General features: G+C 35.9%; 4 protein-coding genes across 5 annotated transcripts; all 4 read right to left on the bottom strand.

The window, feature by feature from the left end:
* Nucleotides 1-6,019: 6,019 nt before the first annotated feature.
* On the bottom strand, nt 6,020-7,126 carry LOC113318892 (uncharacterized mitochondrial protein AtMg00810-like). Its single transcript, XM_026567203.1, has one exon. The coding sequence runs from the start codon at nt 7,124-7,126 to the stop codon at nt 6,020-6,022; it is 1,107 nt and encodes a 368-aa protein (XP_026422988.1).
* A 19,402-nt stretch (nt 7,127-26,528) lies between these two features.
* Nucleotides 26,529-28,825, bottom strand: LOC113288300 (mannan endo-1,4-beta-mannosidase 7-like). Its single transcript, XM_026537301.1, has 5 exons — nt 28,342-28,825; nt 28,072-28,266; nt 27,848-27,970; nt 27,418-27,623; nt 26,529-27,251 (listed from the first exon to the last, which is right to left on the bottom strand). The coding sequence occupies exons 1-5, from the start codon at nt 28,678-28,680 to the stop codon at nt 26,792-26,794; spliced, it is 1,323 nt and encodes a 440-aa protein (XP_026393086.1). The 5' UTR covers nt 28,681-28,825; the 3' UTR covers nt 26,529-26,791.
* A 322-nt stretch (nt 28,826-29,147) lies between these two features.
* On the bottom strand, nt 29,148-33,296 carry LOC113288308. Of its 2 annotated transcripts, XR_003330568.1 has the most exons (4): nt 32,409-33,296; nt 30,832-31,266; nt 30,230-30,521; nt 29,148-30,101 (listed from the first exon to the last, which is right to left on the bottom strand). XR_003330568.1 is itself a non-coding variant. In XM_026537313.1 (3 exons), the coding sequence occupies exons 1-3, from the start codon at nt 33,061-33,063 to the stop codon at nt 30,349-30,351; spliced, it is 1,263 nt and encodes a 420-aa protein (XP_026393098.1). In that variant the 5' UTR covers nt 33,064-33,296; the 3' UTR covers nt 30,038-30,348. The 2 variants fall into 2 exon arrangements, 1 of the variants encoding a protein (XP_026393098.1); XM_026537313.1 differs by having other exon boundaries at nt 30,038-30,521.
* A 557-nt stretch (nt 33,297-33,853) lies between these two features.
* On the bottom strand, nt 33,854-38,209 carry LOC113288293. The gene is made up of 4 exons (XM_026537288.1): nt 37,995-38,209; nt 35,911-37,220; nt 35,489-35,514; nt 33,854-35,043 (listed from the first exon to the last, which is right to left on the bottom strand). Exons 2-4 carry the CDS (start codon nt 37,172-37,174, stop codon nt 34,315-34,317), a joined length of 2,019 nt encoding a protein of 672 aa, XP_026393073.1. The 5' UTR covers nt 37,175-37,220; nt 37,995-38,209; the 3' UTR covers nt 33,854-34,314.
* Between the last annotated feature and the right edge of the window lie 33,880 nt (nt 38,210-72,089).

Raw genomic sequence — 72,089 nt, forward strand, 5'->3', positions numbered from 1 at the left:
ATTGTTTTGCAGGCGAATTTCGGCAATTGTTCCAACAATTTTAAGACGTTTTCTTCTGCCATTGAGATCAAACGAGAAACTATTGCTGGAAAAACGATAAGTATCATCGTTTATTTTGTTTTTTTGCATTACAGAAGTATAGTCTTTCATTCATGATTTAATATGATGTTTGGATTCTTAGATTTCTTGATAACCAAAAAAATTGAATTTTGATGTCAAATCTTAATAGATGATAGTTGTAGCATGTTATAGATTTTTCCGTGGATCTCATAAATGAAAATGAATTTGGTCTTGAAATTTATACAATATATATTAGATATCATGAGGATCTTTCCTGTAAAATTTCAGTATTTTTGGAGTCCAAAAGTATTTTTAAGGTATTTTACAAAACCATACAGGTAGAAATTTAGTCTCGAATAATTTCGTTTTTATGATCTTTGTAGTGTTATTTGAATTCATGTATAACATGAAAGTTGTAAATCAGGAACTTATCTTAAAAAAAAAACCATTTTGAAATTTTCTATTTGGATTTGTAGTTTGAGAGATGTGGTGATTTAAAAATTGTTGTGTCTGTCTAAACATATGAGTTGTGTCGCTTGAGTTTAGAGATTAGAGATGTAAGAACTTAGAATAAAAATCATATTTGATTTTATATTTTACTTTTGTTTTGGAAATGAAAATATAAGATCATTATTGGAAATCAAACTAGTGCGCGACAAATGTTTGATAAAATGCTTAGTAGAAAGTTATAATCTATGACGTTATTATAACTATAAAACTTTACTTTGTTTGATACTTGGAATTCTAATTTTTATTTGATTTTTAAGTACTTACATAAGTGCATACCTTACCTATTTTGGGTTATAAATGCTCACATTTAAATGATTGTGACAGGTGATAATTTCACTTACTTGAGCAAGTTTTTTTGTTTCCCGATGAAAACAAAAATTGCGAGTAAATACTAGAGATTAATCGACGTATGGAGCAATGGTTTTCTGATTTCTTTGATGGTGTGGAAATATTGGACGTTGGTTTATGACCAATTGAGATTTCAAAGAAAATGAGGTATGTTTGATGAATTATTTGTAGTTATCGTACAATGTTCGAATAATTGCATTCTAGATTGAAATAAATTGATTGTTCAATCTTAGAATGAGTTGAACGGAAACCAGATATTGAGAATTATTGTTTATGACAATAAATGTGTGACTCACACACGTTTGGAACTTGTGAGATAGAATTTTATACCAAACCAAAACCGAAAGAATAAGAAACCTAGTCAAAACAAATACGAATACCAACTCTCACCAAGAAATGAACATAATTTTAATTATGTAGTTATTTGATATGTTTGCATTTGGCATTGCAAGAATATCAAATATTGTTAACAATGCTTTTAAAGCTAAGTTAATGTGAATTGTGGATACGGTGAGAGGTGATATATATTGGTGTTTGACACCATATTTGTTTTGATAGGTTATGGTTCAGAAGTTGAACCGAGTCGTTTGAAAAAAGTGGTGTTGAGTTATACTCACATATCTAGGATTCTTGGTATTGGTATGTTCTCAAAAGTTTGCTTCGTGTAGAAATATCTTGTTAAAGATGTTCATACCACCAAAATGAGAAAGAATCTAGTTTCCGCCTATCTTGTTTTTAACAAGATTGAGATTAAAAAAAAAATTGTTGAACTTGATCGTTGCACTACTATAATAGAAATGTTATCAATGGAATGTTTGAACCAAATATTGTATTATTTATATGATATGACTAAAGCGTTGGAGTGCTTGAAATATGTGATTTTATCTTGCTTCTATGAAATTTTGGAGTTAGTGATGAGTATGAGCATGTTGTGTTTCCTCTAAAATTTCTAAGGATTTTTTAAGTAACATGTATCAAATTTTATCCATCACCCCAAAGCATGCGGACTCTCTATCTTGCTAGTTTTTTAAAAGCATCAAATGAAATAAAATGTTTGAGAATTTTATAAGGTATTTTTGGTAGTCTAATTTGGTGACCAAAATTGATATTTTCAGTAATGAATTAGGAGATGTTGTATGAAAGAAAAATGTTTGTTTATTCGTCCTCTATATTGTGCCAAAAGGATTTTGAAATTGAATCATTACTTTATTAGTTATGAGCAAAAACGCATTGCGCGTCAAATATAAATTTAGAGAAATTATTTGCGCTTTGAAAATTAATTTCTAATTTTTATATGAATGAGGAAACTTTCTAGTTTTTGAATTGGTATTAAACACTAAAATCCGACGTTTAACGAAGTGTGTAGAAATTTAATAATGAACGTGGAAAGAAATGCAATTTGCATATGTAACTTCTTAATTTTAGATATTTTTGGTTTTGATTTGAAATTTCATTTTGAGTCGAAAATAGTGGGGATTCTTTACCCAATGTATTTTTGAATGCTAAACTTTGATTAAAGAGCTAGCTAAAAGCCTAGAAATGGAGATCACAAAATCATTAAGAGTGAATGTGTAAATAGTAAGACTAAAACGAATTTTAGTCATCATTATTACTTTGTTTGAGATATTTAGCTCCTCATAATTTTAATGTTTGAAAAAAAAGGTTTTAAGAACGAAATGTTTTACTTTGACAAATAGAGAAAGGCTAATTAATTTTGATACTTGCTTTCATGTCGCTGTAAATCTAGATTTACATTTTTGATTGGTGATATTGTTTCTACGATGCGTGATTTGTTGTGTATCATATGTAGAAATATATATTGAATGAGTTAAATGATGATTCTATGTAAACCAAGCACGAAAATAAAAACTTTGTAATTCCCATAAAAATGAAATACATATAAATTTGATAAGTCATTATTTATTTTGAAACAAGCTATGAAGCAATTGAATGAAATGGTTTCAAAATTGACTGATGCGATAAACACATAAGATTGTTTGTTATATATGCATAAGTGATTCGCTGAATTTGTATTCTAACTCATGCGATGTTAATGATACTGAGAACATGCTTAGTTTATTATTTGACATGAAAGACTTGGATAAAGATAGTGTAAATTTTGAATTGAAACATTTCTTTCGAATCTATTCCACTACATTGAAAAATATTTGTAAAGAAATAAAAAAAAATATATAGTCTTTATGAACTAGTTTTCACTCATTTCATTCTAGTATTATAGTTCTTGTGATTGTGTGTGATTGAACTAGAAAATGAAAATGAGTATGGTGGCATGGCATTGCTTCCTGCTACTGATGGACTATATGTATATTACTTCTGTAGTGGGGGTTACATAAATGCAGATTTACTAATAATCCATGTATGGATAATTAGTAAAACATTGAGAAGGTTATGAGGTGTCTGAAAAGAACCTTAAACCTATACAATACATTATCTAAAAATGTATACCGCAATCCTTTTAAGGATATTATTGCGATGATGATTGAGATATCCTCTCAAATGAATCCTCCGAGGGATGGAGTGAGTTAGTCATCTACTTGATAGAGGAAGAACAAAAATATTAATCCAATGCGATAGTACCGCGGCTATCGTAAGAGTTGAGAACCGTTAATTATAACGGTAGAGTCGACATATAAGGTGATAGAAAGCATTTTTTACGCTATGAGAATGAATTATATATGGTCTGAAAAGAGTTATCGTTGATCCTTTGACGAAAGGATTATTAAGAAGGTGTGAATACATCTTATGAGATGATGTTGATGCCCATTGAGAATTGAGTCATTTGTGATGGATACCCACCTAGAAATAGGTTCAAAGAGAATAACGATTCATAAGTGATATTGACATAGTTGTTCGTGATTGAAACCCAACCTATAACTCAAGATTCCAAAAGTAGGTTCAAAAGGTACTCCCTACCTATGAATGGAAATCCAAAAATGTAGGTTCAAATGAGGCTAAGTCACGGGTAATATGTAGAGACACAGAATCATGCTTTTGAGAATTCATCCCACGCATGATATCCTGAAGCGAGTTAAGGTTGAGTTTTTGTTTCTAAAAAACTCTTAATGAAGTTTATATCTCTATTTAGAGTGGGGTACTTAGCTACAGGAGTACTCTTGATAGACTCACCTATATGGATGTGAAAGTGTGGCCGCTTTCTATGAGAATATGGGCAGTTCTCTAGATCATTCATTAAAACAGGATTCAAGCACATGGCCGTAATGTGCTGGCTTTAGACTTTACACTAGTATAGTTTTGTGTGTGTTAGACGATCTTCTTATCTCCTAGAGTTCACTGACTTACGTTCACTCTATGGTTAGATTTTGAGAGAGTCTAGAACTACGTAAAGGTTCAAAATCGAAAGATACCTTTACTTATGCACATCACTATATACATCTTGCTCAATGTTTTAAAAATATAAGTGGGGGATTGTTGGAAATATATTATTTAAAACAATATTTTATTTCCAATTATCATTCTTATTAAAATTATTTTTAATAGTCATAATTAAAGAAATTTATTATGTTATTAATCCTTTGACCGTTTTTGTTTAGGAAAGTTAATGGTATTTATTTTGTGATAATTAAGTGTCTTAATTATTGAAATTTTGAGTACTAAAATCAGTTTTTGGAATGAAAACAAAGAGAAAGTTTTTCTTTATGTTTTTGAGTTTAAAAGAAAAAGAATTTTGAGAGAAAGAAAACAAGTGTATCATTATCACTTGGTTTCTACAATTTTATAATGAGCCAGAATAAAAGTGTACAAGTATCACATACTCTCAAAGTGCAAGAGTGATTGTGAAAGAGATTTACTCGGCTGTTTTATCCTGGGGACGACGCGACATGGAAGAACTGCTTGCACAATCTTGGGCAGAGCCGCGAAACGTCTTAAAGAGAGCGACCTGGTCGTGACTCAGCCATAACATTTTATTTTATTTTGTTTGGTTTGTGATTGTTTTGCAGGCGAATTTCGACAATTGTTCCAACAATTTCAGCCTTCATCTTTTTTAAGTTTAAGCCAGGATGAATCCAATTTCATTCTTCCTTTTTTTTTGTGTGTCCATTTCACCCATACTAATTTTTACTCACCATATTTTAAAAATATTTGGACGAAGGACTCATTTTCCGGAGAAAGATACAAGTGTGTTAAAGAAAATGGCGCTTTAACACACTTAAGCAATTAAGTCTTCCTAGAACATTGACAATTAATTAAGTTTAACGAGTCTTTAATGCCAACTTGCTTCTTCAAGTTAAAACTTCAATAATTAATTAGTACATCAACAGTTTAATTAGTGTCTAATTCGTACTTGCTTCTTCATAACGAAACTTGAATTAATTTCTCCCAGAATGGGCGAGATTCGTTACAAGAATGCAGCTGACACTGAAAGAAGATACAAGTACAATTTGTGCATGTGTTACATATATGAGACTGCGCGTATTGCTCCTAAGTCCCATCCGCAAATGAATTAAACTCTTTTGTACGGACACCTGAGAGGCTGAGACAATTGACTCGGTTACATTTCTTTCAAAAAGTTAACTTGGAGATGAATACGCGTACCCCTTCAAATTCCAATGGAACACTGTGAAGCACTTCTTTGGTGTACCCATACGTTTTTCTTTATACCTAAGCATATTGCCCTTCGATGAGTTGCATGAGCACTATAACCCATTTCATCATTTTCATTTACCTTCTCTGGAAAGTAGCAGGAGTATAGCTTGTATGCATTACGTTATACTAACTATTCCAAACTACTCAAACCAGAGCATATATGGATCAACAGCCACATTTCCTTTTTCTGTTTTCACCGTATATAGAGTTAGACGAATAGTTATGCCGTGTTGTGGCATGTGGTTTTCTAGTTATTCCTACCCACACTATATGACTAATAACGAAGTTGGTCCCAAATGTTGAGTAATTCCAGGCAGTGCTTATGTTACCCCCACATGGTTTACTGTAGCTATCACAAATTCACAACTAGCAAGTGAGAAATATCAGAATAGAGAAAAGTTTTCTACTGTTGAAAGAGAATCCAAAGTTAACGTTACAAAAATAAACACTGTTAGGACAATATATATAAGTTTTATTACAAGGACAAAAGCCAATCATTGACTTTGATAATCCGGTCTGATTTTACTATTTGACTTACCAATAGCCCCCTCAAGTTGATACCTACACCCTGAGAATCAACTTGAAAGAAAATACAAGAAGAACTTAAAGCTTCTGAAATATCTTCAAGAGAAGGAAACACTGTTGCAGTAGATGAAGAACCAATCCCAGTAACTAATGAAGAATGTGAAGATCCTAGTAGTTGATGAAGTAAGTGTACAAAAGTTGGAGAACATAAACCTTTGGTAAAGATATCTGCTAGCTGATTCTCAGATGCAACATGACTAATCTTCAGAAATCCAGCAGACACCAAGTCCCTCACCACATGATACTGTACTTCTATATGTTTTGCCCTGACATGAAACACAAGGTTAGAAGCTAAAAATATAGCTGAAGTATTATCATAGAACAACTGAATTGGATAAGAAACATTTATATGTAATTCTTTTAACAAGTTTGATAACCATTCTAACTCAGAAGTTGTCACAGATAAACACTCATACTCTGCTTCTGCAGAGGACCTTGAAATTGTTGGTTGCTTCTTACTACTCAATGATATTAAAGAATCTCCCAGAAAAATAGCATATCCAGATGTGGATCTTCTTGTATCAGGGCATCCAGCCCAATCAGAATCTGTATAAGCTCTTAAACAAGATATATCACCTTTGCATAATGTAAGACCAACACCAATTCTCCCTTTAAGATACCTTAAAATTCTCTTAACCAAAAGCATATGTAAGTCTGTGGGAGCATGCATGAATTGTGACACATAATTCACTCCAAAAGCAATATCTGGTCTTGTGAATGTTAGATACTTTAAAGTTCCTACTAGTTTCCTGTATGCTGCAGCATCTGTCAGTAAATTACCATCATATATAGAAGCCATAGATTCTTTAACTATTGGAGTATTACAAGGCTTGCAATCAAGCATGTTTGACTTAGCAAATAACTCCGAAGTATATTTCTTTTGAGTCAGTAAAATATAATTATCAGTTCTAACAGCCTCAATACCCAAGAAAAAACTTAAATCTCCTAGTTGATTCATAGCAAATTCAGTACTCAATGCTTGAATCAATGAAGTCATAAGAGAATCAGAACTGCTATTAAGATATTATCATCAACATAAAGCAATAGTATCATCATATCAGAATCTGAGGTATACACAAACATGGAATAATCACAAACAGTTCCAACAAAACCATATTCCACAAGAAAAGTACTGAATCTTTCGAATCATGCCCTGGGTGCTTGCTTTAACCCATATAAACTTTTCTTCAAATGACATACATGATCAGGATAATTGGGATCCACAAAGCCTGGTGGATGAACCATATAAACATCTTCCTTAAGAAATCCATGTAAAAACGCATTCGAAACATCTAATTGCTTAATACTCCAAGAATTAGTGATTGCAAGAACTAAAACCACTCTTACTGTCGTAGATTTGACTACAGGGATAAATGTCTCACTTTAATCTATTCCATCTTGCTGATTATACCCAAGAGCAACTAATCGAGACTTAAACCTATCAATTGTCCCATCTGACTTCAGTTTGATCTTGTAAACCCACTTACAACCTAAGACATTCATATGAGGTTCTAGTTTAACAAGTTCCCATGTTTCATTATTCTTCAGTGCAATGTGTTCTTCCTTCATGGAAACTTTCCATTTTAGGATTTTTCATAGCACTTTTAAATGTCTTTGGCTCAGGGGGGAATAGCTAACAAAGAACAAAAAGCAACTGGAATAGGATGTGAAACAGAATGATTCACAAAAAAATCAGTGAAAAGCTTTGGTTTAGAGACACCTTTTTGAGATCTACTAACAATAGTAGATTTTGGAACAAGAAGATCAACAAAATGATCAACAGAAGATGGATCAGATGAATGATCATATAAAAGAAAAGAAGAATTATCATCAGAACTATTAGAAAAAGAAGAGTAGTAAAATTCATTTTCATTAAACACAACATGTCTTGAAATATGAAGTTTCTTAAGAATATGATGATATCATTTATAGCCTTTATGTAAAGTGTTATAACCCAAAAACACACACTTAACTGATTTTGGAGAAAGTTTGTCGGGTCTAGAATGACCCAAGAAAGGATAACAAACAGAACCAAAAACTTTTAAAAAAGAATAATCTGGTAAAGTATTGTAAAAAAACTTGAAAAGGAGACTTATTATTAAGAACTGGAGTAGGAGTTCTATTGATAAGATAAGTAGCAGTAAGAAAAGCATCAAACCAATAGAACTCTGGACAAGATGCATCAAAAAGAAGTGTATGCTCAATCTCAATGATATGTCTATGATTTCTCTCAGCAATGTCATTTTGCTCTGGGGTTTTGGACAAGATATTCTAATAGAAATACCATTTTGAGTAAGAAAAGCACCTAGTGGACCTTTTACCAGTTCACTAGTACCATCTGTTTGAAAAGATTGAATTTTGTAGAAATCAAATTCTTAGTTAAAGTTTTGAAATGAATAATTAAAAAGCAGGGGTCTAACAACACCACCCAATATTTCGCTTAGCAATTTGTATGGACTAACTCCGAAATACTTTGCTAGAGAATCAACTAGACAGTCAGACTCAATCTAGATAAAAGTATCTCAAGGAGTTAATATCTCTCTCTTGATTTGATTTTTACTCAAGCTAAAAACAATAGCGAGTCTTTATCAAATACAAGGAATAACTTGGACGGTACCAAAGACCAATGTCCAAGGATCAATCAATATCAATCAACAACCAAAGGTTGGATTTTCAATTGATGATCACGAACGCACAACCTGTATTATTTCAATTATATAAAATATAATGCGGAAAAGAAATAATACAGACACCAGAAGTTTTGTTAATGAGGAAACCGAAAATGAAGAAAAACTCCGGGACCTAGTCCAGATTAAATAAACACTGTATTAAGCCGCTACAGACACTAGCCTACTCCAAGCTAACTTCGGACTGGACTATAGTTGAACCCCAATCAGTCTCCCACTGATCCAAGATACAGTTGTACTCCTACGCCTCTGATCCCAGCAGGATACTGCGCACTTGATTCCCTTAGATGATCTCACCCACAACCAAGAGTTGATGCAACCCAAAATCGCAGACTTGATAATAAACAAATCTGTCTCACACAGAAAGTCAATCAAAGGATAAATCTGTCTCCCACAGATAAACCCTAGGTTTTGTTCCGTCTTAAGATATGAAATCAAGGTGAACAGGAACCAATTGATAATCCGGTCTTATATTCCCGAAGAACATCCTAGATTAATCAATCACCTCTCTACAATCCTTCCTGACTACACAAGAGGTTTGTCGAGGAATCACAAACAGTGAGACAAAGATGTTTGTGACTTCTTTATCTTGCCTATCAGAGAACTCTCACGATCTCAAGCCAATCAAAGATTGTACTCGTACGATAGAAGATGCAAGATCAGATCACACAACTACGATAAAAGTAGTATCGTTCTGGCTTCACAATCCCAATGAAGTCTTTAAGTCGTTAACCTAGTTTTAGAGAAGAAAACCAAAGGTTAAAGGAGAATCGACTCTAGCGAGCGCACTAGTATCACACAGACGTGTGGGGATTAGTTTTGCACAATGCTAGATGTCTCCTTTATATAGCCTTCAAATCAGGGTTTTTCCTTAGTTACAAAGCAATCCATATTCACCGTTAGATGAAAACTTGATTTAGATTCAAGCTAATATTTCTCGACCGTTAGATCGAAAACTTAGCATGTCACACACACTTGGGTAGACGTTTACTGGGTTTGTCAAAACCATGCCCAAACGTGTACGTGTATGTTGGTTCAATATAGTAACCCAAAAGGTTAACCATATGAAAATTTCATATTAACCTTGTTCTTCTTCACCATAACTAGTTCAATTGACTCAATATAACTAGTTGAAGAGTTGTTTAATTGCTATGAGATCTTATGTAACTACACAAGACACAATTGAAACAAAGATGATTCGATTCGATTGAATCGGCTCATGAACTTTATAGACACGGTTTGCATAAAGCATTCCTTAGTAATTTAAGTTTCATGTTTAGATCACATCTTTAGATCATAACCACTTAAGCTCACAAATAAGTTCGCGGACTTAAGACAACCGGTGGAGTTTTCCAAACTCAGCAGAAAATCTCAGCAAGGAGACTTTCGCCAGTTCGCGGACTAGGTTCGCGGATTGAGTTCGCGGACTTACACGCAAACGAGTTGTTAATCCCAGCAGAAATTCTCGATCGAGAACTTCCGTCAGTTCGCGGACTGGGTTCGTGGACTTGGCAAATCCAATTCCTCCGGTTTCTCTGAATCAACAAAGTTCGAAAACTTCGGATTAAGGAATACATGGTTATGTAATCTAAACTCTCATTCCAATCATTGAGACATTCTCAGAGGACGTTATATAGCCGTTATTCACAGACCGTTTCACGTCATATCAATTCTCAAAGTAATTGAAACTTTTCATGACTTTCGTCACTAGGTGAAGATAAACTTGATCAAAGCGTGCTTTACCAACACATGATTTCGAGACATAGATAGGCGAGATATACTCGGCTCGAAATATCAAATGTGTATGATCCAGTCTATATAGCATACGACTTTTGTCTCATAAGAAGTAGGAGATAGAAGAGATAGACTTTTGAGTGATAGATAAGTTCAAGTCTCCACATACCTTTTTGTTGATGAAGTTCCACGGTTCCTTGAGTAAATCTTCGTCGTTGTATGATGAATCTCCATGAAGTCCTTGAGCTCAACTACACTTTTCTATCCTAGTCCGAGACTTAGCTATGCAGGCTAGAAATCATGACTCATAGTTTTGATCACTAACATTGACAAACATGCTTGAGATAGCAACGCATGCGAGGTCGACCGAGCTGTGCTCTAACAAATAAAACATTTAAGAGCATCAGATTTCAGTTCCATTGGATGAATCCAATGAAACCTATTAAAGTCATCAATAAAAAAAGATATAATATATATATATATATATATCCTTGCAAAGAATAAACTGGAGCTGGCCCCCACTCATTACAATGAACCAAAGATAAAGGTAGAAAAGCATGAGAAGAAGACAGAGTAAATGGTAATCTCTTGCTTTTGGCTATTTGACATGGGTGACATAAAGAAGAAGTTTTTGAAGTATTAAAAAGAATAAGCTTTGAAGAATGAAGTTGATCAATTATCTTATTAGATGCGTGACCCGTTCTACCATGCGAAATATCAGGAGAAGCATGTAAGGATGAAAAAACGTATTGTAAATTGAGTGAAGAAATAGGATATAAATATTTAACAATATTCCCCTTAGCCATAAGTACATCAGTAGCTAAATCCCTAATTTCATACCCAGTTGGATCTAGTTTAAAATAACACTTATTATCCTTTGTAAACTGTCATACTGATAACAAGTTATGTTTCATGTATGGTACATGTAATATGTTATCTAACTTGAAACTAGATGTTGAAGTATTCAAAGATGAACAACCAGTTAAAGTAATAGGTAAGGACTTACCATTGCCAATAGTAACCTTGTCCTTTCCCTTATAATGTGAAGTATTCTGTAAGAGACATAAATCCCCAGACATGTGAGCTGAATCTCCAGAATCAGATAACCAGTGAGTGGAACAGGAAAAATCATCATTAACAGCACCAGAACTCATATGTAGACTTGTGAAAGCAGCTTGAGGAATAGAATTACTGACTTCTCCCTGAACTTGTGGCTGTGAATCAGAAATACCATTAAACTCAGAAGTTGGTGGTGGATAATACCTGAAATGGCATCTGCTTGCATAGTGGCCCTTCTTCCTACATATCTGACATTCTACTTGTGAAAAATCCCATTGACCCTTTATATTAGATGAATAACCATTTGCAGTAGAAGTATTTTTATAATTCACAGATTGAGTATCATTACTTTTAGCACCAGTATTTCTATTGTTAGTGTAACCATTATTACCAGAACCATTCTTCTTCTTATTAGCAGTATGAGAATATCTATACCTAGCACTAGAACTTGAATTATTTCCATAGAAAGCAGAGATATTCTGACTATCTAGCATATTATGTGTAGACTGATCTTGATCAACTAACCATTGCTCATGTGTAAGGAGTCTTGAATTTAACTTACCAAAAGTAAAAGGAGTTTCTCTATTTTGAGCAGAAATAAGAAAATTATCATACTCTCTGCCTAAGCCATTCTATACATGCATAAGTAAGTCAGAGTCACTTACTTTCTCACCAATTGCTGCAACAGAGTCAGCAATGCCTTTGATTTTATGAAGATATACCAGAACGAAGAGATTTCCTTTTCTAATTCCATACAATTGTGCTCTCAACAAATTTTTCCTTGCCATATATTGAGACCTAAAACTGGTTTCAAGATTTTGCCAAATTTCTCTAGCAGTTGCAAAACCTAAAAAATCTCCAGAAATTGTTGCCGTAAACGTAGCCTTGAGACAACTAACAATAAATCTATCCATATTTAAACCTAAAACATCTCCAAAAATTGTTTCCTTAAACGTAGCCTTGAGACAACTAACAACAAGTCTATCCATAATTATCCATTGAACCCATCTAGGATTTAATCTAAGAACTCCACCAATCATAATTCTTTCCTCTGGTTCTTGAATTTCACCATTGACATGACCCTAAAGATCAACAGTGATCAAAAAAGACTCCAATTGATCTCGCCACAACAGAAAATTTGTCGAAACTAACTTTAAAGATACAAAATTAGTGATATTTGTGAAAGGAAATGAAAAAATACCAGAATCTAAGATATTTGCAGCGGAAGACATATCTGAACTACTCGAGATAATACTGTCGGTGTTGTTGATGCGTTTGTGACGACGAACATAAACTTGCATATCAAAATTGATGAAACAGATCAAATAAATCAAGAACTGAGATGTTCTTGATAAAGAAAATTTTATTGAAAAAGATGAATTTATGATGTAGATCGCCCAAAAGATTATTGAGAAAAAATTATTGAGGTTGTTCTTGATTATTATGAAGGATGAAAAATTGTTTTAGGGTTTTGAATCAGAACCTAACTGATACCATGAGAAATATCAAAGTAGAGAAAAGTTTTCTATTATTGAATGAGAATCCAAAGCTAACGTTACAAAAATAAACAATGTTAGGACAATATTTAGAAGTTTTATTACAAGGACAAAAGCCAATCGTTGACTTTGACAATCCAGTCTCACTTTACTATTTGACTTACCAATAGCAAGATTTATATCAAAACTTATCAAATGAAAGCATCGGCAACTCTAAGATCATTTATTTAAGCTTCAACCTTGGTATTAATGTTATAAAGATGTTAGTTTCTTTCATGATCTTCTCAACTCAATTGTTGGACGCTACTGATATTTATATGGAGAATTAATCAAATAGACCAATAAGTTTTAAAATAGCGTATATATGTTTTTAATTTAGAAGAAATGAGGATCAAAAAGATAGGGAAGAATGGTCTCTTTTTAATTTCAGGTTTCAGGTTTGTTTTTACGTTCTTCTCATTCCCCCCCCCCCCACCCCCACCCTCAATAAGAACAACAATACTGGGAATTTGGGATGTATCACTAGCTACGTAGCCTCAGTAGCAAGCTAACTACCATTACGTACTCATATATTCGAATGGGTTTTCAGAGATCAGTCATACATTAATCTCAAAAAAAAATGCAATATATAAAGGCTGCATAGGTCTGGAATTTTTTCAAAAGAGAAACTCGGTTTTGGGAGTGTTTATATCTATCTATTTAGGAATTTCGGAGTTTTTATTGCTCGATTCGAAATTTGGATTACAATTATATTGTGGATGTGGTGATCTTATAATTTAGGTGCATGCATAGGTTTAAGTACCTCTACAACTAGATGGATGTGCTCAATGTTAGTAAAAAGTTACACTGGTTTAGCTTTTGGATCCAATCGATTCAGAGAGTTAGAATACGGGCATCTAATTCAAAACCAATTGGAAATGAGTGGAGTGGCCCTCAGGGATTATAAACCAGGATCTTAGATAACCCAGACAATGTGGCCCTAATAATCTCAACACACCCCCTCACGTGTAGCCTCGTTGGGTCTAACACGTGGACAAAATAAATCAGGTGACGCGAAGTAAAGATGCGGTTAAATGATGACTCAACATAAATATCCTTCTATGATACCAAGTTAGAATACGTTGTTAGATTTTGATAAGTAGATCAAAGCTAACATGGATATCATTGATCTGAGAAACAATATAAAGATTAATCAATGATAAATAAATAAATAAATCTACATACCAAAGACAAAGGATATTACGTGGTTCGGCACCAACTCTTACGTCCACGGAGAAACCTATAAGGGTGAATGATATTGATCATCAGAATATTCTAAGATAGTTTTACATTTACATTACACTTTGTTTATAGAGTTGACAAAATATTAAAGATATCCTAGAATTGAATGAGAATAATTATCTATGAACGTAAAATATTAGAAATTAATAACATAATATTTCTAGAATTATTCTCTGAATGATTTTATCTTCATTTCACATGCACTACATGGTCACTTAACTTTCTACGCATCTTCACGGTTATCTTGGCTCATTGCACGAGTATACATAGACACAATATTCCAACATCCCCCCTCAAGTTGGACGCAGAAAATTTTGGAGTGTGCAACTTGAACTTTTTCTTGAAACTAAGCTTGTAACTTGAACTTTGATTATTGATCACGGTCACTTGATTTTCGGTTGCATACGTACTTCGAACATGACAAAAGAACAAAAATTGGTCTTCACTGCTACACATCATATATAACTTTTTTTTTTTCTTTCATGTGTTTTTTTAATTTTTTTTTCTAATTGTTTTTTCGTTGAGTGAAATGACTTTGGTAGCTAGGCTTGGTTTATTGATGATTAACCAAGATGAGATAGTGACATAATGCTCACAAGTTATAGCAGACGATGGATGATGAGATATCATTATTTTCATATTGAAGTACAAAAAGATATTAAGATCTCATCGTAAAATGACAAGAAAGGAAATCCACCACTTTTAGCGTCCTTAAATGTAAGGAGATATTGGGTTTTCCATTGAGATGCCAACATTGATTATAGTGATCTTTGATTTTGAAGACATTAATGCTTCAAAAACACATTTTAAACCAATAAACTTTTGATTATCAAATGACAGTATCGGATGATGAACAAGGCACAAACAATGACCAAAGCAGTTGATTGTGGCCATTACGAACAGTTCTTTGAACGTACATATAACAGTACTCAAATAAGAAACTAGTTAGATCAACTAGTTGTTATGAATGTAAAATAGATCAACTAGTTATTATGAATGTAAAACAATGAATAGTTTTGAACAACTACAACCATTTGTTAAATAAAAAATTGTGGTAATAATACAGTAATCACACCGAAATTTGTAGAGGAAATATGAAATTGCACTAAAAATAATGAGAAAGTGATGTGACTAATAGAAGTGACGACATTAGTGACAAACGAAGCCATCATCAGAACTTCCATTTGGGAGACGGTAAACCCTCTGAATGAGTAGGAATTGAGGTTACCTACTATGAAAAAATTATTGGTAAAGGATAAAAATTATTTTGAATTTAATTTGAGAATAAAATATTTTCGGAGATAATATAGGTTAAAATATTTTTCGAAAATATTGTGATGAGTGTTAACATTCTCAACATAATTTAGACTCAGCAACAACATAATAGCTGCAAATGATTCATCTTATCAACCAAACCAATGTTAACTTAGGAATGAAAGTGATGCAAAATAATATATAAAAATCTCAAGACGAGAAGAGATAGATTTACAAGAGTTTAGTAAATTGAAATCTTAACACATGCCAAACCAAAGGCATGATCCATTATTCTAATGTTGATAGTAAAATAGCTGATAAACTAAATTCTTGAGTTTATTAGCTCACAAAAGTCAGAGCTAAGATGTAAAAAAAAATGATCTTGGATAAAGATCTTAGAAAAGATACTTGAACGAAATATTTGCAAAGAGAAGATATTGATTTTAATTTTGTTGGAGGAACATGATAAACTATACCAACAAAGTTGAGTTTAAATTGATGACGACTCTCAAGGCTAAAATCAATAGAATCGTAAAAATTGAAATTAGCTTCTATAAAAAAAGATAAACTAGAGTCGATGAAAATAAGGAGCGGAAGCGATTGGATCGTGAGCATTTCTTCTCTGATACTATGTTATATTTTGATATGTAGATCAAGGCTAACATGGATATTATTGATTTGAGAAACAATATAAACATTAATCAATGATAAATAAATAAATCTACATACCAAAGACAAAGGATATTACGTGGTTCGGCACTAACGCCTACGTCCACGGAGAAACCCATAAGGGTGAATGGTATTGATCATCAGAACATTCTAAGATAGTTTTACATTTACATTACACTCTATTTATAGAGTTGACAAAATATAAAAGATATCCTAGAATTGAATGAGAATAATTATCTATGAATGTAAAATATTATAAATTAACAACATAATATTCTATAATTATTCTCTGAATGATTTTATCTTCATTTCACATGCACTACACGGTGACTTAACTTTATACTCATCTTCACGGTCATCTTGGCTCATTGCACGACACAGATACAATATTCCAACACTGAGAAGGTAAGCATGCGTGAGTGCACCGCCAAATACAGATTTATAAAACCATAACAAAGACGTGTATATATTTTAAGTACGAATGATGCTTGAATCACCAATTATATTTAAGCTTATTAATTAGCTCAAGTGAGAATCAGATGAATAAACAATACATGATCTGATACCATTACCGAATGAGGAACGGACATAGCTAAACCAGACAACAACATGACCCTAAACTAGCAGCTGAATGTGAGTTGCTACACAAGTATAGCCAAACACACTTACGAGATTAACTCGACCTAAATAATTAAACCGCATTATGCTTTTATTTTTTTAAACCATCTCTCTATCTTTCGTTTTCACTCTGGATGTAGTTGTTTTTGTATTCCTAGCTAGCTAGCTAATTAAAAACTAGACTCTGTAGAGGCCATAAACTAGCTACTCATAGAGCAGCGCATACTCTAGAAAGAGGCACAACAACAAGAACAACTCTTAGCTATGAGTTGAAGGAGACCAGCAACACAAGCTGACACGAATGCGTTGACGTTTAACTTCGCAAGGCACTCTGTGTTACAAAAATCGATGCATTGTGCGTCTGAAACGCATCCGTTAAGTATGTTTAGATTCAAGGACAAGTAAGTATCTCATCGAACCCCAACTGCTGATGTCGTCTCTGCATATTCATGCACATAAAAAGAAAATATCAGTTCCTGTAATTCTACAGTCGCGAATCGACCGTAACACCACCAGAAAAACAGATAAGAAAATATAGCATTCTATGTTTACTTACGCAAGTTTGCAGAAATAACGATCAAGGCAAAGATAAAGAAAACCAATGAAGTTTTAGCAGTGGCCATTGCGATGAAATAATTAATAGAAGTCAACTGAGGTTTTTCTAATGCTAAATGTATGTTGATTAATAGATAGCTTGAGGTGAAGATTAATAGCCAATCCTACCTCTATTTATAGCACCTTTGTTTCATTAGGTTAAAAGAAAAAAGTAGTTTTTTATGTTTCGAGATGTGGGTTCTGCACATTAACACACTTAAGCAATTAAATCTTAGTAGATTAACAATTAATTAAGTTTAATTAGTCTTTTAATCCCAACTTGCTTTTTCAAGTTGAAACTTGAAACATGGATTTCTCCCAAGTAGGGCGAGATTTTTTGCAAGAATGCTGCTCAGATTGCACGAAGATGCAAATACAATATGCGTAGCGCATGTACTACATCTACATGCGACACTGCAGACTTTGAATCACTTTTTGTAAGTCACATCCGAAAATGAAGTCATATAAATTAAATTAGGGGGAGAAATATATGGAGTAAACAAGTGATACTGGTATTGATTTATATTGATTGGTATCACTAAGGGAAATGACATTGGTGCTTAAACGTTTTATCTAACGAAAGAGTAAAGAATAGACTAACGGGGGGTATCATATCATATGATACTTGTAGTTATATGGACTACAAAGGGAATAACAAAGACGTGCGAATTGAAAATATCTACCTATCTTACCTTTAGGGGGAGTATTATCTTTGTTATTATAATGTCAACAGCGGCATTTATGGATTGAATGTATAAGGTTATAGTGATGTTGAATTTGGGAATGAAGCGTATGTGTAATGAATTCTTGTAATTTGTTTATCCATATGATGTAAGAGTTTTATCACTAAAATTGACAAACGGGGAGAATGTTAGAGAATAGCTCGGTTGAACCCACTAAGCGTTGGTATGTCAAGTTTGGTTGTCATATTTTAGTGAACCAAAACTCATTTAAAGAGTCGCTTGATTATGTACTAGAGTCAACTTCATATAGGTTAGCTTGAAAGTATTAGGATATGAGACATTGCAAGTATTACGTGAAGACTTGAAGAAGTGAAGAACTAAGGAGCTACAACGAAAACATCATCCTTCCACTTGAGGTTAGTAATATTTGACTTGAACTGTTTCATTCCCTAACATATCTTTCAAGTCGTGCATATTGAAAACAAAACTGTGAGCATGAATGATTATACTCTAGTTAGACGTAGTATTAAGGAATACAATACGAAGTATAACGCTTATCTTTTGAACTTCGTATATAAGACATCGACATAATAGTTTGAATGCTATTGTGATTATGTATGGGTATGAGGTGAAGATTTCATCCTAGGAAACAATGTTTTACATTCGTTTAAAGGAAGTAAATTCATGAACTTGTTTTGTGAATCGAAAGGGAAATCGCTAGGCTTATTGGTATAGTTATTCATTGCATATCTTTTGAACTACCAATATGTGTGATTAGTATAACCGCTCATGACTTGGTTATGTTCTTGGTAAAACTATTCACAAGGCCTGACTTTTGTATTGGTATGACTTTTATTAGTGAAACCGATCTTAAATAATCACCTGAGATGGTATGATCGATTTACTGTTATTGGCATGACCAACTCTAGGCAAAGGGGAACCGATCCTAGTAAGAGGTGCAACCGATCAAAAGAGGGGAATAGATCCTTGTAAGAGGTGCAACACGTTTCTAGATATTGGGAACCGATCCTATGAACATGTGCAACATGTTTTTAGATATTGGGAACCGATCCTATGGACATGTGCAACAAATACAAGTTAGATACCATATATATATATATATATATATATATATATATATATATATATGTGTGTGTGTGTGTGGGAACCGATCCTAGTACCTAGTCAACCGAATTTTGGAAAGCTAGTGTGACTAATTCCAGTACCCACATGGAGGTAGAACCAAAAATTGTTTTGGTAGAACCGTGAAACCCATGTTTGGTGATTGAGTATTCTTAATCAATCACATAGTTCTTGGAAGTCAGATGAACCAATTCTAAACTTGTTTGGAAGTGTGGAAAATCGATTCCAAGATTGTAAGTATGAAAGAGGACTTACAATGTAAAGATGTCGACATACTTTGAACATGTGCAGTAACGCTTATCTTTTATTGTTCAAAGATATTCCTTAATAGCTAAAGGAAAATCCTGGATCGAAAAATAAATTGAGAATCTTTTAATTAAGGTTTTTAATTTTATTTTTGGAAAATGAAAATTAGTAATGTGCATATACTAGTTGGAGATTTTCTAAGAGATTTTCGGTCAATATTTGGACAAAGCATTTCCAGGAATTATGGAAACCGAATTTGGAAATATATTGCATATCTTGAGAATATTTTCGGTTTTGGAAATTCCTTGGTGTAAAAACTTCCTTGGTCTATAAATATCAAAGTTTGCATTTCGAGCAAACTAATCCTCAGAGCCAGCAAAACTACCTAGTTATGTTGGTACTGGTGAAGCCGCCTATTCGGAGAGGAAAGTAACCTAATTAGGTGAAATATCTTACGGCCGCTCGGTTTAAAGACTTCTTTGGGATTGAGAAGCTCTATTAGTACCATTGGTTTTAATTTATTATTGGTTTTCGATTGCAGTTTATTATTAGTTTTCGATTGCGGTTTATCATTAGTTTTCGATTGATTTGATTGACTAATGGTTGTTGAACTTTGATTGCACCTAGTTTATTTATTCTTGAGAATCTTCTCTTCTGATATAAGATTCACTCAAAATAGATCGAAGTTTCGACGGGGATCTTTAGACTGTTTGTAGATCTAAAGACGTCTTGTGATAATCCATTGTTAACAGACTCCGTTCTGTGTGTGATTGATCACAAGAGATTCAAGTTGATTGTGTGCAGGTGTTTATTGAAGATCTAAGAAGATTTTAAGATGAAGAAGATTTCTGATTTGGGTTCATAATCTTTGGTGTGCACAATACTTGTTTCGATTAAAGAGGATCCAACTATAATCGGTTTATCCTTGTGGTAGATTGGATTGATTAGTTGATTAGATCGGAATCAATACAATTCTTTGTGATTCAAAGTATTGATTGAAAAATCTTGACAATTACTTTGGTAATTGTTATTATATAGATCTAAGCACCTGACAAAGGAGTTTATTGGGATAAACGGAAGAGCCTTTTGTCGAACTCATATCACTTGGTGGAAAAGAGTTGTTACCAAACAGATTTGTTGTTCCTTTACTGTTTGGAATACGAACCAAAGGAATTGTTCCAAGTACGTGACTTATTACAAGTTGGAGGCGTGAATTACAGACAGAACTAGGTGAAGTATAGGTTTAGTTGCTTGGTCTCAACTATACGAAGTTGGTTTGATTTTGTATAACGGCTTAATCCTGAGAGTACTCAATTCTGGATAAGGTCCCGGGGTTTTTATGCATTTACGGTTTCCTCGTTAACAAAATCTTGTTGTGTCTTTTACTTTTCTATTTCCGCAATCATAATTGTTTTTATTATAATTAGAAGTAAAATACACAAACATTAATTCCTATTTACTTGATAATAATCCTATTGTGTTTGGTTAAGTCCGAACCATTTATCAAGTAAACATACTTCGTTGTTGCATTGTCTCGATCTTGTATCCATAGTCAATCACACAAGTTATCTTGTATCCATAGTCAATCACACAAGTTATCTTGTTGTCATATTGTCTCAATCTCATATCCATAGACGATCACACGAAGTGTGAACCAATTAGTTGTATTGTCTCGACTCAGTCTATAGACAATCACTTTCAGAGAAAGGACTTATAGGTGGAAAAGTTTTAGATTGAGGTATATTTGGGTACCCTCGTCTTTTCAAAGTCGTTAGCCTATAATGGTTTTAGGAAAAACCTAGGTTAAAGGAGAATCGACTCTAGTCGCAACTAGTATCACACAGGAGGTGTGGGGATTAGGTTTCCCAGTTGCTAGAGTTCTCCCTTATATAGTCTTCAAATCAGGGTTTGCAATCAATGTTACCTTGGTAACAAATCATTCAATATTCACCGTAAATGAAAACCTGATTAGACTCAAGCTAATATCTTTCAACCGTTAGATCAAACTTAGCTTGTTACACACAAATGAAAAGTGACTTCATTTAGATATGGGTAACCGTACCTAAACGTGTACACCTTGTTGTCTTAACAATAGTTAACCGAAGTTAGCCATATGAACACTTTCATATCAACCTTGTTCATCTCAATCACAACTAGTTCAAATGACTCAAATGATACTAGTTTTAGAGTTGTTCAATTGTTTATATTCTCATAGAAGTATACAAGACACAATTGAAGCAAAATAGATTTTGATTCACTCGAATCAATTCATGAACATTATAGCAATGGTTTTCAAAAGATTGCATTCCTTATTATATAAATGTATTAGTTCATGAACAAACCGATTATAGAACATAACCTACTCAAGTATGCGAACGGGTACGCATACCTAAGTAGACGGACTTAGTTTGGGTTCGCCATTATGCGAACGCGTATGCGTACCTTCCAAACTCAGTTAAATTCCGGAACTTGAATTTACGCCAGTACGCATACTAAGTTCTCGGACTTTTAACTAACCAACCAGTACGCATACATGTATACATACTATGATTCCCGGACTTGGAATAACTTGCAACAGTTAGCATACAAGTTCGTATGCATACTGTGATATATCCAATCATGGTTACTTGTTATAAACTCCCAATTCAATCATTGAAATATTCTTAGAAGACGGGAATATCTGTCTCACACAAACTATTACCTTCAAAGAAATTTTCAAGTGATCGAATGATCAATACGAAACATTCCGAGTCTACATCAAAAGACTGTCTCACACAAATCATGTAAAATGTTACCAGGCGATTTTCACATGATCATCTTTTGATTCTCGTCAAGAATATAAGATGAACTTGGTTAAAGCAAAATCTTACCAACACATATTTCTAAGCGAGTTAAACTCAGCTCGAAATATCAAATGTGTATAATCGAAGTCTATATAGCTATACGACTTTTGTCTCAATTAGGAGGTAGAGTAGATAGACTTTTGTATCCACATACCTTTTGTTGATGAAGTTCCACAATCTCCCCTTAGTAGTTCTTCATCTTAAATCTATGAATGTCGTGAAGCCTAAAACTCAACTACACTTTCTATCCTAATCCGAGACTTAGCTATAAGTAGACTAGAAATCAAGACTTATAATTTTGGAAACTAAACTTGACAAACAATCTTGAGATACCAACGCTTGTGAGTTCGACCGAGCAGTGCTCTAATAGGTTCTGTGCCAAACCCTTGATGTCTACCTCATTTTACAGTTGTTAATCCAAGATTCATCAAATTTGAAAGACTAGATCGTTTTGTAATAGGTTGTACCGCTTCAACTCTGTCAGAATTCTTATGGAATAATATTGATGGAATGGAATCAGATGAGGATATGAGGAATCACCTCAAATATAACTTCATGGAGTAGTCATTTTCTCGTAATTGAAAATAAAATCCATAATTTTTAAGAAGAATTCACTTTCAATAGTAGATAGAGCTATCAATTTATGACCTGGCCCATCAGTTGGCCCTAACCCGACTTGTTTCAACCTAGCCTGGTTTGGTCGTTGGTTAAAAGGAAAGGGTTAGGGTTGTCATTTATTAACCAATCATAAAGCGGTCCAAATAAGGGTCAACCCGCAGGTAATTACCCGTCGATCCTCTAGAGTTTTACTGTTTCTAAGTGGTTTAGGGTTTAGTTCAAAGTAAGAGTATCTCTCTTGGACCAAAATCTTCCAAAATTCATCAGTATAATTAGGAATTTTTGTTTAATTAAATCATCCAGAGATTTCATCTGGATTGTACCCCTTATTATTAGGAATCTTCATTACATACAACTCAACACGTAGTTAATTTCATATCTAATCACATATAAAATAATAATATATCAGGTTTAAAATAAACAATCAATCAACCAAACAAATCTCAGACATACTCATTTTTATATTTAAGCGTTGTTTACCTTCATAGGATCAAAGCCAGTGAAAGATTAATTAACAAATAAGAAATCAATTGAGATGATACATTAGATGTGGTCCATATGGTCGAATTCTCAGTAGGAGATATGGTAGAGTGTGAATTGTTTTATATACAAGATAGTTAATTATAAGGATATCGGTTGAATTGTTAACTATGAAGAGGTAAAAGAACATGAAGACGGTGATATGAAGCGCAAGATAGTTAATTGTAAGGATATGAGTTGAATTGTTAACTATGAAGAGGTAAAAGAACATGAAGACGGTGATATGAAACACATAAAATATATGGTGTAGTGTAGGTATTTAAGTACTGATTTATAAATAAATTGATCACTGTATGCTTTATTTACAATCAAAACTAATTGCTTTTAACCAAAATTATTTAAGTAATATGGTGGCTGTGATGTTAAGTTTTATTTAGGTGTCAAGCTTGAGCCTCCTTTACGGCTGAATTTTTTGTGATATAATATAATAAATTTTTAGTTCAAATTAATTTATACTAAAATTAGGGTTGAACCATCTAGGGCTAGGGGTAGCCAAATAGACCTGTAAGGAAAAACCGACCGGGTTAGGGTTGGTCATAATAAACTTGTAACCCGGTAAACCCGATGTGAGTTGACCCTAACCCAACCCGTTTTCGATTCAGTTTCAGATCTTGTGATGCATACTTTAAATGGTCAAAGTTCTAATTTTGATCAATTTATAATTGTGGTTCAAAACCGTGACGCTCCATTTATATTCTCTGGTGTTAGATCTTGATTATTGAATCTTGAGCAATGGATTGTCGGTAGACAAGAATTTTCTATTTTTTCCTTTATTGAACCTTCAAGCATTGCTGCCTTTTATTCAAGAAAAACTGGTAATTTTATTTCTAAAACCGTGGATTCTTAAACTTTGTCTAATATTTCTAATGCCTCTTTTTTCGGTTCCAAAGTATCACCTTCTTCTTTTTTCTTCTAAATCATTATTTGACAAAGTTGTTTCTTCTATAGTACTTATGTTGATTATGCATCAATGCAATGTCAGATCTGTAAATGTATTGATCATTCGGCTGTTAAGGGTTCATATAGGTATACTTATTTGAAATGTTCTTCTACTCTATCTGCTTAAAGAGTATTTACTGGCTTACAGATTGAGGATGGTTCTTCCCATGCTATTAAGACCATTTTTTATTGGTAAAGTATTCGGTGCTTGCGAGTTTCGAACTCAGGTTGCTAGTATCATCACCCAATGACTTTACCATTGTAGCTATGTATTTTTCGCTGGTGTGCAAGTTACTTATGCTTGTGATTCTTCTATAGAGCCAGAATGTATGTGGTGGTACCTGGTGCAACCACTCACACGGGTAACAACTTTGGTTGTTATATTCTTCTAATCCTTATCAAGGTCATGATAGAGTAATGGTAGAAAATGGATTTTCTACCAATTTCTTTGGCCGGTGAGTCTTATCTTCCAACATTTAATTCTGACTTTAAGCTAAGTGATGTTCTTTATGTTCCACGAATTACTCAGAATTTTCTATGCCTTGGGAAGTTTGTTAAGGAGAATGCTTTCTCTATCACTTTCTCAACTATTAAAGATCTTGATACTGATAAAGTGTTAGATGAGAGAGAGGAAAGAATAATATATACCCTATCAAGTCTATTATAATATACACAATAAGATCATGTTTCGTATGTTTCTCTTCAAGGACTTTATCAATTTGGCATAAAATATTTGGTCATTTATCAAGCATCTTCAACAGGAGGCACACATCAAAGTTGTTGTTCCTGAAGATACTTTTATGTGCCATTATTATCAATTTGGTAACAATAATAAACTTCCATGCATGATGTCTACTCGAGTTACTCATGAACCTTTGGAATTAGTACATTGTGATGTGTGGGGAATTTCTCTGGATATAAATACTACATCATTTCCATTTACGGTTATAGCAGATTCAATTGGATTTATCCAATGAAACTAAGGATAGATAGTCTTGCATGCTTTAAACACTTTAAAACCATATAACTGAAGAAAAAAAATCACTATGATCAAATCCATTCCATGTGATGAAGCCTTTGAATTGGTTAAAGGCAAGTTTAAGTGTTTTCTAAATGATTATGCAATTTTAGTATCTTCCTTAATCTCTTTTACCGAATTTTACTATCAAACACTTTTTTTCTTTAGATTTTACAACTAGTTTATCATTCCCTTAAAATAAAGAACTTTTAAATCTATTATTAAGGATCCTAAATAGAAAGTGTCTATGGATAAAGAATACGAGGATTTTCAGAATAACAAGACTAGATAGTTCGTGTTCCTTATGATGCATCCATGAACGTTCTTGGATCGGTGTAAGTGGGTGTATAAGCTTAAATTTAAAGCAAGTTTCACGATTAAAAGGTTCAAGTCTAGGTTGGTAGCTAAAGGATGTCATCGAGAAGAAGGAGTGAACTTTAGAGGAACTTTTATTCTTATTGTTAAAGCCACATCACTAAGGTTACTGTTAGGTCATGCTTTAACCGCAAATTGGGTTATTAAGCAGTTTGATATGTCAAATGCCATTCTTTATGACATGTTGACCGAAGATGTTTTCATGGAGCAGCCTTAAAGTTGCATTGATCCTGCCAAGCCAAATCATGTCCGTCGTCTAATGAAATCTTTTTATGGGCTCAAACAGGCACCTAAAGCCCAATGCAAATGAACATGAACAAACTCCAATATGTCCATTTCTAGGGAGTGATATGAGTGGATGTAACTTGTAAGTGACCATGCGATAGTAAGATACTTCCACCTGAAAGAAAAGTTGTATCGTAAATTGTTGGAAGACTTGGAGGAAAATGAGTGATTTGAGTATAGTGTCTATTGTTACTTACTTCCGATATCTACTTTGGTTATTTATGAATTGATCTACATAGTGAAAGAAATCTTTCTTTCTGTAGGGTGCTGCTAAATCATACTCAGTACGTGATAGAAGTGCGTGCAAACGAGGCGTTTCCTAGTAAGTAAAAAAAGTAGAAACATCCATCCACAAGTTGAAAACATCATAAATAGGTAGAATTCTTTCTTCCCTCCTATACTAGTATATAAGAACTGAAAAGAATCCCATTTGCTCTTAATATAGCTCGACTCTCCTGGATGAACACATTTTCATCACTAAGAGAGTCTCTCTCAAACCTCTCTAAAGCATTAAACAGAAGACTAAATTAAAACGATCTTCATAGTTAGTTATAGAGTTGTTTATTTCTATAAACGATCTTCAATTTCCTGTATTTCCTGACTTCTTATTTTTGCCAAACCATTGGTTCCTTCTAACCGATCTCGCCCTCTTCCATTTCTCAATATTTCTCAACTTGGCATACATTCTTCGAATGTGAACCAGTTTTCGAGATTGTTGGTCTATGATTCTAGCAATGGATGGATTCTCGCTAAAGATTATTTCATACCCATCATGAAAAGAGTCCATTCCTTCTGGAAGAAGTTGCCAAAACAGGCCACCAGCTGTTGCACCTCCACTTCTGGCTGATGAGTAGATCTTATAAAACACTGTATTGAACATAAAATCCCTCTGGTAAGGGTTGTAACCAGGGCTTTTCCATGATTTTCCAAACTCTGTCAGAAGTAATGGCTTCCACAGAACATTTTGGGCGTCGTGAATATGAGTGTTGAGCCAGTTGTTTAAGAAAGAGAGTTGGCCTTGATATTTAGAGCTCGATAACCTGTTACAGAGAAACTATAACGTGAGAATCTCAAGCGAATTCGGGTAATTAACAAATGAGCTTGTGCATGTCCATACATGTTCCTGCTCATGCTGTGTTATGTAGAATTGTGTGTATGCTACTTGTTATAACATTTGATATATTATCTATTGCCAGCAGAACGTACCATTGATCGGGATATGAATGAACCGTGGCAAAATCAATGCCCGGAATTTGATTATTAGCAATGAAATCAGTTCCTACTTGATAACCACCAGGATTATACTGCTTCTTATCGGGTGATGTATCTCCATAAAATCCTTCTAAACCAGCTTCCAGCAAGTGTTTTCTGTCAATGGACTTCACATGAGAAGCCATTTCTGTGATCCACGCCTGCCATTCAAAAAAAAACCAAAATCAAATTAGCATGAACAACAATCAAGCATTATCAACTACAACAGTTGTTACACAATTGCACATTCAAAATAACAGACAATGCCACACTCAACAGCCAAATTTCTAGATCTAAAACGCCAACAACAATGTGTAATAAATAAAAAAGTCTAAGTTACAAAAAAAGAATTGAAATTGGGGAGATGGGTTTTCAAAATTATAACCTGTATAGTTTTTCCGGATAGATCTGATAAGCATCTTGGTTCATTGATCAACTCCCATGACATGATTGTTGGGTCATCCATATAAGCAACTCCAGTAATACTATTGTGTCTTCTGAGAACAGTCTGTGTAGAAAATCAACATCAAAATTTATCAAGATAATTTAATAAGTAAAATGCAAGAAAATTCATGACTCAATTAGATCCTTCAAATGAAGTTAGTGTACCTTGACATGATTCTTATAAAATCCCTTAACAACAGGGTTTGTATAGAAATCATCTTCAGATGATATGTATTGCCCTTGATTTCTAGCCCATTCTACATATTGCTTCCTCCCTCCAAAGTTTTCATAGTTATTAACCAGACTCAATATAAGCTTAATTTGATACTTTTTAGCCTCAGCTACAACAAAATCCAATCCCTTCAAAAACAAAAATCAATTTCAGCATCATGTATACCAAAAATAAGAATGAAGACTCAAATTTCAGAATTGTACCTTGAACATGTCTTCATTGTAAGAACCAGGAGAAGATTGTAAAGGTCTATAACCAGCATCACTAAATGCCCAAGTCCTGGCAACAGATAGACCATGTTTAGAAGCTTGTTGAAAAACAGATGATACTTTGCTTCTTTGAGATGGGTCTGAAGCTATTAACATTAACCAATAAGCATTAAACCCATTTGCATAATATGGACTTCCATTTAACATAAATTGTGTTCCTTTAATTCTTATGAAATCCCCTGTTGTTGTTGCTTCAACTCTGTTGTTAATATCTTGATTCTGCTGCTGAATTAATACTAAGATCAACAGCAAACCCAAACCCCAGTGCCTCATTTCTCTCAGTCTCTGATCAGAAAATGAAGGAGAAAGAAAAAGTTATGTCTTCAGTGTTAAGCAGAGTAAGCTAAGTGGTATTGAGAAATGGGTTTTTGTAGTTCCAAAAATAGATTCTGAAATCTGATAAAGGCATTTATGTGTAAAAACAGTAAACCGTCCAGAAGAGAAGCAGTTGGTTGGATGATTCCAACGGTCCTAATATTTTTGCCACATTATTTTAACTCTTTCCACTGCCCCTTTGTTTTAGTTTTTAGCTACGATTTGACATAAAGATCCTTGTGTGCGATGGGTTATTGCATCAAACGACATGTTCCGGTAGGGGTGAATTAGTCAAACTAAATAAAACAAAATAATAAGCCAGAGACAAGACAGAGCAAGAGTGTCATACCGACAATGTTGATTGCGGAATTTGGCAACATTTTAAATATAAAAACTAACAGTAAAGTGGTTCAACTAAAACAAAATTAGAAAACAAGGCAATTACGCAATTGATTGATGCAAAAGCATGCAGAGTTATGGAGGGAATTAAGGAATCAAAGCTGAATATATCAAAAGGAGGAGGAGGGGAAGAAAGAAAGCAAAGAAGATTGATACTTTGCTTTTCCTTGTCTTTGGTACTGATTGGTTCAGAGTCGAGACCTAACCTTTTCTTAAAAGTGTTTGTTGTTCAGTGCTATGTTCATGGAATCATGGAACGTATTTTTGTTTATCAGATGGTCACATTAGTAGGACTGACTAGTGAAAAATGTGAAATGAGCAACCAAGGTGCTATAATGGCAGACGCAAGGAACATGGGAGAGGAAGAGGCAACCCATGTGACTGGTACGTGGTGTACGGGTCTGGGGTACCCTAGCGTAAATACACGCCATTCGAGCCATAATTTTTGGGTAGGAGTGGTGCCCTGTGAAGTTTGATCCTTCATGAGATGAGATTCCACAACCATAAACTGAAATGCATGTACTTGCACAATCACGTTGCTTCTTTCTCTTTTGTGTTGTTGTGGACCAAGGCCTGGCCAACTTATCTTTAATAAAAGAAGATCCTGAACATCATGTGCATTTAGGAGGTACTTGGTCCCAGGTAATTGGAGTATAGATGAAACAAAACAAGAATTACTGTCCCCGCTCTAGCAGTCTAGCTTGCATCGCGTATCCCGCAGCTCTCACTATATTCCCAAGGCATTGCCAAGATGAGCAGAGAAAAACGAGAAAGGGAGCATGAGAGGAGCGTCCTGGGATCTGTTCCAGCCGTGATATGCGCTAAACTGTACGTGCACTGCATATAATAATAATACATGATATAATTGGTGAATAGAGAGGTTGGTTGAAATGACCACCTGATTCACAAAGCAGTATATCAAACTACAAAAATTTCTCTTGGATGTCCAAATACGTCCATGGACCTGACCAGTTATCATTCTGCACACGACAAGAACATTTTGTATTAAAAAAAAAATACTATCCACCGATCTATCTATCAGCAAGGAATTTATAGAAAATCTATTTTGCTTTTTTTTGCCGACTGTCAAGTAAGTTTGGCAACTTACTGACGGCTTATACAATTTCATTATTAGTACTATACAGAGCCTTGCAGAAGAAGAGGTATTTGATTGATCAACACTGCAAGCAAGTATGGTGGCGTATTATTTTGGTTTAATGGGCCAGCTTATGTGTCAGCACTGCCTGGAGAATCAGAAACAGATGTTGCTGATGATGATGATCCACTATCAGAAGACCATAGTAGAGCCACAGTGCCAACAACAACGGCAGCACCAACCGAACTCCAAATACCCCATCTTTGTCTATTTTTCCTTCTTTGCCTAAGACGCCGTTCCATCTCTACAAGTAACATACACACCAGAATATGACAAAAATCAATAATAATTCGGTACAAGTAAATCATGTTTGAGATATCTGCGTCTCAGTATACGTGTGTAAAATGGAAAAATCTAGTTTTTAAGAACGCCTGGGTCGATGAGATAGATCGAAACATGGTAAATGTGTTTCATTTTGAGAAAAATATACAAACTCTAAAAGTCAAATTTGATCATGTAACAAGATATGAAACTAAAATATTCTTGTGTTGTTAACCAGTGATCATGAATAAGAAGAATAGAGGAAAAAGGAGGAAAAGAACAAGAAATCTCACCAATAGCTTCTTGGTTCCTTTGTGACATCTCAGCATTCACAACTTCGTAGTAATGCAGCCTGTCTGACAAGCGAGCAATCTCAAAGTTCTTTGACTCAATCTGAGACTTTATCTCCATCTCAGCCTCAGCCTTTGCAGTCGCCCGACCAATAGAATTTGAAACAATCCGTGCATTATGAATTTGTTGGCACAGGTCTGCTGCTATATCTAAAGTCGAATCCTTATCTTTTTCTGTGACCATCGGGTCTGCAGGTAGTTTCAACCCTATAACAGCCAAACGACGCTGGAGCTGCTGCCAATGTGTTTGCATTTTATTGAAGGCTTCCTCGGCTCGCTTTCGTTTTTCTATCTCCATTAGCAAATTTAATCTTATTTCACGCAGCTCAGCCTCAAAATCTCGGAGAGAGGACGATGCGCCACCGTCACTAGAGAGTTCTAAAACAAGCAAGAAAGCCTGGTCAGGTTGTGCATTCTTTGCATGCTCTGTATATAAAGCCTTTCTTCTGAAAATATATAATCTTATCCCCCAAAAACATAACACTGTGTTCATGTAAGTATCTAAGAAATTTGTGCCTTTTCAAATTCGTCAAGAGGAACTCTCAAAAATGCATGCCAACTACACTGTTGAGAAATTGATGACCATATGAGGTCCGACGCACTCAATGAGTGCAAAAGAAACTTACTGGATCATTTAAGACTAAGCTAGAAAAGTAAACAGCTAAAAACGCTAAGTAGCAAAGGAAAATGATGTCTGGCCAACAAAAAGACATGGTCAAGTGATTGCAAGAGATCTTGTTTGCGCTAGACTGCGCTGCGCACTAGCCTCATACAATCGTGCATGGAATCTCATCCGTGAGACAGCCTTGTGGCTATGAGATAGCCGCTAGACGGTGAGGCCCATTAGCCTCACACACCCTCATGTGTACAATCTCTTCCGGGATATTTCTTGCTGTGCTAATGTAGCCATGTTTTATGGACCATAGAGAAAAGTACAGCATATACAAGAACGCAGGATTGTGAACTGACTCAATTGAGTGCAAACAGAATAAGTTCCAACAATGCTTCTTCTTCAATAACACGTAGGCATTGCTTACCCACATGCATCAAATAATTTTGCTTTTCTAAATACCACGATTCTAAGGTAGAGGTAACGCACAACAGAGCAATGAATTATGGATTTCAGTAACTAATTCATTGTGCTAAGTGTGTCATTGCAAATCAAAAAGCATACTGAATTATTAACATTCTTTTAAGCTAACGAACACATGAAAGAACAATGTATTATTGCACAACGGACTTGGTATGGAGAAAGTAGGACAACTTCCCATGAATTCCACCAAGCGCAAGAATGATAGACATAACCCCAAAAAATGCCAACACAACAATGCATGGTGCTTCCTAACCGTGTACTTTGGGTCTACAGGAACTACACTGCGCGCCTGTTTAGGTTCTCACCCTAGTCTCTTGCAGATTGCTAAGCCCTCCTATTTCTAGTCTCCCAACTAACAGAAATCCAAAAACTGTCTATTACATATGCTTGTGCAGTAACAATTAAAAAAAAGAAATAAGTAATTTACCTTCATACGCATCATAAAACTCCCCCACTGGTGTAGTCAGAACCAAAGATTCGTCCTGCTCAACTCCACCATTATCCTCCACCACCACATCTGTAACGTTTTTACTAATCCCAATCGAACTCGTGGATTCTTGAGGTTCTTGAGAATCAAATAAGTGATCAAACTCATAATCTCTCTGGCATCCATTAGAACCAGAATTCATCACCAAATTCTCCGTCTTCTCCACCACACCATCACAACAACCATTCGAACCCACTACCACCACCTCCTCCTCACAAACCGGAGCCGACGAAGCAAAAGAAAACTCCGGAACCACCGTCACATCTTTGACATCATCCTTATCACCGCCATTTTGATGGAAAGAAGCTGAGATTTGGTCTTGAGAAACGCTACGTAGACGAGGACCGCGTCGTTTATGATTAATAATATATGGAGAAGGCGGAAATGATGATGAAGAATCCGGAATCGGAGTTGTTTCAGGTGTTGTATATAACAATGGAGATGGAGATTGTTGTGATTGTTTAGGAGGAGGAATTTCCTTGACTGTTGGTGGAATAGGGGTTGTGTTTCTCCTCTCCAATTTCAGTATCGATTTTCTTGGAGCTAAGCTTCGATCTAACAAACTATCTATAGATATTGCTGTAAATGTAGGCATAATTCTATTTACAAACACAGAACAAAAATCAAACCCTCATTTCGATTCATTTATGAAAATTGAAATTGTGTGATTCTATTGAGAGAAGAAGAGATAGAAGGGGGAACAGTCGATACGGATTCAGTAAAGACAGAAGAGATTCGATTTTGTTTTTGTTAGTTGGGGTTGGGGTCTAGAATCTCCTCCTCTTCTTAATGGAAAAAAAAGGAAGAACAAAAATATCTCTCTCCTCGTTCTAATTGTGTGTTTTATTTTGTTGACTCGTACCCAAACTTTATGATTAGGTGTTAATTACCTCCTTAGATTCAAACCAGCTGTCGATTGAGGTGGTCAAAGTTACAACCACCTATATTTCTGACCAAGGGAATACCTGCGCTGGAAGATAAGTAGGTGTTGTACACCTACCAATATACTATAAAATTGGAATCATTCTTCAACTAATAACTGCTTTTATATAACGCGTCCATACCATGACCTCAAAAGTGAAAGAGCTGTAGCTTTATAGTCTCGTAGACCTTTGGTGATTGTGTAATCACAGTTTAAATTTGACCCTCTAGCTTGTTCAGATGAGCTAAGAATTTCCAAAGTCAGCACCTCCTTGTACTTTTAATCAAAAAGATTATGAGTAATGGGGGCACTTATTGTAACCATGTGTGATGTAAAACATGGTTTAATTGTGGAGACTTTTTAGATTCAAAATGATTTATTTGTCCTTTTTATTATGGATGCCCTACTGGGTCTCTTGAGATTCCGGAGTTCAAACAGGCACAATTCACAGTCAAGCCTGAGCTAGCATTGGTCAATCACATAGTTGGGTCAGTCAAAGAAGAAGCCAATGCTTAACAGTTTAAGACTGCTCTAAGCACCCCGCAGATTTATGCATGACTGTGGAGTACTGATACCTGAAGCATAATATTCAGTCTCTTCTCTCGTTCTGCAGACCAACTAATCTGTCGTAAAATAAAAATGGAAAGAAAAAAAATAGGAAACAGGAGAAACAGCATGGGATTTTTTTTTTTTGCAGGAGGACTTCATTCAAAGGCAGAGCAATAGACCAGACTTCATAAGCATAGCCATCCATGTGGCTCTGAACTTCAACAGCATATCCCTTATTCTCCTTGTTACATGACCAATCCAACCAGTAATATGGCATTGTAGTCTCGGTTCGTTCATTCATTCTGTGTGCGCAGATTGTTCAGGAACTCAACTGTAAGTATGCATCACTTAGCAATTCATCAAGAAAATTTGTTTTTAGAAACCCGTATTCCAAACTGTGACAGACCCTCTTTTCCTGAACTCACATGGCCGGAAGCGATTTGAAGCCTTTCCCATCAATGCCATAGCTGCAAAGCTTGGAAGCTGCTTCTTCAACTTTGGCTTTGGAATTTGTGGCTCACAGATCACTCGAGCTGCTGGCTTCATTGGTGGAGTTTCTGGTTGACTGTGACGCCATCGTTGAATCCAAGGGTGTGATAAGGTTAGTTCTTCGTGTTCCTTCACTGAATCCATGGAAGAGAAATCCAAATTTTTAAATAACACCAGACTCCTATAGTTATGTTGGTCCTTAACGAGATCTTTACTAGTTATGTTGTATCTCATAATTTTGGTGAAGAAGTTATCTACTTTTCTTCCAGATGATGCAGGTTCAGTCCTAAAAGTTCTAGTTCCTTGAGCAAGGGAATCACGTGTGTTTAACTTAAGACGCTTAACCAATCTACTGTTTGGTTGGGCTTCAGGTACACATAGCTCCCCGCCGGGGTTTACATCCATAGGCGGCTGAACATGAGAAGAATGATTTTCAACTTCTAAACTGTCAGTTCCCCAGGTGCTCCTCTTGCCTGTTAAACCCCTTGTGGTCATTATGGCTGGAGTGTCTTCACAAATGTTGGGTATTACTATTTCTGTCTTTCTGCTTCCAACTTCTCTAGACGAACCGAAAGTTGCGCAAGCCGTTATTAAATTTTTGTGCACAGAAAGATCCTGTAAAATCCAAAGTGAGTTAGAACTGATATGTGATGAGTTCTTAATTCGCACCGCACATTATGAATGTACTATAAAAGTAGTAGATACGATTACAAAGGTAGCTTTTCAGAAAAAGACATCACAGTTTGACAAAAGCAACTATGTATAGCATTACATCTTTCATTGTCACCATAAATATCTATCAGGATTACAGGATTAAAAGTTTAGATTTAATGAGACTTGTTTCTCATAAGTATGTTACCTGTGAGACATATATTACCTGTTACTCGGTTATGTATCAGAGAAACCAAAATTAAACAAGTGAACCAAGTGTAGCATGTTTGATTGGTATGAGGAATAGAAAGAAGATGATATAGAAACTAAACGGAAAGCTCCGAGAAGCTGACATTATGGTCCACTAGTCAATTTAGAACTTGGCGATCTAAATTGCACGAGCTAGTACCTTAATTGGTGGAAATGAAGCTATGCCTGCAACAGAATGGAAGAGAAACGACTTATTAGGTATCAAATTTGTGTTGAATGGTAACTATCTAACATTAACATTCGAGGTAAGTGCACATTTCGGTTGTAATTCCAAGAAAAGGCTTATTGACTAGTCCATGGGACTATTTCAGCAACATTTTTTTGTTGATGCCACCACTGGACTTGAACCCGATGACCTATAGGAATGAGATATCAACATTTCTCACTTACCGCAAGCACTGGTACTTGAAGCCTAACCCCCTTAGGCCACCTCCTAAGAGCATAAGCTATTAGAAAGAAGCACTATGATGGGTAACTATCATGTCTAACAGTTACATGGTTGGACTGTGAACCACATTAATGAAACCAAGTTTAGTTCAGAGAGCAGACTGGATCACATACCATGAGAAGAATTTCTCGTGGCACAATCATCAACTGTGTCTTTCTTTCCTTCACTACTGGAGGTATGCCCAATATATTGAAGCTTTGGTCCTTGCTTACCACGACCAGGAGAAGACAAGCTAAACAATTCATACAAAGCCTTTGTCGCATTTCCCTCCGTGGATAATTTTGATTCTCTGATAATCTGGTCTCCCTTAGAGAAGCTAACACCAAAACTATTGGTGAGACACAAATGGGGGGTCATCTGAGAAATCCTCCGAGGAAATTCAGGTACATTTTCCGCAAAATTCCTAATGGAACATATTTTCAATGTTTCCTCATCATGAACACAACAAACCGGCATTTTCTGTAACAAGTAACTCCCAGGATTGATGTCTTCTTCCAGCTCTGTTGCTCGTTCAGGATTGTTGCAGCTAGGTGAAAATCCAGCACCAGAAGAACTATTCACTTCCCTGCCTTGTTCATCAACACAACACAGAGAGTTCAACTTGCTTGCTGCAGGATCATCTGTTTGGAGCGCTCCAACCTTCTGTCTGGAGCATGAACTCCTCGGATTCTTAACTTTTAGATGGTTATACTTTACCCCATCACACATCCAAGATGTAAGAGAGCTGCAGGAGTTGCAAGTTTCGTTCTCAAATGGAGTTAAATTGGTATGTGTGGGTATATCTTTGGATGCTACCCGGCAGAATGGCTCCTCGGTTACTTTGTTTTGGAACATGAAGGATACTGCTGGGGTTCCACGAGCTTTGTGTTTATATGGCACAACACTAGAAGTCGTCCCTGGAAGAATGTGCAGACAAGGCATTGAAGAAGGCAAGCTTTCCCTTTCAGTGGATCCAACGGATTTTTGACGCTGCACAGGACCATCTTTTATACTTTCCAGCAAAGAAACATCATCTTCTGATAAAAACTCTAATGTCTTAGAAGCTAATTCACACAGACTGGAAGGAAAATCAGTTGTGTTTGTACCTAAAGTGACAGTACCATGACTACTAGTGTCACGACTAGTGTGAGAGTTGGTTACATATTCTTCTCTTACAGTCGAGAAACTATCTATATTTTGGTTGTAGCTGGATAATGGAAAGAGATACCATTCAGATCTCGAATTACTTTCACATCCCGTGTTCATCGACGTGACACTTGCTTGTCCAACGCCGGTACCAGCTCCATCTTCATTATATATCTGCAATACTGAATTACAGCTCTTTCCCATCCAATGGGCCATCCACAAATATTGATAATTGACGCTTTGCACAGCCATCTTGGTAAGCTGGTATATCAGGCATACGCACACTGGAACTCCAACACTAGTTTAAAGCATGGAAACTATACTTGGTGATTTGTCTCCAAAACAAAATGCAGCTCTACAAAAACAAATCATAGTCGAGACTATTGCACAAGGATCTTTTTGCTGTCTACAGAGCTATTCACTTGCCAATAATCTCAAAAATGAACGAGAAAAACTATAACATATCAACGGTAAACAAACAAATCACGTCTCTAAGTCACGTAAGAATACATGGCAGTATCTTGTACCATCTACTAATCCCTCCTGTCCCATTTGATAAGCTCATTAGCCAAATCACCAATATTAAGAAAATCATTTAATTGAACTTAATGTTGTTGATTTGGCTAATGAAGTACAGGAGGGATTATATACGCTAACAAGTTATTCTGTCGGCAGATACTATTTTAAGTAAATCAAACATCATTAAATGTTTTTTATTCTGTTTTCATGCTATGAACTATTTCCTCCTAAGTATTGACATGCCTTCTTCTATCTCTATTCTATTTCACAACTAGAACATCTTATTATAGAACCCTAAATAAGCTTATTCGAAGTAAAATTTTCTAACATTGGACTAGTTCCAAGATTAAGTTCAAAATGAACCCCACAATCCCCCGTCCCTTGAGAAAACCCAAATTGGGGTTTCAACCACAAAAATTATAACAGACCAAACAGATTTAAGAATTCTTAAAAATGCACATAAATCAAACAAACATCAAATTGACCGAAAATAAATTGATTAAATGAGAAACAGATTGCATCAGAAGAAAAGAAAATTATGATGGATTAGTACCTCCAGTTTAGCTTAAACCTCCTTGGACTCGAAGGCTACAGATAAGAAGGAATAGAAAGTTTCTCTCTAAAAATGCAGGCAATTCAGAGAGAAACTGAAGTGTGGTTACGATTTTTTTTTAAATGTCTTGGAAAGAGTTGAGGGTTATAATAACAGCAGCTTGAGAAAGAGGAAGAGGAGAGAGAGAGAGGCTCGTCATCAGCCAGTGGATTAGATTAGCCAAGTTGTTGTGTCGTCTACAACAACAACTGAGGCTGAGTGGCTGACTAATTATGTGAGTAGTTAGTTGCCCTGATGATAATGAAGCCTAGTTTAATTGGGGCCCCAAAAAACAATTAGGGGCCTCACCCATTTTATATGCATCCAAAGGTGTATTAAAATTTTGTGAAAATACTATTTTACCCTCTATTAAAAATAAATCTTAAAAACCTATTAACCCTTAATCCTAAGCCCTAATTCATTTCTAATTGTAAACAAAAAAATCACTGCCTCCTCCTCACCCTCTCGACTCTTCTCTTCTCCTCCATTAACAACTCCAAGGAAAAAAAAATTCACCCGAAAAATTTCAATTACAGTAAAAGGGTCGTCAATTCGACAAGCCTAAACCCTAACGATTTTTCATATGCATGTTTTAGACCATAAAAAATCGTTAGGGTATATGATGATCAAGATAACGACCATATTTCTGATTTTCATGTTTTTTACCCTACATTAGAGTCGTTAACATAATATAGAAACCTATGACGATCCTCTATGAACGACCCTTTTTTAAACGTCAACGACCCCAAGTGAAAAATAAACAGCCTCTCTGTCCCGAAAATTTTCAGAGTCGTCTTGGTATAAACACACAAAATAACGACTCTTTTATGTCCCATGCTAAGAGTCGTCAGGGTATATCATATTACCCTGACGATTTTTCATAACCTGAAAAAGTTGCAGGTTTGAGTCGTCATTTCTGGTGTCAATACATTGACGACTTTCTAGAGTCATTGGGGTATACATCCCTCGACATTGAAGACTCTTTCTCTGTGTTGTGACATACATCCAATCCATGGGAGAATTTAAGATAATCTTATCATCAACACAATCATCTTTGTTACTTGAACCTTCCCCAACATCATTTCTCCTAGTTGAATTACTCACTTCTAAAATCCCTAAATTTTCCTTTAAAACCTCCTCTTCTTCTTCTCAACTCAAACAAAAATAAAATATTGATTCTAAAATCTGAGTTTAATCTAACATAATCTAACCACACTAAATAACTTAACTTAATTAAATTTTAATACTAATCATTCAGGGACAGTTTAGCCATTTAAAAATAATTTGGTTAAGGGGTGACTCAATTTGAGTTTTACTGACCTTTTTTGTCCTCTAGTGGGAGGCCCCTAATTGTTTTTTGGGGCCCCAATTAAACTAGGTAATGAATGACCCTGTTTGTTTATCATTAGGTCCATAATTATTTGAAACTAGCAAAATGACCAGCTTACCCTAGAAGTAAACACGTGTGAAGAATGCACCACTATTTTTCCCGTACAAAAACTGCTGAAACGGCCAGAAACACATTTAATGAATTTTAAATTCACGTAGAGAATTCAGAGAGAATCAAAATGATTGAGATATAAACAGATCTCAAAATTCATTCTCAAAAAGAAAACAAAACACAAACTCATTCAGAGATTTTGCAAAAAAATGATTCTGATTCAAACAAAAACCGTAAAACCTAGATTCTGATAATGGTTACAAGAAGAAAAATTAAAAGAACAATCCAAGAAGAAGAAACAATAATGGATGATAGCACTGCTCCTAGGTCATCAGAAGATGATTCAAGAATTTCAAGACGAAAATCAACGAGGAAAAAAAGTAAAAAGGTTGTAACACCAAAATCAAAGAAGAAAGCTGCTAAAAGTTCATCGGACGATGAATCTCCAGATGTACTAAAAAGAAAACGAAGAAAACCGAGTAACAACGCACCAATTCAGAACAAGATACTATTTCTAACACTTTCAGTATGTTTTTTGTGTTTCTGGGACATAGATCCACCAGTACATATTTGAAGTACTGATTAAAAATTTATGAAAACCCATCAGAGTTTACATGTAACTTCTACTTTGTGTTTCTAGCACTTAGAATTGGCAGTACATAACTATAAAACTGTATAATAAGAATCAAAAGTGATATGCAATGTGTTTCATTTTATTTCTGATACATAGAGCCACCAGTACATATATCAAATACTGAGGTTTTTTCTTAATTAGGTTGTTTTTTGGCAGTACATAAGTCCAGTAGTGAATGGGTAACATTGTTTATGTGTCTATTTACCACTGTTTGTGTTTCTGGCACATAATTGGCAGTACATAACTAAAAAACTGAGACATTGTAGTGTTTATGTACTCTAAATTCATCAGTTTCTTTGTTTATGTGATAATGATCTTTGGATATGAAGTACATAAGGCCAATAGTGATTGATTGTGTTTCTGAGATGATGAATGTGTAGTCCATAAATGTTATACTGAAATAAAACCAATTAAATTTTGCAGGTAAGGTTGTGCCAAAATCTGTTAGGAAGTTGTATAGGTCTGGTTTCACAGCATTACATAGCCTGGTTGGCAGAATGAAGGCGAGTAAATATACTTTGAGTGAAGCCACATTGGAAAAGATAGCTGAATCTTCTTGTGGACATATGTTTTTGGTGTTCTGGTACACTAAGTACTCAGAAAGTCATTGGGAAAAGTTGGAAGGTGCAGTGAAAAAGTACTTGAAGTGTTACAAAAGGGGTCGAGTCAAGAATGAGATCACATTTGAGTTTGTTAGAAGAGCTGAAACACACATTATCACGTCGACACCAGAAAAAATGGGTGTAATGTTTGGAATGCCAAGAATGGAAGGAAGAAGAACTGATGACACCTTTTTGATGGGAGGTGGTGGATGGAGGCAGAAACCATTCTACATTAGACACTTTGGTGATATCAACACGGTTACAAGACCAATGCTACAAGATGCCATCTTGAAACTGCTCAAGCGTACTGGAATCAAGAATTCTGAATCTGAAGGTGGCGGAGACAATGATGAACAAGTACCCGATAGTGAAGATGATGAAGATATGGAGTACAGGATACCAAGAGTAGAAACTGAAAAAACAATTGAAGATATGGTTAAGCTATTATGCCTGTTTATGTGTATTACTTTGTTTTTTACAACAAAAGATGCTCATAAGCTCAAAGAAAAGTACTTTGGTTTAGTTGATGATCTAGAGAAGTCAAAGAATGTATCTTGGCCTGACCTGATACATAGTTTCTTAGAGAAGAAAATCAATCAGAACTACAACACTCCCGAGGACATCACTGGTTGTGTCGTCTATTTGTTGGTATCGATCATCTAGTACAAGTTTTTTTTTTCCAAGTGCATATTTACTCTACTGTCATTTAAGTTTATGTATTTGATTTTATTGATGTTATTTTGTCATAGTTGTTGTATGCGGAGCATACTCACTTGGTGAAACCAGTGACGTTACCAGATGATCGATACCTTCCAAGAGCGGCAAGGTGGAACATCAAAGAAATATCTGTTGAGTTTCTAAAGGATATGGAGGCTTCGCAATACACAGTAAGTCCCTAAGAAAAACAATACATATTACTAGGATAAGTTTTATTTCATTATGCTTCTTTTAGTTTTGGTTTAGGAAACAATGATGCACCAGTACATATCTAAAAAACTGATTAAAGTTGATGAATTTAAGTATAATTATTTATGTTTTCATACATATTAAATGATTTGTTTTAGGTAGGACACTATCAGAAAAGCAGTTTTCTGATTGACCAAAATGATTGTGCGTGTGTCATATGCACTATTTATTTGAGTACATATATGTTATACTGATACAAAAACTGGTTATATGTGTGTGTTATATGTACTTTTCCAGTTCTCTAAAGAATTTAAGGATGAATATACTATGTATGAAAAAGAAATGTTGAATGAAATTTCTCAAAGGCTTCCAGTTGAAGAGGTGCCATTGACAGTAGATTGGCAAGAAAAGTTCGAGGATTTGGAAGTAAAGAATGAAAATTTGAGGCTGACAATTGCAGAAAAATGGGGTGAGCTACAGAGAAGGAAAGAGGACAGCCTCCCCATTGATGTGAGTATCCTAGAAGAGCTTTTGAATGATATATATCACAGAGCTTACCCACCTCCACAACCAAACTCGGGAGAAAAAGAATCTAGCAGTAGCTCTGAAGAATAATCTAGCAGTAGCTCTGAAGAAGGGCATGATGATTTGGATGACACCGTTCCATCAACAACTACTCCAACAATGCCTGTTATGGTGAGTTTTCTTCTTGCAGTTGGAACAACGGACGGACTTCCTAGCTTTCTCCCATGCATTCTTGATACGATTTCCCTTTGGACTACCTGGTGGAACTCATGGATGGGGTGGAAAAATAGTATCCTCTGGCAGATACTGCTCTGGACTGTTGTAGTTGGGGATTGGTCTGATAGCAATTGAATACAGCTGCTGAAAATTTGTAACTTTAAAGTAGTCTTCGATATAATCTACGTATCGATCACCCTTGGCAGAAATAGCTTTTGTAGCATGAGAGCATGGAAAACCATAAACACACCATCTTTGGCAGGTGCAAGTCTTGTTCAGCAGATCAACAGTGTGAGACCTGCAGATGCGTAAAAAGCTTTTCAGCACAAATAACTTAAAAGCAGTACATATATGCAGCACTGCAAACAAATACAAAAAAAACAAAACATATGATTCACTCCCACATGTATGCTATAGTACAGTAAAAGTTGTTTTATGGGATAAAGCTAACCTAGGCGAATAAATCTCATACTCATACGCAGATGACTGAGTAACATTCCAAACTCGACCAATTTGAATATGTTCTTTAAGTAACGCCTCGTAGGTAGGAGTGAGCTTCTCTGGGTCCATCAAAAGACTCATTTCGCGACGTTCATTCATCAACTCCATAACGCGTAACCTATGAATGGAACAAAAAGAACACCTGTAATAAATTTTGAACAAAAAAAAATGAACCAAAAACAAAGAAAACACCAACAAAAAAAAACACACACAAACCTGATCATGTCAACGAGGGCGCAGGAAGGCAACCTCTTGTCTTTCCGAATCCAATTATTGAAGGACTCAGCAACGCTTGATGTAGTCTGACCAAATCTACAGCCAGTGAAGAACGCGCTGGACTAATGTTCCCTAGGCATATTGCGGCAATACTAAGCAACCCCAGGCCTTCCCATTAACTCCATTTCCATTAGTGCTTCTTCATATCTTGCTGGTGTGAGAGCATAAGTTGTTTTTTTGAAACAAGCCATAACTTCTTTGTACTTCTCCTCCGATTTCCTGATTGGTAAGTTTCCTTGCAAGTGGTAGTAACAATAGACATGATGGGAAGTAGGAAAGTGTTTAGGAATAGACCTCAACAATCCTTCATGAAGATCAGACATAAAGGTGATAGGACGATCATCAACAATGTTGCTAAGATTGCACATAAACCAATCCCAATTGTCAACATCCTCTCCTGGGACCAATGCAAAGGCTAGCGGATAAAAACCTGCAAAAAACAAACAATACATATATTATATACTGTCACTAAATATGTTGTTATATTAATAGACGTAACATATATTATGTACTGGAAAATAGACTAAGAATTTCCAGTACATAATTGACATATTGTACTCAAAAAAAGGTCTCATGCTTACATATATGAATTAGTGTGTGTTAGACACAATAACTTTTCAGTACATAAATGGTATGCTCAAAAAGTTCCAACGATTAAAAGCAGTGAATAACTTGTAAACAATAACAATTAAAACGTAACAAAGAGCACTTGCCTTGATTCCCATTCAGACAAGTAGCAGCCATAAGGGTACCTCTAAATCTCTCGGTTAGAAAAGTTGCATCAACAAAAATCATTGGTCGACAAAGTCTATAACCTTCAATACAAGCGCCTATTGCAGTGAATAACCTTTCAAATGTCTGAGTTGCATCGTTAAACTGAAAATTCACATAAGAGCCAGGATTTGTTTCTTTCAATGAATTCACCCACCAAACCAGATCAGAGTAAGACTTTACATCATTACCAAAAATTTCATGGTGTGACCGTTCCAAACCATGATATGCATGGTGATATTTGATACTAACACCAGCACCAACTTTTATATAATCTTCAATTTCGCGAGGCTTGATAAGTGAGTTGTGCATCACACGATCATAAATAAGGTTGTGTACCAGCTTCTTTGATACTTTAGGACTTCTCAACTTCACACCAGCTCCACAAGTGTGCCTCCCAACATACTCTTTTATCCTAAAAACATCGCAAGTAGAATCAATAGCAACTTCATGGATCATCCAAGTGCATGGGACTTTACTGCATTTCATTGTGAACCTTTCACGATCATTCTTCACCTTTTTTACGCGATACCCAGTCTTCAAACAATACTTTTGACAGGCCAACCGAACAGCATCAACACCACCACGAAAAAGCTTGTTCGAATCATCAAAAAAATTCTCCCACCCATCGGAAAGAAGAGGTTTAACAATTTCTTTTCCATCAGTTTCATAACTATATCTATCTGCCCTAATTAGTTCTGAATTGTTGTCGACGTCGCTGAATGTAGAGGAACTACATCCACCAGCAGAAAGAAAATCCACATGCAGCTCAAAGAACGCCGATTTCTTTGAAAAATGCAAGGCAGCGAGACCATGAAGTTGAAAGTCAGCAATCACAGGCACTTTCACACCATTCTCAACATAAGTGATGATAATCTCAGAAGGGTTCAAGGTTCTCCAGTTTTCACAAATAAGAAATTTCAGGTCATCAATACTAGACTTAAAAGTAACCAGGTGAGCAAAATGATGATGCTTATAATAAATGTATACATAGCAATAGGTATTTGGATTGGAACACTCTGCATCAGACATGTTTTGAACCTTCAAATGTGACAAAGATGTAACAGTATTAAAATACAGTATTTCACATACGTACTGATGGGTCAAACTAAAAAAAGTGAGAGATCTATGCAAGAAACAGATTCTAAGAGCAGTTTCTATGAGTATGCCATATATGTACTGCAGATTCATGAACTACAAAATCAACTGCATGACAAAGAATAATTAAGAATCTAGGAGAAAAAGCAGAATCGAAGCACGTAATACGGTATTTCACATACGTACTGATGGGTCAAACTAAAAAAAGTGAGAGATCTATGCAAGAAACATAATCTAAGAGCAGAAACAATGAGCATGTCATATATGTACTGCTGGATAATACGATCTGAAAGTGAAAACAAACCTGATTTTGAAAAGAAAACAGAAAGATAATCAAATCGAAAGCTAAAATAAGCTAAAAACTTAACAATCTAACCAAATAACTGAATAAATACGAACAAGATTCATAAAAAACAAACAGAACACAACCGATCTTCATGATCCAAAATTCAAATCTTAAACATGATTCAAAAACTGTAGCAGAAACAATGAGTATGTCATATATGTACTGCTGGATAATACGATCTGAAAGTGAAAACAAAACTGATTTTGAAAATAAAACAGAAAGATAATCAAATCGAAAGCTAAAATAAGCTAAAAACTTAACAATCTAACCAAATAACTGAATAAATACGAACAAGATTCATAAAAAACAAACAGAACACAACCGATCTTCATGAAACTGTAGCAGAAAAAGAAAATAAAAAAGATTAAGCAACATACCTGTTAAAATCACTAAAGAAATCTTCAGAAACCCTAGTCCGAAAGCGAGAAGAAGAAAGAGAGCAGAAACCGGATCTGAATTCGCTGGTATTTTTTTTTAGAAACTTTGAAATAGGCTGCTTAAATATATGTAGGATTGGAAGGGTAGTTTAGGTATTTGAAAATTTCACATGATTTTTCCCGCACGTGTACAGGACCTGGGATTAAAAAATTGGGTCCATTTTTATGTTTTCTTTTTATTATGGACCTCTAGTTACTGGGCTTTAGTGGGTGGACCTGCCACTAACTAGTATCACTATAATAGTACCTATTGGTAATTCCTACTTGATGAATTGGACCCTTATGGTTCGAATTGACCTTTGGTTCCTTCTACATAGTTGTAGATATTCATAAGAATTATCAAATAGACTGTAAAACCAACCTAATTGAATTAGTAAACCTTAAATGTGTTAAAGATAGATAATGAAAAGGTGTAGAACCATAAATGGGCTTAGAACCATTTGATAGTTCTTTTACTTATAACTAGAGAATTGTATGAGATTTCGATATGAGTCTTATATGATCCTTTTGGATAATCTCTTAGAGTGCTTGTGTTATTAACAGTTACTCTTTATTAACAACGATCGATTCAAAGGATGAACCAGTGGATCTCGAGGTAATCATGGATTGTCATCAAATCAGGTGGGAACTCTGTAACCTTCTTGTAATCATTGAGTTTACCTTATCTGCGAGCATGATGAGTTCTTATTTTAGGTGAACATGATGTTTGTAATTGAATGAGTATGTTGTGTGATATGCATTATGTGGTTCCCTGCGAGGAGTGTCTGTGATTTCCCATGGCTTCTTGCTAAGTCTTAGAAGGGAGGTAACTCATCCGTTTGCAATATTACTTAGAAGGTCGGTAACTCATTTGCTTGCAATATTACTTATTTTCTTTCTTATTAAGATAGAAGGACGGTAACTCATCTGTATGCAATATTACCTTAGAAGGGCGGTAACTCATCCGTTTCGATAGTATATATACTATTTTATTTGGGGAATTCACTCATATGCATATCATACTTGATTGTTCAGTCTTAGTAGTATGACTGGGTTACTATGACCTTGACTTAGGAAGAAATTCTAGGTTCATGACTGGAAATGGTCATTATTTGGAGACTTCGGTCTACGAATAATGATTGGGCCTTTTGTGGACCTGTTGTGCGGGGTCAAATCAAAGTAATCAAAACCTTATTATATTCTAGACATAAATGGTGGCATTGGGATCTATGAGGTGTACGCATTCCACGATAATATCTTACGGTACCCGGGTTCATGCTATCATTTTAGAATGGATTTATTCCTAGCATCTTCTTCTCCATTGAGTGAGACGAGGTTGGGATAACATATGTTTAGGTTGTTTAATTTGTTTCTCGTAGATCCATCCGGTGGTGGATCTTTCACGGATATTGCCACGATGGACGCAATATATGGGGAAAAGAGTTGAAGCAATCTTCTGCTTCGTGCTGTGTGTAAAAGGTGTTATCTGTTTTCTTCTATTGTTCTGCTTCTTTTAATTTTATTATCTTTTAGTACTATGAAGCATGTTAGTGATTACTTGAAAGTTATTTGTTTCCATTGGGCACCCCTTTGGGATGATGTGCTCACTCGTTCCCACTTTAGTTTTCAGTAATCAGAAGAAGAGGTGCGTGTGAAGATATGTGTTTTCATAGCTTAAAGATTTTATCGATTTAGAGATGTAATGTTAGCTTCTGTTGTGTTTATTCTGTGATTATGTTCTATTTGAAATCAACTCACTATTGAATATTTATCATTAGAGAGGAGTTCTTTTATTTATTTCAGAGAGGGTTAGATTCAGGTTAATCTTTGTTTATAACTTCTTTCTTAGTGTTTAATTAGATGTTTTAGATCCTTAGTGCCTCATTTTATAGTTAATCTCTTGGATTAGTCAGCTGCTATCTTAGGGGGCGCCACAAACGCTCTCCAGAGGAAGCCGCTTCAACGCTCTCTCCAGGATCCTCTTAGACGTTCGCTTCAGAAACTGCTTCAACGCTCTCTGCGGGATCCGGTTCGATATTCGCTCTATAAGCCGCTTCAACGCTCTCTCCAGAAGACACTTCAACACGCCTTCCGGAAGCTACATCAACGTTCTCTTTGGGAGATGCTTCAACATCTTTTCAAAAATTGCATCAGCATCCTTTTAAGGATATTCCTCATGATAGGGCTCGTCCACATCAGAGTCGAGGATTATGACATAAACCGACATCATGTTAGGGGAACACTTACCTGGAGGCATCTTGAACATGACATGTTCCAAGGACAGTCTGACCCATCTCTCCTGGTAACATCTAACTTTGTCTCATAAGTTTTATTTTTATTTGTCACCATCTAATGCCTACCCCGTAATAGTGCAACCCTTACGTGCTAGGCAGGGGACTTAATGTTGATGGCGGATTTTAGTTCAGGGCTACAATTGTAAAACTTAATTTAATATGCTGACATCCTGCAAAAGATAAAGCCATTTGATAAGCGATGAGCGCAGAAAACCTCACCGCTTTATTTATTTGAAGCAATTCAATAAAATATATAAAAATTAACCTAGAATGGTGCATGTAGCAACAATCCCAAATATTCTGTGAATTTATAGCATTATTAATTAATGCATGATTTGCCTAGTATTTCCTGTGATGTTCTCAGCAGAACTCTAATTATTGGTGCGGCATGACGACTGAGTGTTTACTCTCAGCAGAGTAACATGAATCTCCAAGTGTCGATATTGAGATATGCACGAAATACCCGTACATGCTACACCATTCTCTAACAAAGAGAATCTCGTATCGGCGTGCTATAATTAGCCCGATCAGGCATATTTAATTTCCTAAGGGAAATCTGGGATGTCCGTATCAGTCTCAGAAACGATCACGGCCACGCAAGTTGACCGCATAATTTAACTAGCCTAGACGAACCCTAACAAGAGAAGGAAATCACCGTGATGCTCACCGGCGGGCCCGCCTATGCCCTAGCCGGTCGAACACCACACTATACCCCTAAAACCTATCAAACGCGGGCCCCAAAGAGGGATGGACGCGTTGCTTTGCAGAAGGCTCAAACGAGCAAGACCGCTCAAAGCAGTCTTAAAATCATCATGACCGTACAACTTCACCAGCCTGGTTGGACGGATTAGATCATCCCACGATTGATCAGTGAAGCGCTAATACACATTAGGGGGCCCACTCCTCACCCACCTGATCGTTTTTCTCATGACCTAGCCCTAAAACAATGAACGCTTGCTCGAAGTGTGGCTGACGTGATGCTTAAAGGGTAATGGAAATCCCACTAGCGTCTTAAATCGATCACAACCATCCAACTTCGCCAGCATGTTTGGATGGCTTAGATCACGCCTAGGACCATCGAGAAGGAACACATAATTTCACTATCGGTCCAACATGGGCCCCACATGGTCGGTCTCCCCAAAGGAGGAGCATAGCCTTCCAAACCGTTTGGCCAAAGTTGTGCACGCGTGACTGATCCAAAACCCTAATTAGGGTTTGCGGCATCACATATATGTCGCAGTTTGATCATGACCGTCCATCTTCGCCGTCTCGGATGGAAGGTATAGATATAGACTAAGGAGGTCCAGAGAGCATCAACATGATCATCATGGGCCCATCTGCACATGTAACCGATCGGCCAAGGTGGACCATAGCCAGGCGCCTCGAAACGCGCTCCCAAAGATGGCATGCCGTGGCCCCCTAAAATCCTTTGCGGCAAAGGATTTCTGTTGCAAATCGATCACGACCATTCACTTTTGCCAGAAAAATTGAGTGGCATAGATCGCACCTCCGCGAGACATAGTGGCATGGACTTGTACACCGGCAAGCCGTTTATACGCATGCCCGGTCGGTTCCACCAGAAACTTTGTCCATGCTTGATTTCGGTCAAGCTAAATAGTGATGCTTACGCACCTATTTAAAACCCTAAAATCCATCAACGGTCGCAAACATGTGCCGCATATCATCTAATCCGTCCAACTTTGCCAGCTTAGTCGAACATCCTAAGCTAAGAGTTAAACGGCCAATGAGGCACCTTAGTGATCACTGTCCGTCACTCTACCACAAGGAGTAATCGATCAAGGGATGGACCGCCATGCGGCCTTCAAACGATCACTCGAAGATGGTTGGGAATGCAGCTATTTTAAGACACTTAATCCGCGACTTAAAATATTAAGCTTTAAAACTGCGATGCTTCATACATATTAATTGTATTCGATACATTACATGCATAAAGTATACACGATATTTAATGAATATCGATTTCTTAAATAACTCAATTATTTAACCTAGCACCGTATGGTACTTCCTGTGGGTCCCACGATCCACTCATTCGAGACATCAAGCATGTCACAAACTGGGGGATACTTATTGGGGTATTGGACTGGCGGTTTACAGCGTGCAGCGCGCCATCACAAGAACGTGTCAGGAGGCATGGACAATTAACGATGATGAGAAAAGTGGGCAAAGACGTGATCATGTGACAATGACTGCACGACCCCACTACTCCATCACTCCACTTCCTCCACTTCCTACGAGATGAGGTTTGCGCTCAATGACTTGTATAAATATGTCCTTCACCTATTTCCAACACAAGACAGAGAAACCAAGTGTTGATACAACGTATCCAGAAAACACCAGAACTGATAGCTTTCATTATTGCAAGCCAGTTCATCTTTCTGATACAAGTCATAAACAACCAACACCTTCACAATCTCAACACCTTCTTCGCTTCCCTCCCTAAGATCAATCCCATCTCCTTCACTTTGTGACTGAAGCAAGTCTGGAACGACCATTTCTTGGTTTAGGCCAGAATTGTATAGATTGATCTCTCGAATCAAAAGCACTCTCGTGCAGTGCATTTGTTTAGGGTTTATATTCGTTTCTCATCCACACACCCAAATTTACCAAAAACCGCAGAAACAGTTTTCACCCATAAACACATATGCAGCAGGGGTTGACGAAACTACCGCAAGCAACTAGATTTTCAGGCAAACATGGTCTATTATTCAAGGAAGAGCATCAAAAGTTCAGAGATTGACTGTCAGATAGCAAGCAAATAATTCACATAGATATCACAAGATTATGCTCAAAGATGTTATATGTTGCATGGGTTTAACAAAGCTGTGTGAGATAACTAGTTTCAGCAGGCAGATATTGTGTAGCATTCACATAGTCAAGATAGATAATGAGTTTCGAAAACCATACCGCCGGTACAGAACCGGGTTTAGGCTCATTAAACACGATGTCCTGCTCCTTTTTCTCCTCTTCTTTGGCTTTTACAACAGCTTCACAGGCACCGCCGGTATAAGCCGGCTTTAGGCCTTACAACAGCTTGTCCTGCTCCTTCCTTTTCTCGGTTCGCAGTGCAGTTTACAGGTACCTGGTGAGCTCAAAAGAGAGGTTCAGTTCTCAGAAACATGTGGGTAAAGCAGGGAAACACGGCAAGTAGTTTTTCCCCACCGATGGTTAACAACTATAGTAACAAGTCAACAACCGTGAACTAACTGATGTAGAATCTGAAAAAATGGGCAATCACTAAGTGAATGATCTGAACTGGACAGAAGGATGCCAGTATAGATAAGCAACAAATGTAAAAAGAACAAAGATGATACAAAAAATGTTGGAATGGATATTATACAGGAGTTTGACTGCAATTACTTATTTGATGCTATATTAACTTCTACAAATGCAATTTTTGTGAGAACGATTCAAAAGCTAAATTACAGCAAAATATTTACAACTACTGAAGCAATTAAAGTTCACTGGAGAGTTACAAATGCACTGACCTATAAACTAAAAACTTTAAAAGCAACATAAAATATAACAAATATACAACTCAACTGCAGAATGCAACTAGCTACAAATGCAAACAACTCAATCTAGATATGATATCAGACAATGATGTAGTTACGAAAGCTAAAGTTACAGTACGCTAAAAAGTTACAGCATGAGATGACAGAAAGCTTGAAATGGAGCAAGGTACACTGAGTTATACTACAAGACAATGATGCAGATTATATAAACAAATGAACTATGCTAAAACAAAAGTGAACAAGATTTAAGTAATATTGTAGCCTAAGAAAGTGAAAGAAAACAACAAACATTTACAGGATGCGAGTAATTACAAATGGAACTGACTCATACACTAATGTTTGATTTACAGAAATACAAAACAGAAGATACAACTAAGAATGGAATGACAGAAACTTACAAGCTGCAGCAACTGATATCAAATAAACTTAGCTACGTCTAACACTAACAACATCAGAAAAACCGAAAAATCTAAACACATATACACAAAAATAAACTGAAAACTTTAGGACTACAGTTGATACTAACAACAGGATGCATATTATATCTCAAATTGATTAATATAGCTAAGGTATATTAACATATACAGCTTCCAGAAGCATAGAACTGAAAAATTACAGCTAAAATGAGAACAAGTTACACTACAATAGAATGATGATTTACTGATGGTTATATGCTTGAACTATGAAATAGAGAAATCTATCACTACATGAACTAAGCTACATGACAGCTAGATATAAAGACAGTTTTAACGATGCAAGATATGTGGACAATGGACTAACTAAACTACAATACAACAGTAAAGCTACAGATGAGAGTCGACTACAAACTGAAAAGCAACAGGAGACCTAATATGCTAAACAAAATACAAGACTAAGTTATCATAAAAGACTATGATGCTGGTATGAGATAAAACAATGATGCAGTTGACTGAAAAACTTAAAATTACAGCTAACAGTAACAACATGATTTAATCTTCTAACACATATATACAAACAATATCCAAAAAATCAATAAAGTGGAACCAAAGAAACAATTACACCGCTACCGAGTCCCCGGCAGTGGAGCCAAAAACTTGGTAGGCTAGGAAAAGATACCTACAATTATACTGCAAGTGCACAACGTCTATAGTAGACAGGGAAAATATAGGTCGATCCCACAAAGACTAGGGCGATGTAAAGTTGAAGCTAGAGTATTACTAAAACTGATTCAAATTGAGAGTAACCAAAAGGGGTGTTTGTGTCGATACGACTAAGAGGTTGGTAGTAACTAAAGAAATAAGATTACAGAACAATAAATGGTTAACTAGGGATTCGAATCCACCTCCTAAACGCATAGAAATACCTAATTTGATATACTAGCTCTCCCTTCAATCAAGGAGCTATAGAAGTTCTAGCTTCAAACTACCTTGAAGATGTGATATAATCACTAACAAATATGATGGTTTAATCTCAGCAAAAGATGTCAATCCTTAGCATTACTTTTCTTTCTAAGGAACAAGTAATCAAAGATTGAACTAAAATCAGTTCACATAGGCTTGAATTTTGAAAAAGAGTTAACCAAACTACCTAGGATGCTTGACATACAAGGTGAAAGCAAATTGACAAAATTAAGAAATTAATCATGCTTTTCATTTAAATCCCATAGAGAAGAACAAGTAAAATCAAACAAGAGGAATTCTAATTATTAAAGGAAGTTTCATCTCTGCCCTAGCAAAGGTTTTTAGAACATGAGTAAAATTGAAACAAACCCAAAACCTAAAACTACAACATGCACCGGCTACTCCGGGCTTAGTTTTCAATCCACAATTTCTTCCCCTATTTATACAAAACTCTCTTAATTCTCACTCCCATTTCCAATAAATTACTATCATAAAATTACGGATTTGATGTGATTAAACTCACCACTGAACCGGTCTAAACAGCCACCACCAATTACTGATGCTGTCGGTAATGCAAGGAGGTCAAAATCAGACCTAGTTTGACAACATCTGATGCTTGGGTTCACCACCGCCGCTCTTTTGCCGTCATTTTTCTACTGTAGTTGTTGGTGTTAGCAAAGAGCAACAAATCCAGACCTATAGCTTGTCCTTCTGTCGCTCTTGAAAACCAATTCAACGACCTATTTTTGTACAATTCATAGTCTAGGGATAGGATTGAAATGGATGATGTGTTGGGAATATATGTTTTAAAAACATTATTAATTTCCAAAAATTAGTGTCTCATTTAAATGGTGTAAATGTGATAATTATTCTCTCTCTTAAAGAATAAATATTTTGTGTTAATGTCAAAAACGTTTTTTGTTGAACGAATTAATGATGCTAATTAACATCTTAATAATGTCTTTCGTTTAATCCATATTTATTTATTCTTGGATTTAAAAATAAAAAATCAGAATTTTAGAATGGGATTTTTAGAAGAGTTGTTGAAACTTTTTTTTATAGAGAGAGTTTCTCTTTTATGTCTCTTGGGTTTTCAAAGAAAAATGAATTTTTGTGAGAAAGAAAAACAAGTGTGTGATCATCCTTGATTTTTCTAAAAGTGTTTCTGAGTAAGAATGACGTGTAGAAGTTTCGCATCCTCTCATCGTGCAAGAATGATTGTGTAAGAGATTGAACTCGGTTGTTTTATCCTGGGGACGACGCGCCATTGAAAAACTGCTTGCACAATCTTGGACAGAGCCGCGAAACGTCTTAAGGAAAGAGACCTAGTCCGCGACTCAGCCATAACAATGTTTTGTTTGTTTTTTTTATGATTGTTTTGCAGGTATAATTCAGCAATTGTTCCAACAATTTTAAGACGATTATTCTTCCACAGATATCAAAAGAAAACGATTGCTAAAACGCGATAAGTATCATTGTTTTATTTCGTTTTATAGAACTACAATCGGTATAATTTACTTTGACGATTGAAAATGATGCTTGAGATTTTAAGTAACCTGGTACCTAGAGTTAATTTTATGTTATGGACTAGGATTGTAAAATGGTTGATATCTTTTCATGATTTTTTAAGATAGAAAAATATTGTTGAACATACACGAACGTATTTGACATGTTACAGAGTTTTATGAGCATCTCTATAAAGAAAAGTAATTGGGTCTTGAAATTTTAACCTAGTATATGAAACATCACGGGGATCATCCCTGTAAAATTTCATAATTTTTGGAGTCCGAAAATTATTTTTAGAGTATTTTACGAAACTGAATAATGTTGTTGAAAATTTCTGACGATTAGAAATTCAGTATTAATTAATTTAGTTTTTTTGATCTTTGTGCTGATATTTTGGGTTTGTGTGAAAACATGAAACTTTTAAATCATGAACTTATCTTCGAAACCCATTTTGAAATATCCTGTTTGGATTTTCAGATTGAGAGATGTGGTGATTTCAAAATCGTTGTGTACGTTTTTCCAAAATAGGAGATGATACTTGACATTAGAGATTAAAGATTGAGATGTAATAAATTATATTAAAATTCATGTTTTGATTTTGATTTTTATTACTTCATACTCTTGTTTTGGAAATGAAAAAGAAGATCATTGTTAGAGATTAAGCGAATGCACCACATGTGCTTGATAATATGCTTAGTAGAAAGTTATAACTATATGTTATAACTATATAACTTTGAATATTTGTTTGAAACTTAAGAGAAACATGGAGTGCTATGTTTTATTTGATTTTCAAGTAATTACATAAGTGCATACCTTACATATTTTTTTGGTTTCAAATGCTCACATGTACATGATTGTGTCAGATGAAAATTCACTTACTTGAGGAAATTTTATTTTCTAATGAAATAAAAAATTGCGGTAGATTAATCGATGTGTGGAGCAATGGAATTGCTGATTTCTTTGTTAGTGCGCAAAGAATGGACAATGGTTTACAACCAATTGAAATTTAAAAGAATTTGAGGTATGTTTGATGAACTATTTGTAGTTATTATAGCGATCAAATAATGACATTCTAAATTGAATAAATTGATTGTTCAATCTTAGAATAAGTTTTAGGGAAACAAGATATTGATAATTATTGTGTATGACAATACACATGTGACTGGTATAAGTTTGGAACTTATGAGATGGAAGTTTATACGAACCCAAAACCGAAATAATTAGAAACCTAGTCAAAACTAATGTGAATAGCAACTCTCACCAAGAAATGAACATAATATTGATTATGAATTTATTTTTTATTCTTGGACGGCATTGTAAGGATATCAAATGTTATTAACAATGCTTTTCAAGCTAAGTTAATGTAAATTTTGGATACGGTGAGAGGTTGGTATATATTGGTATTTTACACCATGTTTGTTTTGATAGGTTATGGTTCAAAAGTTGAACCAAATCGTTTTAAAGAAAGTGGTGTTGAGATATACTCATATCACTAGGATTTTCGGTATTGGTACGATCTCAAAGTTTACTTTGGGTAGAACAATCTTTTTAAAGATGTTCATACTTCCGAAATGAGAAAGAATTCTAGTTTCCGCCTATCTTGTTATTTACAAGATTGAGATTAGAAATTTGTTGAGTTTGATCAATGCAATACTACAAATGATATGTTATGGATAAAATGTTTGAGCATAATATTGCATTTTTATCATAACATAAATTGAATTTTGAATATTTGAAATATGAGATTTTGTCATGCTTTTAAGAAATCAGTGAGTTAGTGATGAATATGAGCATGTTATATTTTCTTATAAACTTGGTGAATTTTTGAATAACATGTATGTAATCTTACCTAACTCATAAAAGCATGCACCCTTTCAAATCTAACGCGAGTTGCATAAGTTTGAAATGAAATAAAATGTTGGAGAATTTTATAAAAACATGTATGATGCTTTGAGTGGCCTGTATTGATATCAAATATGATACTTTGAGTAGTTAACTAGGTGATGTTGTCTTCACGCAAATTGTTTGAATTTTTATCCGCTATCTTGTGTAAAACGCTTTGGATTTAAATCATTGGTTCATTAGTTTTTCACAAGTTTTGGAGTCTTTTGATATTGTTTTGAAATTCTTGTTTGAGTCAAAAAAAATTGTGGGGGTTCCATAACCTATGTTTTACAAACTTTGATTTGAATTAGAGGAACTAAAAAAAAGGAGGTGACAAGTAATTCACTAAGAATGAACTTAGAAAAGCATATTTATAATGAGACTAAAATGTAGTCATGGATATTTTGTTGCTTATAATTTGGAAGATAACTTCTCATAAAAGGTAACTTTGTTCATTCAAAATTATTTTGAAAAATAAATTCGTGAACCTATTATCTTTAGACAAGCAAACAAAAAAATATTGTTGACACTTCCGTTCATGTCGCTAAATTAACTTACATGCTTGTTTTCTTGATGTTGTTTCTACGATGTATGATTTGTTATAGTCATAGGTAGAAATATATACTTTTGTGTAAGTTAAAGATGAGAATCTATGTAAACCAAGCATGGAAAACTGTGTAGTTTCTACGATAAAAGAAATCATATAAGTTAGATAAGTTATCATTTATATTCTGAAAACAACTTTAAAACAATTTAAAATAAATTGTTTACTTGATTCATTCGAATGATTTCAGAATAGATGAAAGTGAAATGCACGATACTTTTTGTTTTGTATGCATAAGTGATTTGTTGAATTTTTATTCTAACTTGTAGGATCAAAATGAAATTGAGAACATGCTTAGTTTATTATTTGATACGAAAAACTTGAGTGAAGATGGTGTATGTTTTTGAAATGAATTTTTTCTTTTTTTGGATCTATTTCATTTCAATGAAAATAGAAATAGAAATTTAAAAGAGATAGAAATATATATATATATATATATATAGTCTGACTATAAACTAGTTTTCACTCATTTAGTTCAGTGTTAATGATTTTGAGATTGTGTGTGATTGCACTAGACATGAGTATGGTAGCTCAGTATGTTTCTTTGCTACGTGATTGACTATATATAAGTATTTTTGTAGTGGGGGTTTAATATATTACTTCCATAGTGGGGGTTTTATATTCAGATTTACCAATCCTAGTATGGAAAATTGGTAAAATTTTGAGAATGTTATGAGGTGTTTCAAACACACCTTACACCTAAAAATACACTATCTAAATGGTTACCACAATTAATTAAGGATATTGTGAAGCTGATTGGACATCCTTTCAGGTGAATCCTCTAAGGGATGGAGTGATTCGATCATCTACTAGATAGAGGAACAGACATATTAATCCAATGTGATAGTACCGCGACTGTTGTAAGAGTTAAGAAATGTAACTATCACTATAAGAGTTGATGTTACGAGAATGGATTATATAGTTTCTGAAAAGAATATTCGTTAATCCTTTGACGAAAGGATTGATAAGAAAGTGTGAATACATCTTATGGGATGAGGTTGATGCCCATTGAGATTGAGTCATCTATGATGGATACCCAACCTAGAAATAGGTTCAAAAGGACTAGACGAAGTCATGGATGATATGTAGATGAGAGAATCATGCTTTGAAGAATTCATCCCACGGCATGACATCCTGAAACGAGTAAAGGTTGAGTTTAATTTTTTATTTTAAAATTTTAAACTCTTAATGATGTTTATATCTCTATTTAGAGTAGGTTACTTTCAAGAGTACTCTTGATAAACTCACCTATATGAATGTGAAAGTGTGGCCTCTTTCTATGAGAATATGGGCAGTTCTCTATATCCTTCATTAAACTGGGATACAAGCGCAGGGCCGTAATGTGCTTGCTTTAGACTTTACACTAGTATAGTCGTGTGTGTTAAGCAATCTTTTTATCTCATAGATTTCAAGACTTATGTTCACTCTATGATTAGATTTTAAAAGAGCCTATTAACACTACATAAAGGTTCAAGTCGCGAGACACCTTTGCTTATGCACAACTCTATACGTTCTTGCAATGTTTTGAAAAATATAAGTGGGGGATTATTGGGAATATATGTTGTAAAAACATTATTAATTTCCAAAAATTAGTGTCTCATTTAAATGGTGTAAATGTGATAATTATTCTCTCTCTTAAAGAATAAATATTTTGTGTTAATGTCAAAACCGTTTTTTGTTGAACGAATTAATGATGCTAATTAACATCTTAATAATGTCTTTCATTTAATCCATATTTATTTATTCTTGGCTTCAAAAATAAAAAATCAGAATTTTAGAATGGGATTTTTAGAAGAGTTGTTGAAACAATTTTTATAGAGAGAGTTTCTCTTTTATGTCTCTTGGGTTTTCAAAGAAAAATGAATTTTTTTGAGAAAGAAAAACAAGTATGTGATCATCCTTGATTTTTCTAAAAAATGTTTCTGAGCAAGAATGAAGTGTAGAAGTTTCACATCCTCTCATCGTGCAAGAGTGATTGTGTAAGAGATTGAACTCGGTTGTTTTATCCTTGGGACAACGCGCCATTGAAAAACTGCTTGCACAATCTTGGGCAGAGCCGCGAAACGTCTTAAAGAAAGCGACCTAGTCCGCGACTCAGCCATAACAATGTTTTTTTTTTTTTTTTTTATGATTGTTTTGCAGGCATAATTCAGCAATTGTTCCAACATGATGGATTATGGCGGAAAGAGTAATTCACAGTTTGAGAAAGATGAGGCAGTTACAGAGAGATTTGACATGTAGAGAAAAATGGGAGACTGGAAAGATGGCTCGACTCATTTTTTGGGAGAAGAGGACACAAAGAAATAAATCTATTATCGTGAAGGAAATTGGGTTTGAGAAAAGTAATAGGCTCCGATGTAAAGCATGAATACCTTTCTTTGGTATACAAAAATGTACCTTGGGCTTGATTTCCTCTTGGACCTTTCCTTATAATTTCTCAAACGTGAATCGCTAACCATTTGACATGTTCATCTTGACGTGTCGGCTTTAGAGAGTCTAAAACTTGGACCACAGCCTCTTTGCAGAACTAAAACCAATACGTCGCTGTATATATTGGCAGCGCTTCAAGCTTGCACACAAAGAACTTCATCCCTTGGTGTACTGACCTAGACTTCTCTAGCATTCTTTCCAGCATTCTTTCTCTACTTTTCTCCTACAAAACAAACATAGATAATTAATATTTACAATAAAACGATTATTATTGCCTCAAGACGCAAAATCCACAATTTTACTTAAAATGTGACATTAAAGCACTTGATATGTGATAAAAAGATAACTAAATGATATAGAAATATGCATTATTAGGCACCGGTCACACCCCCAAACTTGCATTTTGCTCGTCCACGAGTAAAAAAAAAATTAAGAAAATCCTACCTATGTCACTATCGCTGGTCTCTCGATTGCATTTAGCGAATGCAATAATCCTTTTAAACCACTAAGTGTCCCTAGTGGACGAGTTGAAGTCTCGTGAGAGTTTGCTTAGAACATACCCACAAAGTTCTAGGACAAAATATAAGCTCAGATTCCATGAAAGTGATACCTGCATTCAGTTTCAGCTCACAACGATTGGATATGTCAATCTAGATTTCAAAGGCACAGTTCTAGCACTGGAACAACTAAAGACAGGTGATGAGAGTGTAAAGTGTATCACCTTATACATGCATAGAGAATGGTTTACTATAGGAAGTTATGACTGCCAATTACTAAGAGATGGTTTTTAGGCTAAGAACCGAATTCAAAGCCAAGCTAGCTTTCCGGCTTTACGAGAATTGTGAATGTTCACCCTTGAAGTCGGTGATATTTCAGCTTACCCGCGTTTTACATCAACGGCTACACCCTCCCTTGCTTTATTACAAAACTATTTACATTCATATGTACAAAAAGGAACATTATTTACATTCATAGGTAAAGAGAAATACTCAATTGATTGAAACAAACAACAAATAACAACTCATTTCAGTTTCTTTTCTTCTTTCATTTTTTTTTTATGTTTTTTTTTACAAAGAAAAATCAATATTACAAGGAATGGTCAGCAACCTAGCAACAAGCTGGGCGCCAACACCTTTTTGAATAACAATTCGTAGCCTATGGAAAAGAGAATTTCCCAGCTTGAAATTGGCATCATGTCTAGCCATGCAATTCCTCAATCTTTTGAGAAAGGAAATAGTATCCGCTCCGAGCCCACCTAAGGTGGTAAAGGCCAGCACACTAAAACCATATCCACGTGAAGAGCATGTGTCCAAGTATTTCTTGTTTTTGCGAGTGATAGCAGCAAAAATAGCCTGGCCAGGTACACGAGTCTGAGCACTTGTAAAAGGAGATACACCCGTAAAATCCATGCATACATCCTTACCGTCCTCCCAATTGTAAACCATAATATCCGCAGGCTTGAGATCACTACCGTCCTTCGAGAAACCCAAAGAGACTTCCTTCCTAGCAGCGACACCCGCTTTATACAAATATCAGCAAAGACACCTTCACCAAGTCATGGAGAAATTTCTGTCCAACCTCACTGGCGCAGTGAATAGCATGGCCTCCGAAGACATCCATGGGTCGTTTGCAGCAAGAGCATAAGCTGTTTTCCTCGAAGAAAGGTATCCCTAGCCGGTACTGCAAGACAGAACTGAATTGTCTAGGACCAACATTTTGGTTAATCCCAGATATGGGAATGGCCTTAAGAAAGTCCATGGAATGTTCTACTCGGTTGCACTGCCATAATGTGCAGTCACGCGCTGTTAAGGGAAGACTAGAAGGTATCCTCTTTTTGACAACATCAAAGTAAATAAATGCCAGACACTTCATGTAATGGGGGGCATCATTACTGATGTTGAAACCCGGAGGGGAAAGATCACAAACTTCAGTGAAAACCTATAGAGCGTGTTGATAATTAAGGCAGGGATCTGTATTTTCCGTTAACCCCAAGATCGTTTGCTGCAGCTGTTGAGTTTGAGCCTGAGATGCAAGGTAACAATACAGACATGTATCGGCCATTGTAAGCACACCCAGACCACAGTCCTTAATGGGGAGTCTGGCCAGTATTTGTTGGACCAAACCGAAGCCATCACTATCACCAACCACCAAACGGCGCAAATAATCTATGAGATGTTTATCAAACAGCGCAACAGCCGGATGAATAGCTTTAGGACTTGTAGTACGGAGAGTAAAACACATCCTGGTAACCCCAGTGCAGTTACGCAAAAGGAGTAATTCAGTTTGAGGATCCTCTAGTTCTTGGATTTTTCCCATTAATTGCACTGCTTTGTCAACCCTCGACAACACCATGTTGCTGCAAAACTCCATACTCAAGCTGACTGGTCCGCCAAGGAGCTTAACTCCATCCACTGGTTTACCAATATTAGGAAGGAAAACGTCGCAGTTGTCTCTTCTTGGGTCATAAGAAGGCCAGATATATATTTTTTTTTGTATTGATTTTTGGAATAACACATATACAAACATAAGATGACACAACAACTTTAAAAACAAAAAATACATGATAGTTTTAGCAAGAGGTAGCCCTTTTCGATGCACCAGGTCAAATTCAATGGTTGTTTTTCTTAATGTATCCTCCAACTTCTATCCCAGCCAACCAAAGAACAAGCTAGTCAAGTCTCATTCAGTATTCTATATGATTGACAACCTACTTAACCTACGAAACATTGACGCTATACATGCTTGGTAGATCGTGCATGTGAAAATTTTCTACATCACATGTGAATTGTGCTAGAATCAGGGGTGCCTCATCATCTAGACTAAGAACCCTATGATATCATACATGCACAAGTATCACAAATCAAGGTAAATAAGCTCCATTTTTCATTTTTTTATGTGGCAGAGTTCAGTTTCAAAATATAGCACAGTGACAGTCAAGGTATCTATTCTTCACCCCCAAACCTAAACTGAACATTATCCTCGATGTTTCTAAAGATGATCAGAATTATAACAAGATACCATGACAAAATGCTGAGTTGGAGAAAAAGGAAAGAGACTACCAGATGTCGGCTAAAGAAAATTTTTGAACTCCATTATTCATGGCTAGATTCTAACATAAATCAGCTGAGACTACATTGGATTAGCACAATATATACACGAAAAGAAAAATAAGACTCACATGTAACTTGATTATATACAAGAAAAATTCACCATACACTAACAATCAAAAGAGTTGAGGATCAACCCAAAAGACAATATGCATATATTTTAATAGCCTTACACATATACAATGGTAGAGAATAGTCGGTGAGACATTCAAAGTGACCAATCTACCCCCAAACCTAAATTTTTCAACTGCTATGTTTTTGGACAAAAAATCTAGCAATTTCAGGGGTGCATCGTGCACAAGATATAGTTCAAAGTGAACTGTGTTAGGGACGGGCAGAGATACACATTCCAATTGTGGCTCCTCAAAGGTGTTATATTTAGCCGCAAAATAGTCCAAGAGGACTTGAGAGGCACACAGTTCCAATCCTAGATTAGGAATTCTCAAAATAGTTGGTTTTAAAAAAAATTTACAAACAGAATCTAGGTTGGATGAAAGATCATCAATTTGTGACACGGGCAGGGAACTAGATACATCTAAGTTATGTTCATTTTTAGGTTCAAAAGTATCAGTAAGCAGCCTAGTTTTCTCCCAGTCAGAAACAAGTAACGCATTATCATGCTCACATTCATAGAACAAATGATCAAACCCCAATTCAGTATCATCATCATCCAAAACTTTAGTATCATGCATAGGGATATCAGAAAAAACTTCACATTGTGACCCAGATAGGGAATCAGACATATCAAGATTGTTTTCATGCATAAGATCATTGATGGCAACAGAAAAATCAGCCTTCCATAAGTCAGACACAAGTTGTGTGTAATGCTGTTCTTCACAGGAAAATTGCACAGGTTCCAAATCGACAATTTCATGCCCATACAAAGACTGAGATTTATGAGGAACAAAGGAATTATCAGCAGTGGAGGTTTCTACAACGTGTTCTAGTGTTTCAGAGTCGCAAAACTATGCAATTCCATATTTGCAATTGATAACCTCTTCTAATTCCATATCATCATCATCGTCATCGTAACAAAGATGCAATTCCCTATTAAAAACTATAGTATTTCTAGTCGACTCAATCACCTCTAGATTAGGTTCATATTCAATATTATTTGCACGAGTAGGAATAGATGCATTGTTTTCAAAATTTAATTCATTAGGACTAATAAAAAATTCATCTTGAAATTCCTCCATTCCCCCATTCTGTAAATGAATCAGATTCATTTTTAAAAGCATATTAAACTGTTCAAGGGTAGTATAGAATTGGTCATTTCCCCCTTGTGGTGATTGGTCCATGTGTGCATAGCCATTAGGGTATATATATGGAGTCTCAAAACCTTGAAAAGGTTGGTAATAATCCCTATAGTTATTGACATCATGGTCTACTGGAAACTCATAACGTGAGGCATGCTCTTGTGCATGTTCTCTGATTGATTTATGTGATGATTTTTCATCCCTAACCCCATTCCAAAATCCTGACATGCCAGACAATCAATTTGGTCATAAAAAGAAACAATCATAGCTTAAAAAACATGCCATAAACTATGTTATAACACCCAAATTAGCAATAAGTGCCCAGGTCAGGCCACAAATGAAGATTATGATGACAGGCAGATTCAGAGATTCACAATCATTCAAGTTTAGCACAACTCACAACAATTTCAGTTAACCAACATAACTCAAATATCACATGATCATGGTTTTGTACACAGATTCAAATTGTTATACTGCTTAGACAAGCAACAATGCTCACATCAGGGAAAGAAGGTTGGTGACAATTATATTCAGGGCCCAAAGCATGCAGACACGAGATTTTCCGAGAATAGAGATGCACAGAGCAATAACAAACATGTGAATATGTTATTCAAAATTCACAGAATCATGCACAACAATACCATATGCAGCAGGGGTTGACGAAACTACCGCAAGAAACTAGCTTTTCAGGCAAACATGGTCTATTATTCAAGAAAGAGCATCAAAAGTTCAGAGATTGACTGTCAGATAACAAGCAAATAATTCACACAGATATCACAAGATTATGCTCAAAGATGTTATATGATGCATGGGTTTAACAAGGATGTGTGAGATAACTAGTTTCAGCAAGAAGATATTGTGTAGCATTCACACAGTCATGATAGATAATAAGTTTCGAAAACCATACCGCCGGTACAGATCGGGTTTAGGCTCATTAAACACGACGTGCTGCTCATTTTTCTCCCCTTCTTTGGTTTTTAAAACAGCTTCCCAGGCACCGTTGGTATAAGCCGGCTTTAGGCCTTACAACAGCTTGTCCTGCTCCTTCCTTTCCTTGGTTCGCAGTGCAGTTTACAGGTACCTGGTGAGCTCAAAGGAGAAGTTCAGTTCTCAGAAACATGTGGGTAAAGCAAGGAAAAACAACAAGTAGTTGTTCCCCACTGATGGTTAACAACTATAGTAACAAGGCAACAACTGTGAACTAACTGATGTAGAATCTGAAAAACTGGGAAATCACTAAGTGAATGATCTGAACTGTACAGAATGATGCCAATATAGATAAGCAGCAAATGTAAAAAGAACAAAGACGATACACAGAATGCTGGAATGGATATTATACAGGAAGATGAACTGCAATTACTTATTTGATGCTATACTAATTTCTATAAATGCAATTTTTGTGAGAACGATTCAAAAGCTAAATTACAGCTGTGAATACCAATATTTTGCAGAGCACGTGTCACGATCTTAGTGGCCGCATATGTGTCTAAAACTGTATAGCCTTCGCTAGACTGAGAAGCCTGAGTAGCATGGGATACGTCCGCATATATACTTTGTATCATCCCAAGAAAAAGGACGTGAACGGTCAAGATAAAGGAAAAAAAAGGCTAGTCTACATAGGGTCAGCTGGCAAAGGAACAGAGGTAGATGACGCATCCAATCAGCATTAAATGCTCTGATTCTTATCTACACGCATGAGTCAAAGCACGTGGAGAGAGGAAGCGTGTCAGAACCCATTTGGCAGAAGCAAGCGGTGAACGAAGGTACAACACGCACTGAGGCTGGGTAGTTCCCAAAGGAACGTGGGTCAGCTGAGGTGGCGAGATACAACTGGAGAAGCATGCGGTGGACGAAGGTACCACTGGTACGGAAGGTATATCAGCAGACGATGGACCCAGATGCAACAAACATATACCAGGAGCAGAAGAGGCTATAAATACCAAGCTTCACCAACAAATTAAGGGAATTTAATATCTAGGAGAGAAGATGTAGTCTTAAGCTTATACCTCTTTAATGTTTAGAACTTAAGTAGTTACTTCAACTTGAGTTCTCTCTATTACTTTGGGAAGCATTTAAGATCTTTGTAACCACCACATACTTAATACGATTCTATCACTCATTACCCCGTGGACGTATACAATGTCGAACCACGTTACATCTTGTGTCTCATGATAACTTAGAGGCTTTTGCATTACTCTTATGTTCTTTGTTATTATTGTGATCTTAGATACCATTTATTGCTTAGCTTAATCAGTTCAACAGAGGTATCGATACTCCTTAGTATCAGATCCATTGAGCTGTACACATCACATAAGCTACGAGAAAACGAGTAGTCACAGTTTGGTGCCCACCGTGTTTTTCTCATGCACCAGAGTTTAGACACAGTTTATATTTTGCTTATATATCTTCTGAAACGAAGGGGTCTGTGTTTCAGCGGTGAATTTCACTCTCTAGTGATTCATTCATCCATTTCTTGTGTATGTTTTTGGAGTTCATAGCCTCTAAAACCGTTACACACTAAAGATCCACAAAAAACTTTCAAAAAACACACTCACAAAACGCCAAAATGTTTGTTTTTTACTAAAACATCACACCACGTTTCAGATCTGAGAACCTTTGACTGACAGAGGAATCTCAGTAAGATTTTAAGGATAAAAGATCTTCTAACGCATTTAATATCCCTGTTTTTCGCAAGATCTGACACCCCTTTTTCATTGGTTTTCGACGTTTTAAGGTTGTTTTTACCAAGGGTGTCATAAGCATTTAATACACGTCTTTCAAAAGCTTTATTTCAGTCCTTTTCTGAAAAAGCTGCTTAACAGTCTTGTGTGTCAGAGCATTAATTGCTACTTTTAACGAAGGCACCGAAGTAGCAGAAATTTTTCGTCTTTTCTGTCACCGCAGGTTACCAAGAACCAAAGGTATGCAGAAACCAACTGATGCACCGACAAACTCACGACCAACTATCACAAGAGGGAGATCCCAAAAGCCATCTCAAGCAAACCAAAGAAATGAAACGGAGGACGGACAAAGTGAAATAGCAAGAAGAACAATTGCTAAAAAATCACCTATTCCTGCTTAAGGGATGGGGAAAACATCAGGAGCTTAACCAATCTACGGCATGCCGTTACCGGAGCATGCAACTACGACAAAGCCACCTGCGGCCAACGCAGGGTTGTCCAAAACCTTAGCCCCTAGGGGACGAGGGTTGGGAAACCTAACTCCAATTCAGATAGATCCAGACGCGCCAATTATAGAAGAAGGAGTGGAAAACTCCGAAAATCCAGACGACAGCACTCCTCAGGGAGGTGGAGCCCACAATGAAGATCAAATGGCGGCACAAATAGCAGCTTTGTTACTCCGTAACAAGGAAAACGAAGATGCCATGCACAACATGGCTCAGGAGAATCAGAACCTCAAAGGTATGTTAAACACAAAGATCGAAGGTTCCCAAACTCACCCCCCGTAACGGAGGCGTGACAACGGAGCTATCTCAGGAAGACGAAGGGTGGATACCAACCCACCAAAGGCGACTCAACCTAGAGCAGCAAACAAAGAATATCACGATCCAGACGAGATGGATTCAACATACAAGCCCTCCCAAAGCTACTACGACGAAGCATTTTCTAAAGATGCTCACAATGTGAACATGGTCATGGAACAAATGGAGAAAATGCAGAAGGAGATCCAAGGCTTAAAAACTGGTCACGCAGGCGCGCGATTGGAAGAGGTACTACAGGAAGCAATTACGTCTCTGCTATCCTTTCGTATTTTGGGGGACTCCATCCCTCCGAAATGCCCGGTACCTACGTTCCAAGCATACAATGGTACCTCTGATCCCGCAGCACACCTACGGTATTACACTCGTGTTCTTGCTCATTGGGAGAAAAACGAGGTAGTACTTTGCAGATACTTCCCATCAAGCTTAATAGTATCAGCACTAGCATGGTATGACAACTTACCAGCAAACTCAATTGACTCCTTCGAGCAATTGTCCACAATGTTCTTGGAGACGTACATGTATAACAAATCAACAAAGGCTGGGTTAGATATGCTATTTTCTTTAGCCATCGGACCCCGCGAAACACTGATGCAGTACATAGACAGATGGCAAAAGACATGTCAAGCAATTGGGAAAGTCCAGAAATTAGCATAAACTGCTATAAGTACGGACTTGACAGAACCTCAGCCATCTTCGTAGAGATCCACAACAAAGACTTAGATCCTGAAGGCGAGCTCAGAGTTTTCCAAGACCGATACATCAAACTCGAAGAAATCCAGAAGGACAACCCCAGGGAACAAACAAAGACAGTAGCAGCTCCGCAAAGGACCAACTCTCTGGAACCAATTCTGGAGATACCTAAGCGACACAACGAAGCAGAGGGCAGAGCCATCTCTCGAGACAAGCGATCCAAACACGGAAATGGAAAAAGAGGCAAAGGAAGAGAAGAATTTGCAGATAAAGTGTACACGAAGCTGAACACAACTTTTTCTCACATCCTCAGCAAGGAGGGAGCAAAGTCGGGCTTTCCTTACCCTAATACTAAGGGGAAGAAGCCTGACAGAACGAAGGAATCTAAGGAGTACTGCGCATACCACCAATACTATGGGCATACCACTAATTCATTCTACCACCTCCGCAATGTGATTCAAAGATTCATTGATGAAGGTAAATTCATAGAGTACGTAAAACTGCAGCCAACAGAGACGGAGGACATCCCAAAGAAAAGGGTTGAACTACCCCAAGATGGGAAATACATCAACATGATCACCTTCTCCAACTGAGTTCAAGAAGAGATGCTTGAATATATCCTTGAATTATCTCGAAAAATAACATACTTACACGTTTTGGTACACCGCGAGCTATAATTAGTGATGGAGGGTCGCACTTTTGTAATAGGCCTTTTAGGCTTCTGATGAAGAAATATGGTATTACACATAAGGTAGCTACCCCGTATCATCCTCAGACTAGTGATCAGGTTGAGGTTTCCAATAGGGAGATAAAACGTATATTCGAGAAAACAGTTAATCTTAATCGGAAAGACTTGTTGTCTAGGATTACTGATGCCTTATAGGCTTACCGTACTGCGTTTAAGACCCCTATTGGAATGTCGCCTTATCGGATTGTGTATGGCAAGGCATGTCATTTACCTGTTGAGTTAGAACATAGAGCTTATTGGGCTGTTAAGCAGCTAAATTATTCACTTGACAAGGCAGGATCCCATAGGAAACTACAGCTCAATGAGTTGGACGAGATTCGTATAGATGCTTACGAAAGTGCGAAGGAGTATAAGAACAAAATGAAACTTGTGCATGATAGAAATATTTTACGGAAGTCATTTTCTCCAGGTCAAAAATTCCCCGCTTGCATCTTTTCCCTGGGAAGTTACGTTCTCGGTGGACGGGTCCTTTTATTGTTCGCACTGTCTTTCCTCATGGAGCTGTTGAAATTGAGACACCGGATGGTAGTAGTTCTTCGAAGGTTAATGGTTAGAGATTGAAACCCTTTTTAGAGCCGTTTCCTACAGGTGATGTTGAGGAGGTCCCTCTGGAGGACCCTGTTTACCCTTGATTGACCATCGAGGCGATTGTATGTTGTATATTAGTCTTTGATTTCTCTTTTCACCCAGGTACTATATTTTCGACTTCTCTCTTTACTGATTGCTCATGTTACTTTACTTTTTGGTATTGCTATTTCATTAGAAACATTGAGGACAATGTTAGATTTAAGTTTGGGGGTGGGGAAGAAACTTTTTAGCTTTTAGTTGCAATAAATAAACTCCAGAGCCTAGAAATTTATGCTTATTAAGGTTGGCACTAACCAATCTAAGTGGATTGGAACATCTTGGTTGTAGAAGTTGAGGAACCAATCTTATTAGATGGAAACATCTAAAGAGTCTATTCATAAAAGCACAGAGCTCAGGTGTTAGAATTAAAAAAAAAAAAAAAACATGGTAGTTTCGTCATATCTCGTTGAATCCTAATCCTTCTGTTTTTATTTTTTAAGTGATTTGGTGGGGCACACGATTCAAGTTGTTATCTTTGCTAGGGTGAAATAGAGTGATTGAGATTTAAAAAAAAAAGAAAAATAAATAAATAAAAAATTAAGACCAGACCATTAGACCAACCGGAATAAATTCAATAAAGTCGACCACTGGTGCCCTTGTATATGCCAGTTGTGTTGACCTAGAGTTAGGTTTATCGACCACTGGTCCCCTTGTATATGCCAGTTGTGTTGATATTAGTCAGACCGGTATCTCACTCCATTAGGATAGGTCCATCTTGGCAGAGGCCTTCAGACAGATATGGGAAACACCGTTCACTTTAAACCATATATCTTTTCTCTTTATCCATCTTCTTAATCTTTCCATGTGATTGGTTGACTCCGGTTATGATGTACAGAAACTATCTGAGTAGAGATCTGTCGCTTTATATGAATTTTAGTATGCTTGAGTGCAAACTCGTGTACAACAATTGGAATTTCGCATCAGGGTACTTCCTCCTGTAGTCAATAGGTATGCCAACCAAGGAGATTCTTTAGTGCCTTCCAAGGTTCTGCATAGATAGCTAGGGTCTGGAGTACTGGTTTTGTGGGTACAACTCTGGTAAACCCTCCCGAGATTAACTCGGTTTTATTTTCTTATTATTAGTTTTGCTCGAGGACTAGCAAATAATAAGTTTGGGGGGTATTTGATAGACGCATTTATGTGTCTAATTTGTCCTCAATTTTTCGTATTGTTAGTAATCGATTTCGTACTTATTATGGTGTTTTGTGTGTTTGTAGGTATTTTTTGGAAATAAACATTGTCGGAAAATTCGGCTCAAAAAGTTGCTCGGAGCACCCCGGAGGACATTTGCTATACGGACCCCCACTTTATCTATGTGTCAACCAAGGCTATGTGTATCCCATTTGTCCACAACACCCACTTGCTGAAGGCACCCCAAAACCGGATAGGGGGCAACCCTTCTTCTTCATTTCAAATTCATTTTTTTGGTGGGAAGAAGAGTTCACTCCTGGCAGTTTTCTCGATCGGATTTTGGATGGGTTAGAGGTAGACTAAATCGCTGAAACTTCATGGGTGGACGTGATATAGCCTAAAAGGCTTGGTATGGGCCTTTGGTTTGATCCAATTTGGCTGGATATTTCGCGAGAAGAAAACCGGCAACACGTTATTGATGGAGTTATTCACGGGATTTGCATGAGTTGGAGAGAGTTCGCACATGCTAGGAAGATTATAACAACCATTTGGACCGTGACAGAGATAAATAAGGAGATTTTGCAGTTGTATAACGCGTGCAGGATTAGAAAAGAGAAAGAATATTTTCCCGTGTCTGGCAGAGTTATTGAGAATTATCCTGAAGTTATTACAAAGATTCTTAGGCCCTGTGGAGTATAAAAAGAGTGTTCGGGGGTAAGAAAAGGGGGAGGATAGTTTGGGAGAATTACAGAGCACCAGAGAGTCGAGAAGATCAAATTGCAGAAACTCCATTTCTACTGCTGCAAAGCTGAAGAACACGAAGAACAAACTTACCAGGACAGTCGTTTTCCAACAGTGACAACGACACTTAGCCGTGGGTCGTATAGCTACAGTGACAGCGATTGTTCTCATTTAACGTTATCTGTAACAACTGGTTTGTAACAGAAATAAGTGTTACAAACCCGATTTTTAATATTTTCTCTCCATTCCATCATTTGTACACCACCTTTGAGCAATAATAATGATTTTTGAGCGTGTTTCCAACATGATGATCGGCTAATTCTCTCACAACCAAGGAAATGAGGAAGCTATTTACGCATGAATAATTGGTAATTATTTATTTTCTCTAATTTATAATTTATAATTCACTCAATCACTTCTTTTGCAGAGTTTTTAATTGTTTGCAAAATTTTCTTCATTAGTTGTGATTCAATTAGATAGGTTATGCTTTGTTTAGATAATCTATGCTTAGGGGATACAATTAATTTTTGAGAATTTGTCTGATTATTTGTGAATTAAGAAATAAGAGACTTAAAAGATAATTAGAGTTTTGAATTATTTACCATAATTTATTCATGTGTAAAAATGGAATCAATGTCTTGGTTGTTCCTAATATCTTGATATCGCTTTATTTGAGTTTGTTATATTTTTAGTTTAAAAATTAAATCTAAAATCTTTTGCTTTCACAAGTCTTACGAACCTTTTTACTACAACATTATTGAGTCACATCAATTTTTGACACAGGTTCTAGATAACCAAAATGAATGATTAAATGAAACCCAGTTATATCCGCAAGCGCACATGTCAATAGGAATATAGATAGCAAATGAGGTTTGTTCCCACAGGGAGTGTG

Source organism: Papaver somniferum, chromosome 1 (assembly GCF_003573695.1).
Source record: "Papaver somniferum cultivar HN1 chromosome 1, ASM357369v1, whole genome shotgun sequence".
NCBI lineage: Eukaryota > Viridiplantae > Streptophyta > Magnoliopsida > Ranunculales > Papaveraceae > Papaver > Papaver somniferum.

Bases quoted from the DNA above. Each gene is read 5' to 3' on its own strand.
- LOC113318892 (XM_026567203.1), bottom strand. From the start codon at position 7,126: ATGACTTCATTGATTCAAGCATTGAGTACTGAATTTGCTATGAATCAA.
- LOC113288293 (XM_026537288.1), bottom strand. From the start codon at position 37,174: ATGGCTGTGCAAAGCGTCAATTATCAATATTTGTGGATGGCCCATTGG. The intron at 35,515-35,910 runs GTATGTGATCCA...ATTCTGTTGCAG, and splicing joins CACGAGAAATTCTTCTCATG to GCATAGCTTCATTTCCACCA. The intron at 35,044-35,488 runs GTACTAGCTCGT...TGGATTTTACAG, and splicing joins CTTCATTTCCACCAATTAAG to GATCTTTCTGTGCACAAAAA.
- LOC113288300 (XM_026537301.1), bottom strand. From the start codon at position 28,680: ATGAGGCACTGGGGTTTGGGTTTGCTGTTGATCTTAGTATTAATTCAG. The intron at 28,267-28,341 runs GTACAATTCTGA...TTGTTTTTGAAG, and splicing joins ACAATGAAGACATGTTCAAG to GGATTGGATTTTGTTGTAGC. The intron at 27,971-28,071 runs GTACACTAACTT...TTTTCTACACAG, and splicing joins TTTATAAGAATCATGTCAAG to ACTGTTCTCAGAAGACACAA.
- LOC113288308 (XM_026537313.1), bottom strand. From the start codon at position 33,063: ATGCCTACATTTACAGCAATATCTATAGATAGTTTGTTAGATCGAAGC. The intron at 31,267-32,408 runs GTAAATTACTTA...TGCTTGTTTTAG, and splicing joins GTTTTATGATGCGTATGAAG to AACTCTCTAGTGACGGTGGC. The intron at 30,522-30,831 runs GTGAGATTTCTT...TGTTACTTGTAG, and splicing joins AAGGAACCAAGAAGCTATTG to AGATGGAACGGCGTCTTAGG.